This window comes from Bufo gargarizans, chromosome 5 (assembly GCF_014858855.1).
Source record: "Bufo gargarizans isolate SCDJY-AF-19 chromosome 5, ASM1485885v1, whole genome shotgun sequence".
NCBI lineage: Eukaryota > Metazoa > Chordata > Amphibia > Anura > Bufonidae > Bufo > Bufo gargarizans.
The window spans coordinates 94,463,051-94,523,998 of record NC_058084.1 but is presented as its reverse complement, the minus strand read 5'-3'; the positions used below and the strand labels follow the sequence as shown (position 1 = coordinate 94,523,998).

At 44.8% G+C, this 60,948-nt stretch overlaps 1 protein-coding gene across 1 annotated transcript; it reads left to right on the top strand.

Annotated features, from left to right (window-relative positions):
- Positions 1–268: 268 nt before the first annotated feature.
- Positions 269–21,719, top strand: MRPL15 (mitochondrial ribosomal protein L15). The gene is made up of 5 exons (XM_044295157.1): positions 269–422; positions 1,772–1,929; positions 5,070–5,235; positions 17,687–17,810; positions 21,191–21,719. Exons 1-5 carry the CDS (start codon positions 318–320, stop codon positions 21,526–21,528), a joined length of 891 nt encoding a protein of 296 aa, XP_044151092.1. The 5' UTR covers positions 269–317; the 3' UTR covers positions 21,529–21,719.
- Positions 21,720–60,948: the final 39,229 nt, after the last annotated feature.

Genomic DNA, 60,948 nt, shown 5'->3' with positions numbered 1-60,948 from the left:
GGTAATTACTGTGTGAGGGTGGAACCTAATAGAAATCCCTTTTTTTTTTTTTTTTTTCAAGTCAACAGGTGACATCATTTCACATTTGTCTATGAAGCACATGTTTTTGCTTGTACTCATAGTGCTTGTACCCATCATGTACTCATAGCGCTAAACTGAGCCTATAACTGCACATCCTCCAGAGGAGAATTGCCCTAAACAAACATGGCGGTTCTTGCACGCCGTCATGACGTCAAAGGGTCATTTAGAACCGAGGAGATTTACAGGTCGGAGGATATCACGTGGTTGTAACCTCTCCTGTCCTTCATCATGTAGACATGGCGGCCTCCGGCAGCAGCGGCAAGAAAGCGGGGGACCTGCTGAAAACCCTTCCGCGGGTGTCACTGGCCAATTTGAGACCCAACCCTGGTGCCAGACATAAAGTAAGGATTCTGCCGCCAGCGTAGTTTTATGGCGTACAGTGTGAACGGCCACCGTTATTCTGGTAGCGGTGCGGTAACGCATGCCTTTAACCTCTTGACGTGCAGTAGAAAGTTACAGTTTTACGACTGTCCTGAATTTAGGGAGATTTGTATGGTTTATTTATATAAAATAAATAGAGAATATTGGAAAACGTGTGACGCCTGTATGTCCCAGAGAAATGTATTGTAGATGCAGGTCCTCACCTGTAGGGGGCTCTGTTACCCCCATTCTCCACTTTACAGCAGTTGCTTCACCCATTGTATTCAATGGAGAGGCTGCGCATTTGGGGGCCATAGATAAGGGGCTCTGAATACCCTTCAGTTCCGAAATGGACCTAAATTCGGTCAAAATCAATATTTTAAAACGTTTGACTGTAGATTTACTGTGTGCGCAGAACGTGAGGGGGAGGGATAATTAATGGCGGTCTACCGCTTCATAAAGAAGGACGTCCGTGCTCATCAGACTATGAAGCTCTGCTGATGTTGAAGGAGGCGGCTTTCTTTAATCCTGACTTAAGGGGGTATTCCGGGACCTTAGAATAGTCTGTCGGGGGCAGCTTGGCACCCTTAAAGGGGTATTGCCGTCGGGGACGTTGATGGCATATTGCTAGGGATGCCATTGATTTTCAGTAGGTGCGAGTCTCGCTTCTGGAACCTGCTCCTGTCTCCAGAACAGGACCCCAAATTGAGCAGAGAACAGCCACTGTGTGTTCTTTCACTTTGGGGCCCCACCCCTAGGAGCCGCTTCTATTGGGAATTAAAGGCATTATCCAGTAATAGCTAATGATAACCTATGGCCGGCTGCCGACTGCTTTCCAAGCACAGAGCCGTATATAATATAGAGGCTGTGGTTGGTATTGCAGCTCAGCCCGATTCGCTTCAATGGGGCTGAGCTGCCACTAGGCCACGTGACCGATGTACTGTGACGTCACATGGTATAGAAAGAGGCCACGGTGCTCAATCAGTACCCAGCCTCTTCTAACAAGTGATTGGCGGGGGTCCCAGGTGTCGGACCCCAAGCAATCTGATATTGATGACCTATCTAGAGGATCGGTCATCAATATATATTCCAGGATAACCTAGTGATATGCCATCAATGTCCCAGATGAGAATACCCCTTTAGTGATCAGCTAATAGTCACTTTCAGATGTTGAAGCCGTGCCTGGTAAAAGAAATAAAGGGGGCACTGCTGTAACCCCTTTAATCAGCTGATCACTGGGGTGCCAGAAATAAGACAACCACAGGTCTGATATAATAGCAAAGTCTCCTGTGCCTGCTGATCAATTTAACTTTTTTTTTTTGTGTTGTAGGAAAAAAAACGTGGACGCGGTAGACACGGTGGCAATAGAAGTGGCAGGGGCCACAAAGGAGAGAAGCAAAGGGGTAACCGGCCACGCTTAGGATTTGAAGGAGGTCAGACACCTTTTTACTTGGTTATTCCCAAGTATGGATTCAACGAGGGGCACAGGTAAGCACAAACCACGTATAGAAAGATAATGCAGCGCCCTCAGATCCTTACCACTTGTACAGACCGTATATACCAGCCTGCTCCAGTGTTGGGAGGGGGCCACAACTTTTGGGGCTCCAACGTGCCTGTGCTAAGCAGACACATCCTCGGCACTGCTCTTGTGCACCATTGTTACCCATGGGTGTAGGTGCTCTGGAGCTCCTAGAGATGAAGAACCCTATGCCAGGCATGCCCTGGATCTGTGCCTTGTTAGGGCTTATGCACAAGACCATAGTTTTTTTTTTTTTTTTTTCTCCGCAACCAATCTGCGTTTTTGCAGGTCGGATGCGGACCCATTCATGTCAGTGGGGCTGCAAAAGACGTGGACAGCACACTGCGTGCTCTCCGCATCCGTATGTCCGTTCTGTGGCATCTGCAAAAACATAAAACATGTCCTATTCTTGTCCGTGATTCGGACAAGGGTAGGACAGTTCTATAGAGGGCCGGATGTTCCATTCTGCCAAATGTGGAACGCAGGCAACCGGTATCTGCATGGTGGATTATTAGGATTTCTGGAGCCGCCTGGTGCATGGTACATTAGGAGTGATGTGACTCCGGATGCTGTATTCAGTTACAGCTTATTCTAGTTAATGCTTCCAGGAGGAGGTTTAGGCTTAGCAGATGCTGGTGGTTAGAAGAACATAGGGCCACATTTATCTTACAGACAGATACACCACTTTTGTGCATTTTGTAATTATTTTTTTTTTTTTCAAGGGCACTTTGATTATTTTTTTTTTTTTTGCATAAGTTCTGTTACTCCGCTATCCTCACCACTTTACTGAAAAGATACATTCGTCATCTTCCAAGCCAGTTTTCTGGCATAAATGAAGACTGAAATCTGTGTCGGGCAGGGGCTTGGCATAGGTTTTAGTCCATGCACACGGGATACTGGATGCTATGCCTTATATATGATGAGGCGTACGCCTCGTCATAAATTAGGTGCAACAGTTAGGTTATCATAGCCCTATAAAGTATGAAAGGGGTTCTCCAGCCCAAACCTTTTTTTGGCTCGTAACTTCTAACCTGTGGAGTAAAGATTACTGGTGACATACTTACCTTCCACAGTGTAGCCGTTCCTGAGATCTGCCTTCTGGTCACGTGGTCCCCCCAGATGGATTTTCTGTTCTTCCGGGCGAAGTCCGTCTCCTTGTCTTCCGGTCTTCACTTCCTGCCTTGAGCAGGAGACGGAACGTGCCTCCTGCAAAAGAAAGCTCTGCCCGACCGTCCTCGCTCACCACGCAAGCGCACTATGCTGAATGCTAGTGCGCATGTGCGGAATTGCCGTCTGTATTGTACAGGCTTCTATGTGAAGACTGTACTTAACTGTGCAGGGGTGGCAAACAGGGGGCCCACTGGGGGTGGCAAACAGGGGGCCCACTGGGGGTGGCACTGTTATGGGTGCTGAGTATAAGTGATGGGGCTCGTGCACAGAACAGTTTCGGTTTTGCGGTCTGCAAGTTGCGGATCCACTAAATAAGGATACTGTCCGTGTGCGATTCACATTGTTATTTTTTTTGCAGGCCCATTGAGTTCTATGGGTTTTAGATCTGCATTATGAGGACCAGAATAGGACATGTTTTATCTTTCGCAGAACTGATATATGGATATGGAAAGCACATGGACGTCATCGGTGTGTTTGTTTCCTCGGTATGTCAGTTCCAGTAAAGACAGAACATGTCCTATTCTGATCCTCAAAATGATGACCTCAATTCCATAGAACTCAATGGGACTGCAAAAAATGTGGAGAGGTTTAGATACACAGCTCAGCAGGTTCTATGACATAAAATCTGCTCAGCTCCTCTTGCTCTAGAACACGCTGCCTGCAGATTGCACTGCATTTTCATGGTGACAGATTCTCTTTAATCAACAGTTTCCTCTATATAAGTGCATGAAATAAAATACCATTTTCCACAATAAGCACTAAGAACATTACACTTGGCAAATGTCTCCACCTAGTGGCAGCATCTGTTTCTGTTGAGAATACTCCAACATACAGCAGTAGCTTGTAATTTTAAGAGGACCTGTCGCCTCTCTTGAAATGTCCGTTTTAGAAAAGCATTCCCCATGTGATAATTCTGGAGCATCTATTCTTATTACTCTCCGTCTGCAGTAAAGGTCCATCTGGGTGTTACCAGTTGAGGGGAGGTCCATACACATTTTGGCATTAGCCAACCAGTTCTTCCAGTATCAGACTGTGCAGACAGCCCCATCCCCCAGCTGGAAACACCCATTCACTCAAACTTCTAGTAGGAATAATAAAGGAATCGCACAACAGAGTTATAAGATGCTCCAGAATTATTACATGGTGCATGCAAGTAGTTACTAAAACAGACCGGTAACCGCGACTGCGGCAGGTTTTTCAAGCAGGACCAACGGCGATCAGCTGATCACAGAGTAGGGTCCAATTTGAAAATGGGGTTGTCCTGATGCCAGACATCCATTAGCCCACATCTTGTTGCTGAGGCTTCTCAACGAGCCCTAATCATAGGGTCCCCCTTATCATTTGAGTGACTTATATAGTATTTTGAAGTCCATACTCCAGGACTTTTTTTTATTTTATTTTTTCCATTTTATTTTTCTGTTATTTTCCTATTGCTCTTTTGTTCAGCATCATCGATTTTGTCCCGAGGAACCAGTTTTGTCACTGGGGAAACGCAGCGTCGGGACGCGCCGATATGTTTTGATGTCGACCCCTTGGAATGTGCTCTGTCCACACTCCAAGGATACTTTTTTTTTTTTTTTTTTCCATTCACTTTGCATACAGTATAGTTTGGATTTTCCTCATCTCTGGGACAAGAATCCTGCTATCAGACAGGGTGCCAATAGGTATGAGAAAGGGCTTAGCCACCGAGAGGATGGGGGTCGCCCCTTTCGGGTCGGCTGCTCTGCCTATAGGCAGGGATAGATAAAGGACTCAATAGGATCTGCCAGGATAATCTGATTTCTTCCAGGGGGGAAGGAAAGCTCAGACATGAAAAACAGGTATTGGGGGCATATGTATGGATGGTAAGGGGTGTTAGGAGCACATAAAAAGAATTTTGATTTTGGGACCGGACAACCTCTAAGTATTATTAATTGTGTTTGTATTCTTTCTTTTGTAGCTTTCGGCGCCAGTATCAGCCGCTGAGTTTGAAGAGGTTGCAGTACCTCATTGATCTTGGAAGGGTCGATCCTTCTCAACCGATTGACTTAACACAACTAGTCAATGCACGAGGAGTTACCATACAGCCACTAAAGAGAGACTATGGGGTCCAGCTGGTAGAAGAGGTACAGTGACAACCAAAATAATAAGTAGAATTAATTATAAGATCTAAAATGTATTTATTAGTACACATGAAGACTATATCCCTTGTGGCCAAGACATGGCTGTTGTCTGTACGGTCTGCACTGATGCTAGTATTACTCTGTGTAATGCCACTTTTCCTACAGTGTCATAGGTTGCGTCTTCTGGCAATAATAGCTGTTTTTGCCATATAATTTCAGCACACGCTCGAGCGCATTAACGTATAGTAGCCTACAGAATCAACAACTGGAGGATACTCGCCCATTACGTTCAGGAAAACCCCAATAAAATAAATACAAGCACTTATCAACGCAAAATAGACCTACAGGGAGTATGGCTACACCTAAGCAAAGAAAAACCTTCCCTTATTAAAATATAATTTGTAATAGGATATTAAAAACGTATAGAATACCACTAGATGAAATACAGGTCCTTCTAAAAAAATTAGCATATTGTGATAAAGTTCATTATTTTCTGTAATGTACTGATAAACATTAGACTTTCATATATTTTAGATTCATTACACACAACTGAAGTAGTTCAAGCCTTTTATTGTTTTAATCTTGATGATTTTGGCATACAGCTCATGAAAACCCAAATTTCCTTATTATCATATTTCATCCGACCAATAAAAGAAAAGTGTTTTTAATACAAAAAAAGTCAACCTTCAAATCATTATGTTCAGTTATGCACTCAATACTTGGTGGGGAATCCTTTTGCAGAAATGACTGCTTCAATGCGGCGTGGCATGGAGGCAATCAGCCTGTGGCACTGTTCTGGTTCTGACAAAGCTGCCAGTTTGATTTGATGTACTGCTCCAAATTAATTAAGATACGTGCACGGAGAGATCAGACAGACAACTCACTACATGGAGTTAATCAGTATCTCTGGTTTATTTCTGAAAACAACATGGGTTTCATGAGAGGAGGGAGTGGGAGGGGGGGTGAAAGATAAAGTATATATTTTCTATTGGCTATGAACTCTCTACTTTTCTGTAACCTTGACGGCCAGAGGAAATTCCTTCTCCCTCCCCCCTGGGTGAAACCGTTACTTCTTTCTTTGTAGCTGCTTGCTTGAGCTGAACAGAAACCACAAAGAAACACATGATAAAAACACAAAGTAAGATTCTAGTTTATAGGTGTTGGCAGAATGCCTGGCCGCCATCTTAGCTCAACAAGCAAGTATCCATTTTGTATCAATAGTCCATAACAGTCCCCCCTTGGAGACTTGATTGTAGACTTTCCCTTCACCTAGCGAATCCCCTGGGCATACCATTCGTATCCTCTTCACCCGCAGTGGCGACAACCTACCCCTTATAGGTAGGCTCCCGGTTGCTCGGACTTGTGGTAATACCCTGGGATTCATCTCACCCTATCTCAGCCAGGCATCATTGTGAGGAGGGGGAGCTGTGTTGAACGATGTTTCCTTCTGTCCTTCCTCATCATAGAGGAGCATAATAGGTCGTTCATCAGTTTTCTTCATTCTTTTTGAAAAGCGAGTCACACAAATAAGAACGAGCTTAATCACTACATATATCACCAATATTATTAGGGCTACCTGCAATATTACCTGGACAATTCCCATGAGCCAACCCCCAATACCTTTGAACCAGTTATTGGGGTTAAGGGAAGAGAAGGTATCAGACCACCATGTATCTTTACCAGCTTTATGTGCGTCCAGCCATTTATCTCTTAAATCCGCCATTTTCTCTATACCCACCTTAACTTGCAAATTACCCTGCGGGTCTATGTAATGGCAACAAGAGGGTCCCACAACCTGGCACATACCTCCATCTTTAGCTGTAACATAATCTAGAACTAATATGTGTTGGTTGGTGACAATGATTAACTGGTTTTGCACAATGTTTGAGGTATTCATAAGTCTCATCTCTTCCCATATTTGGTCATCCAGGTCTGTTGCTACTACCAGATGATCCCACATCTGCGCTATCATGGGATATATGAAGATGGCACTAACAGTTTGTTGGTAATGCTCGTCTCTGCTACATGTGGCTTGCCATTTGGTCTGGGTGTGTTATCTTTGGCCCTATGATACAAGGTGTGTTTAGGTACTGCATTTATGCCAATTTCAGAGTGTGGTACTATAAAGGTAGCAGGAGTAAGCCTGGCGATGGTGCACAGTCCTGTGACATTCTCGGATAACCATTTGTACACTTTGTGTCCACAAACTAAGTATATGTCTTCTGGAACTTCTACTGCTGTGCCATTGAATAATCGGGTAATTAGTTTGGCTAATTGTGTCCCTTTCACCAACTCATATCCTTTTGACTGACTTTCGGTGTCGTTAGCTAATATACCTGTCAGGAGATCCTGTACAGTACGGTTGTTACAGGGCAGATCCTTTCCGTTCTCAGCATCTACACCAATACACTGCACGTGGCTGTCTGTTTTTTTAATCATTGCAACCTGAGTGTATGTGTGGACTAAATGTCATACCTTTGGTTTGTACATGGAGACAATATCAGTGTGTCCAGCTAGGAAAACATGTGACATTAGCCCAGTGTCCCTCTTGCCAAGGAGTAGAGCTATAATCTACCGAGGGTCCTGATCTGTTTATCATGAGCCATGGGGCATCTGCCCACCCTGCAACAGAAAAGGCTATTTCCCTGTCCTTGTGTATACTGGATTTAACTTGGTGTATACTAGTGAGAAAGATGGTAGAATTAGACAGGTCAATCAGTTCAGAAAGGTCCAAGGGAATTGCAACATAAGGCATACTGGTTGAACTCACGGGACTGCGGGTACAGATCCAACAATCTCTGAGTGTCTCAACCCCATGACTAGAATTTGATGGTGCCGTGTCAGTGAATTGTCCCATTCATCACCCAGTGGTGTGAACACTGCTGATATGCCTACAGTCAAAGTCATAAGTAGGTGGACCCTCATGGCTTATTGTTCCAGGGTCGTCGGGACAGCCTTTACTCTTTTACAATGTGAGGCGTGGATCCAGGTAAGCCTCCCTTCGAGTTTCACAGAGGTCGGGGTAGTCAGCAACACCTGGACGGCCCCTTGTATCGTGGTTCGAGGGTGTTTCTGACGTGTTTCTTGACCACCACCCACTCTCCAGGTTTGAGAGTGTGTATTCCCTCTAGGGAGTCAGGATCTGGAATGGAAGAGAAAACTTGTGCACATATGTTAGACAATTGTTTACTATGGGCAATCACATATTTAGCAACAGATTCATAATGCATTTTCAATTGCTGTGGGAAGTACTGTCCCATCCTAGGCCGTGTCCTAAACAAAATTTGGTGTGGAGGCCTAGGGGTGTGTCTAACTGAAAATAGTGCTATTGGCAGGCATTGTACCCAACTGAGCCCTGTCTCCCCATTCATTTTCAGCATCTTGGACTTCAGTACCCCGTTCAGTCGTTTGACTTTGTCGCCGCTTTGGGGTCTGTAGGGTGTGTGATAGGTTAAGTGTGACCCTACCATCTTCCAGACTTCTTGGGTTAATCTAGCAGTGAATGCTGGGCCCTGATCACTCTCAATGACCTCAGGTACTCCGAACCTACAGACAAGCTCCTGCATCAGTTTTTTTGCAGTAGTGGTTGCTGTCTGGTTTCGGACGGGGTAGGCTTCTGGCCACCCAGAGAACAAGTCTATCACTACTAGCACATATTGAAACCCTTGGCAGATTGGCATCTGGATGTGGTCAATTTGAATCCGTTGGAACGGGTACTGGGCTTTGGGGAGACATTTGGTTGGTGTAGGCTCAGGTCTTCCCGGGTTGCACTGCGCACAGATGAGGCAAGACTGAGTATGCCTCACCAGGACAGGGGTTATCCCTGGGGCCATTGTCTATTAGTTCTTTCATGATGGTCTTAGATTGGTGGGTGGGCCCATGAGCTATTGAAGCTATCAGAGGATAGAGAGCTTTGGGCAGAGATGCTCTCTTTCCTTGGGTCCACAGTCCAGATTCTTTCTCTTCTTGGGCTGACTCTTTTAGCCAATCCAATTTTTCTTGTGGCGTGGCCTGTTTCTGTATTTGTTTCAGGAGGTCCCATGTGATTTCTTCTTGTTCCAGGTCTTCCTGTGTTATCATAATCTGGTCTGACTGGACTCTTTCCTCTTTCACTGCTGCTTCCTTGGCCGCTTGATCAGCTAGGGTGTTTCCTCTGGCCTCAGAGGTGTCAGCTCGAGTGTGCCTGTAGATCAATAATATCTTCAGATTCTCCAGTATACTCCCCCCTTGGAAGAGGAAGGAGTGCAGCAGGATTGAGGATGTGGCACCTCTGAATGGTGACATTATCTGGCAGAAGCAAACTACACGGAAGCCGGAGGTGGCGCTGTGCAGTGAGGTGTTTAGGTTGAGTCTGCTGGAGGATGGCAGAAATGTAATGGGGAGCCAGAATAGTGAGGGGAAGACCTAGTACCATATCAGAAGTGGTGGCCAGCAGGGCACTGACTGCATGTACAGCTCTGACACAGGAAGGGGCTTCTCTGGCTACTGGGTCCAGTCTCTTTGTATGGTAGGACTCTGGGGTCCTTCAGGGTCACAGTGACTGGTGGGACATTGAGGTATCCAATATCCTGGGGTCCTCTGGCCCAGAGAGTATTGGGGATGAGGTGCAAAATGGTTTGCAGCGAATCCCCTCGCTCATATAAATCAGTGCAGAATTTTATTGTCAGACATCCGGCATCTGTGGGTGTCACATAATTTGAGTGAAAACCACAAAGACCAAGAAGCGAGACAGTTTCTTATCAGAAAGAGGAGCTTAAACTAACACAGCAGAAACTAACATTTCTGTGAAAAGAAAAAAGGTGGGGGTCAACTGATCCCCCGCAGCTGTCCTGCAATGTGGTGAAATGATCTGCATGGAATGATCTGCTATTTTAGCTTTTGTCCATTTCTGTAGTTGTTCTATAAAGAATTCTCCAGACTCATGATCCCGGGGGTCAAAGTTAGCACCTTTTAAGTTCAGGGATGTGGATTTGATCCATTATCAGTGAGGAGTATTCACCTGTCTTGTTTTCCACTATACTTTGCAGGTCCGACCATGTGCACCTATAGGTTTGATGCACTTGGGACAGCTTCCTGAAAAAGGGCATGGGATGGGTCTCAGGGTCAGGCAGTAAATTCACTATGGTGAATAACTGTTGTGGGGTGAAAGACACATATTTTGGTGGTCCCTGTGGCCGGTTAAGTGCTAGGGCTTCTTTCAGTGTCTCAAGGTTTCCCTGCTCAATTTTCTGTAAGTTCTTTTGTAACTCTGTAATCCGACCCTGCAGTATTTGATCTTGTGAACGTCGTGATGGGCGCACGGTCATGGGTACAGTCCACTGTGGTGCCAGGGGTAAAGTTGGCGGATCACCGTAGTCTGTTGGGGTACCCCGCGAAGGAGTCTGCATATTACCCGGTGCATTTTGTATGCCCATTGTGGATTCTGCAGCACCGTCTGCATCCCCCTGTTCTGCTTCATCAGGTTGCCCCCCTACCATTATAGGAGTAAGGGTGGCAGGTGAGTGGGGTAGCATGAATGTACCGTCCGGGTTTATCATCGGGTACAAGGTAGTAGGAAGGGGCAAGGGTGACATAGGAGTGACGGGGGGGTCCGGACCGAATGATATTAAAGGTCCGTTCATGGGCGTTGCCTGGGGACAAGATGGCGCTGTAGCTAACACGGGAAGTGATGGGACGTGCCGGGGAGTAGTTACCAAGGTGTGGTTTTGTGGGTGGGGAACCCCACAGGGAAGGCACGTATCACGGGAGGAGGGATTCTGTTGACCACATGTTTTGCAGGTCCACCCACCTGCTCTCTTCCCGGCGCCATTATAGGGTGGTGGCTAGTCATGTATCAATGCAACACCAGGCTTACAGAAATATCTCTGTCTTTTCTCATCAAAATTTAGTTCCCCCCGGTCTGTTCAAATTCTTTACTACAGTCCAACCACACACGGACCATGTCTGTCAATTTATCATCTTCTAACTTCCCTCTCTTCTCGTTTAACAACACTTGCCAGGTAGCACTACATAGGATGCCTCCTTTACAGACACCTTTAACTCTTCTCCAACTTACTTAATCCTTTTATGAAACGTTTGCCTCTCCTGTCCGCCACGTACTGTTCAGGTGAACAGTAACCCTTCGGGACACTTTCCTCATTTCCCATTATCTCTCGTACCTACTGAAGCCGCCTAAAGACCTCCTGCATAGAGTAATCACTGGACGCGAAGACCTTTGAGTCCCGGTCAGCACACTCTGGGCTACCGCGAACCGCTCTCCACCCATCTGTGATCGTCCCCTTTATGGAGATTTGAGTCAGACACCGGGCTGAACTCCGATACAGGAACACAGGAGAACTACGTGTCTCCGTCAGTGATACTTGTCAACAGGGTCTTCACAACTTATAGGCACAACACAGTACATCAAGACTTTAAGAAAACATATGGGGTTCTTACTTTCATGCCCTCGAGGACGTCCCAGACTGCTTCCGCACCCCTCCCTCAGACGAACACCAAGAGGCTACACTAGGGGACACTTTATAGGCAAGATGACTCAATTTTCCTACCTCATATCACGGGTTGCGATCCCGGTGTCCGTTAGTGCGCCTCTCCTCGTCTGGTCTCTGGGGGTACGGGAACAGAGGGTCCAATCCTCGAGCCCCACGTTGGGTGCCAAAATTGTTCTGGTTCTGACAAAGCTGCCAGTTTGATTTGATGTACTGCTCCAAATTAATTAAGATACGTGCACGGAGAGATCAGACAGACAACTCACTACATGGAGTTAATCAGTATCTCTGGTTTATTTCTGAAAACAACATGGGTTTCATGAGAGGAGGGAGTGGGAGGGGGGGTGAAAGATAAAGTATATATTTTCTATTGGCTATGAACTCTCTACTTTTCTGTAACCTTGACGGCCAGAGGAAATTCCTTCTCCCTCCCCCCTGGGTGAAACCGTTACTTCTTTCTTTGTAGCTGCTTGCTTGAGCTGAACAGAAACCACAAAGAAACACATGATAAAAACACAAAGTAAGATTCTAGTTTATAGGTGTTGGCAGAATGCCTGGCCGCCATCTTAGCTCAACAAGCAAGTATCCATTTTGTATCAATAGTCCATAACAGCACTGCTGAGGTGTTATGGAGGCCCAGGATGCTTCGATAGCGGCCTTAAGCTCATCCAGAGTGTTGGGTCTTGCGTCTCTCAACTTTCTCTTCCCAATATCCCACAGATTCTCTATGGGGTTCAGGTCAGGAGAGTTGGCAGGCCAATTGAGCCCAGTAATACCATGGTCAGTAAACCATTTACCAGTGGTTTTGGCACGGTGAGCAGGTGCCAGATCGTGCTGAAAAATGAAATCTTCATCTCCATAAAGCTTTTCAGCAGATGGAAGCATGAAGTGCTCCAAAATCTCCTGATAGCTAGCTGCATTGACTTTGCCCTTGATAAAACACAGCGGACCAACACCAGCAGCTGACATGGCACCCCAGACCATCACTGACTGTGGGTACTTGACACTGGACTTCAGGCATTTTGTCATTTCCCTCTCCCCAGTCTTCCTCCAGACTCTGGCACCTTGATTTCCGAATGACATGCAACAGTCCAGTGCTGCTTCTCTGTAGCCCAGGTCAGGCGCTTCTGCCGCTGTTTCTGGTTCAAAAGTGGCTTGACCTGGGGAATGCGGCACCTGTAGCCCATTTCCTGCACACGCCTGTACACGGTGGCTCTGGATGTTTCTATTCCAGACTCAGTCCACTGCTTCCGCAGGTCCCCCAAGGTCTGGAATCGGTCCTTCTCCACAATCTTCCTCAGGGTCATCTCTTCTCGTTGTGCAGCGTTTTCTGCCACACTTTTTCCTTCCCACAGACTTCCCACTGAGGTGCCTTGATACAGCACTCTGGGAACAGCCTATTCCTTCAGAAATTTCTTTCTGTGTCTTACCCTCTTGCTTGAGGGTGTCAATGATGGCCTTCTGGACAGCAGTCAGGTCGGCAGTCTTACCCAGGATTGCGGTTTTGAGTAATGAACCAGGCTGGGAGTTTTTAAAAGCCTCAGGAATCTTTTGCAGGTGTTTAGAGTTAATTAGTTGATTCAGATGATTAGGTTAATAGCTCGTTTAGACAACCTTTTCATGATATGCTAATTTTTTTAGATAGGAATTTTGGGTTTTCATGAGCTGTATGCCAAAATCATCAATATTAAAACAATAAAAGGCTTGAACTACTTCAGTTGGTGTGTAATGAATCTAAAATATATGAAAGTCTAATGTTTATCAGTACATTGCAGAAAATAATGAACTTTATCACAATATGCTAATTTTTTTTAGAAGGACCTGTATAAGATCAAGCACAAATAATGTCATAATAAATCTCTGTAAGACAAATAAATAGAATTCCTATGGCGGGACCAGGTTTGTGTCCTTATTCACGGTTTGAAGATTTATGTATAATGGAGAAGACTAGTAGTATAGACTTCATGGGACAAAAAACCTCGCTATCCCTATTGAGTCCATTACCTATCCCTGCCTACAGTCAAAGCACCCGCCCCAAAAGGGGCGACCCCACCTCTCGGTGGCTAAGCCCTTTCGTATACCTATTGGTACCCTGTCTGATAGCAGGATTCTTGTCCCAGAGATGTGTGGACAGAGCACATTCCAAAGGGTCGACATCAAAACATATCGACACGGCGTTTCCCCAGTGACAAAACTGGTTCCTCGGGACAAATCGATGGTGCTGAACAAAAAAAGCAACAGGAAAATAACAGAAAAAAATAAATAAAAATACTATACAAGTCACTCAAATGATAAGGGGGACCCCATGATTGGGGCTCGTTGAGAAGCCTCAGCTACAAGATGTGGGCTAATGGTCCTTTCGCCGTTGGTCCTGCTTTAAAAACCTGCCGCAGTGGCAGTCACCGCTGCCCATTCAAATAGCCCGGTCTTCTAAAGCCACAATGGGGAAAGCTAAACAAAGTATGCCCGTTCTATCTGCCCAAGTCAGGCACATGGTAAGTGACGGCCCTGACTACTCCTCCAAAGCCTCTGCTCCTACATTCAGGCGGGAGCAGGATGGGTGCATACTCGTCTAGTAATTGCTGGTATAACGTTAGAGGACAGGTCTGTTTTAGTAACTACTTGCATGCACCATGTAATAATTCTGGAGCATCTTATAACTCTGTTGTGCGATTCCTTTATTATTCCTACTAGAAGTTTGAGTGAATGGGTGTCTGGGTGTTTCCTGCTGGGGGATGGGGCTGTCTGCACAGTCTGATACTGGAAGAACTGGTTGGCTAATGCCAAAATGTGTATGGACCTCCCCTCAAGTGGTAACACCCAGATGGACCTTTACTGCAGACGGAGAGTAATAAGAATAGATGCTCCAGAATTATCACATGGGGAATGTTTTTCTAAATCGGACATTTCAAGAGAGGCGACGGGTCCTCTTAAAGGGTTTCTACCACTTGCTTCTGACACATTTGGTTTTCAGACACTAGCGATCCGCTAGTGTCTGATGTACCATACAAGCTAATTATTATATTAATCCGTTCGGCCGTTTGGTTAAAAAAAGGACTTTTATATTTATGCAAATGAGCCTCTAGGTGCTATGCGGGTGTTTTTCCAGCACCTAGAGGCTCCGTCTACCTTGCTAAACTGCCGCCCAGCTCCTCGCTCCAGCACGCCCATCTTCAACTCAAATCAATCCTCCCCCTGCTTCTGCCTTCCGAAATCTCGTGCCTGCGCCGTTCGTCGCGGCATTCGGCGCAAGCGCAGTCAATGTCTGACCGCTCCCTGCACAGACATTTCCACTGCGCCTGCGCTGATGACGTTTTCGGAAGGCAGAAGCAGGGGGAGGATCGATTTGAGTTGAAGATGGGCGTGCTGGAGCGAGGAGCTGGGCGGCAGTTTAGCAAGGTAGACAGAGCCTCTAGGTGCTGGAAAAACGCCCGCATAGCACCTAGAGGCTCATTTGCATAAATATAAAAGTCCTTTTTTTAACCAAACGGCCGAATGGATTAATATAATAATTAGCTTGTATGGTACAGCAGACACTAGCGGATCGCTAGTGTCTGAAAACCAAATGTGTCAGAAGCAAGTGGTAGAAACCCTTTAAAATTACAAGCTACTGCTGTATGTTGGAGTATTCTCAACAGAAACAGATGCTGCCACTAGGTGGAGACATTTGCCAAGTGTATTGTTCTTCGTGCTTATTGTGGAAAATTGTATTTTATTTCAGGCACTTATATAGAGGAAAACTGTTGATTAAAGAGAATCTGTCACCATGAAAATGCAGTGCAATCTGCAGGCAGCGTGTTCTAGAGCAAGAGGAGCTGAGCAGATTGATATATAGTTTTATGGGAAAAGATTCACTAAAATTTGTAATTATTCAGCCCCTTTAAATGGGTTGTCCCACTACAACAACTTATCCCCTAGCCAAAGGAAACGCCTGCAAAAAACTACGTTTGGCAGCAACTTCAAAGCATATGTGTCATCTGAAAATGACCTATTGTGTAAATCATGATTCAATGTTAAATATTTTTAAATAATTTTGGGTGGTTATTTTTAATTTCTCATGTCAGTATTTATAGTAAAAAAATAAATAAATAAATCCTGTAGTTTTCACTAAATGAGTGAAGTGAGCTTCGTATGCTACATTCAAAGCGGCTTCGCCAAAAAAAATTGTTATAATGCTGTACGGAGATTCGTCTCCGTGCAAATATAAGAATGTATGGGCTCCGATGAGCAATTTGGTAATTGATTATCACAATGAAAAACGACTTCAGAACTTGGAACCAGTCTCTGCTTCAGCTCCGAGTGGTACCTTTGAACTGAAGCGGAGTTCGGTTCCAAGGTTTTTCACTGTAATAATCAATTACTGAAGTTATCCAACAAAGTCGCGCGCCACTTCAGGAATTGCGAGCTTTCGCCTCACGGGAGGCAGTACATTCTAATGCTGTACGGAGAAGAATCTCTGTACAGCATTATAACAGCTGATGTATCATCCAAAGTCGCTTCGCTCATCTCTAGTTTTCACACTGGCCACTAAGACTGATAGTAGGAGCCACTCCTTGGTCTGTACAGATCACTTTACTGTAATTCCCTACTTGTCATTACAGGCAGGATTAAAATGACAGATCTCACCTATGTATAGATAACACAGCCTTCCCTATTCACAATAGGTGATATCACAGCTTATCTACTCCCTTTGTGACCTCTGCACAGGTCACAGAGCATGTCTAGAAAACTCCTCCATAAAAGTCAGTGGGGATCCCATCCTGTCCGTTGTGTCTATGGACCATGGAGCTCTGTAAAGCGGATCTCTAAAGGAAATTTGTCAGCAGAAAATGACCTATTGTTTAAATCATGTTTTTGTGTTTGACATATTTTTTGAGAATTTTTTGATATGGTTATTTTTTTAATTTTCCACGTCAATAACTATATTTAAACAAAAACCATAAAACTGACTTAATGTCTAGTTCACAATAAAGAGAAGGGGGTGCTCCGTAGTGTAATATCTTCAGATGTCTGCGTACAGTACCTAGCTTACCAAATTGTGTTGTGCAAGGAAGTCACTCCCTGGACAGGAGGAATACCAGGCTGCTGCGCTCGTTAGTCGGAAACTTCTTAGTAGATGCCAGAGGAGACACGTGGAGAAGAATGCTCAGAAGAGCAGGAAAAAATGGCGCCCTGTATTGGGGACTGGTATAAAATATTTTATTAATAATTAACTAAAAACATGACAATGGTCCGCTATCGTCATCAGGCTGATGAAGATGGCCGACTGCTGTTGAAATGTGTTCCCCATGTTTTTATTTCATTTTTAATAAAACATTTTTACCCCAGTCCCCCAGTCTTTTTCCTGCTCTTCGGAGTGTTTTTCTCCACTATTCACAGTAGGTAATTGTCAAATCCTTCCTTGTACAATGAACTCTGCACAGGTCACACAACATGCCCAGAAGACTCTCCATAGAAGTCGATGAGGTCCCCTCCTGACCATTGTGTATATAGCCCTTGTGGCTGCCGTAAAGCAGTTTTCTTAATGCTTGGTAAATGTGGTTAAGAACAGCTCAGGCAAGATGGCCGCCCCCATAATCATGTTCAGGAAATGGAGTACACAAATCTGTACTCAGAAAATAAGAGATAAGAAAAAAGGGGATGTGCTGCTATCTGGTTTTAACTGGAGAGAGTTATTTCCATCTTGTAAATTCATGGCATATCTCATATCTAGTTACCAGCATGATCAGTGAGGGTTCGCTCTCTGGGACTACCACGAGCCTGAGAATGCAGGGACTGCGGCACTAGTTTAGTAATGTCACCTTCACTGTGCATGGAAAAGCTTTGCAGAGACTGAGGTGCTAAAGTTGTAATGCATTCCCTTCCTTCTCCCTCTGATAATAGTTATGGCGTAGTGTAGAGGGGTACCTTTTATTTTGCTCAATAAAGTGAATAATTATTTAATTCTCTCATGTTTTGTTGTATTTTAGGGGGCTGACTTGTTTTGTGCCAAAATAAACATTGAAGTCCAGTGGGCCTCAGAGCTAGCAATTGCAGCTATAGAAAAGAATGGGGGTGTAATAACAACGGGATTTTATGATCCACGCAGCCTTGGTAAGTAAAAAAATATATATTGTTTTTTCCCCCCCTCTCATACAGAGGTTTGTATAACGCCTGTACAAGCGGCATACGCCTGTTCAGGCCATTTTACTCCCTGGAAAAAGTCTAAGGTTTACCAATACGCCTTAGAATTTTCCCCTACATTCAGCAGCACAGGGAACGGCACAGGCAGCGCAGCGATGCTGCCTGTGCCTGAAATGACCAATAGCAAAGCTCCATACAGTAAGGAGCTTTCCTATCGGGTGGTTTGGGCGGGTGCCGGAGCGATACAGCGCCCTGCAGCAGGGGGAGAGGAGGAGGGGCCGGCTCCCCGGGAGTTATTACAGTAAGGAGAGCAGGGCGCGCTGTACAAGGACCCCGGGAAACATGGCGGCCATGACAAACAGCCCCGGACATCAAGGTGACAGCAGAGTGTGATCATCACACACCTGTACACATCACACACTGCACCGTACACATCACACACTGCACCCCATACATCACACACTCATGCATGCAGTTTATGTAGTGTACTGTATAGTGAATGCAGGCAGGCTATTTAAAGTACTGCAAATGATAAAGTACAGGGTTAATTCCGCTATATTGGACTGGATTTTATCACTTTGCTATAATTGCCTGATTGTATTTAGTAATGGTCCCCTGCATAAATACCCATCTCTTAGGCCACGTTCACACCACCACTATTTATGTTGTTCTGCTCCGTTAGATGAGCAGAGCAACAACAATAACAGAAGTGCTGTATCGGGCACATAAGGGTGGGTTTTTGTCAACATACACAAAAACCGTATACATTAACGGATGCCTCAGACACCATGGAGTTCCATTGTAAAAATAAAAAATGTTTTTTTTTGCAGAACTGGAAAGTGTAGTGTACCACATTTTTCTATTCTGCAAGGTGGTTCAGCAAAAAAACAAAGGCTAACGTATACTTTTTTAAATGTAATTTTTTATTTTTTTTTACAATGGAACTCTGTGGTGACGGATGCAACAGTATGGCATCTTTCTAAGGTGTCTGATAATGTTTTTTGTGTACATTAAATGTATGACAAAAATGTGATGTTCGGGATGTGCTGAATACAAGGCTTTTAACAGAATCTGCAACAGAGGCTCCAAACGCCGCCTCCAACGCAGATGTGAACAAGCGCAGGCCTACGTATTATGTATTTGTATTACTGCAGCTTTCGTACTCCTCAGGTAAAAATACTCCTCAAAAATGGTCAGGAGTATTTTTACTCTTATGGAAAAAACGTAGTGCGACCTCTGCGCTCATAGAAAAAGAAAATTGTCCCACGTTATGGTGAAGAATTTTGATTACTAAATAACCTACAGTTAGTAGCAGCTTGATAGTAATTATATGGTAACAACTTTGTTACGATTGTAATTACGAGTTACTTTACCAATGCCCTGGAGTGTTGTAAAAAAATAAATAGATCAGATTAAAAATAAAAAAACATCTCTTACCTCTCCTGCACTCTGGCTCCTCTCCATGTCCGGTGGTCTCTGCAGAAGTCGTGCTCCCCTGTCTTCTCCAGCCTGCTTTGCACTGTCACCTGACTACGTCCTAACTCTGTACACGGTGTGAGGCAGTGACAGGCCTCATAGCTGCTAGGGGAGATTTATGGCAGGAGTTTCCATGTCTTCCCTGGCAGTTATCAGATCTGAGGCAGCACCAGGGGCCACAATCAGTCTGGGATAAGAGCCCAGACTGTCAGTCAGGGGAAGTGTGCAAACCGAGGCCGGGTGAGGCTCTGGATGTGTGGTTTCAGCTGGACTTGGCTGAGAGACCACGAGGCTGGGAGATAGCCTGGAGTTGGGGGACAAAGCGACGCCTGGTAAGTGGGTCGTGGGGCCATAGTCAGGCAGACTACTGAGCTTCAATCCCCCCCCCCCACAAGACATTGAGCTTGTTACAGGAGGCTGTTGGACTGACTGGCTAGGAAAGCCGCATCTGGCTCCTTGTATGAACTATGTCTTATAGGTGAGTCAGGGATACTTTTAGTTAGAGCCTAGACGGGCAGGTGTTCATTTGTATTGTTTTGTGTTTGCTCACTCCCTAGTATTTGCACAGCCATTTTCTCCCCACTTTTGGGGGGAAAAAGTGTGTCTTATAAAGTGACAAATATGGTACTCATAACGAAAAACAAGTCCCATGTTGCTATAGGGTGGAAATGTTTGTTAGCTCATTGGGGGTTTCCGCCTGTTTGTGGATACTATTATGTAGATAGACCCTGCAGTTTTGTAGTTGCCACATTTTTCTTTGCAGCACCTCAGTGGTCCGTAAAGGGGTTGTCTGGCGACATAAATAGCTGTTTTGGTGTTTAGCCAATTGAAATTAATGAAATCTACACTAATATACTTTCATTATAAAATCTGAACCTATGTCAGACCTGTTCTTGTAGGCCAGAAAGCTTCACTTCTGTATTTGTTCTGAGACTGGCAAGGAGCTTGCTGTGACCTGATGTATGGTTCTTAGTTCATTAGTTGAGCCAGATTCTGTTATCAGAGTTAAGGCTCATGCACACGAACGTGTGCCGTGCAATGTACGTACGCCATCTGTGTGGCCGGTGCTGACGGATGGAGACCCGTTTAACTTGAATGGGTCCACGATCCGTCTGCTCCACAAAAAATGAGCATGTTCCTTTTTTTGCAGTGCAGAGGCACGGACCAAAATGCCATGGAAGCACTCAGTAGTGCTTCCCTGGCCTTCCGCTCCGTATCTTCCGGATTGCGGACTCTTTCAAGTGAACAGGTCTATGAAACGGTGAGCACACGGCCAGTGTGGGGACCTGCTGTTTGCGAGCCGCAATACGGGCACTGCTGGCACACCTTAGAACCTGCCTCTGACAGGGCCTAATAAGCGTGGTGAGCCTTATGGCTCTTGTACATTAACTCATTTTTATTTTTTATTTTTTCAATGCGGCTGCAAAAAAAATGGAAATGACTGCATTCTGTTTCCATATGTCCATTCCGCAAAAAAATTGAACATGTCCTATAATTTCAGACAAAGATAGGAACGTTCCATTCCGCAAAATGCGGACCGCAAAACATCCAACGATCGTGTGCATGAGCCATTACAGAAGAAGGCTGGTTGAGCTAATGATCTGAGCTACACAGCCAAACTTCTTCTACAGGTCACTGACACAAGGAAGATGGAGGAATCTCTCAGCCTGTATCAGAACAAATGCGAGCATGAATCTTCCTGGACTACGAGAGGGGGTCTGAAATTGGGACATAGTTGCTGATTTCGTAATTAGTATATTAGTTTTATTAATTTCCATTTGCGCAGCATTTTAGATCACCAGACAATCCCTTCAACGTGCCAGATTCTAGGAATTTTACAGTATTTCAGACTTTTCCCTGTTTTCCATTTACAGAGGTTCTGTGTAAACCGATACCGTTTTTTGTGCGTGGAAAGCCAATTCTTAAACGGATGCTCCCGCCAGAAGATTTGGTAAAATATTATACCGATGCAGAAAACCGGGGATATTTGGCAGATCCAGTTAAAGTGGCAGAGGCCAGGAAACATCTCGCTATGAAATATGGATATATACTTCCTGACGTTACCAAAGACGAACTCTATGAAATGTTATGTACACGCAAGGACCCACGTCAGATATTCTTTGGCCTTGCTCCTGGCTGGGTGGTCAATATGAAAGAAAAGAAGATTTTGAAACCCATAGATGAGCAATTACTGGCTTATTACAGCTCTTAAGTCCTATGTAATATTGTGCCAAACTGACCTGGCATTAATACTGTGCATATAATTGAGCTGATTCCTAATTAATGAGCAGGGTGTATATAGGTAGGGGCACAGATAAAGTTACAACTCCTATTATTATTTCCTTTTTTTATAATGTTAATAAAAATATTTCATTTGGAAATAAATGTTTTGGAGCCTCATGACTTCTGTGAAATTTTCTTATGTGGTTTCTCGCCTTGTATGAAATGCTTTGTTCTTGGTGTTCTTCAGTTCGGCGTTAACACGAACATGCAGAATCATAACTATCGTATATAGATTAAAGAGTTTAAATATTGATGACCTATCCCCAGGTGTCCGACCTTCAGCACCCCCAACAATCAGCTGTTTAAAGAGACCGCAACTCTCAGGTGAGCCGTCCTCCACCATCTATATCGTCGCATCCATCGGTATGCATCTCTCTCCCATTGAAGTGAATGCGATTGAGCGGCAATACCAAGTTGCTATAGGATGTATGGCCCTGTGCTTTCACTAGTATGAAGAGGCTAAAGTGCTCAAACAGCTGATCTGCAGTGGTGCTCCGGAGCCGGACCCCTACCAGATATTGATGACTTGTCTTGAGCATAGGTCATTGAAGTGAATCTCCTGGAAAACCCCTGGTTCATAGAAAGAATACTCGAACTAGAAAAGGTAAAAACAAGCAACTTAAATGGTAAGAGATACAACAACCGAGAGTATATGCAATTCCTTGAATATAAAATATGTTTATTGGTAATTTTTTTTAAAGTGTACAAAACACTATTGTAAACAATATGTAATAAGTTTCCAAAGTTATAATGCCGCATCTATAACGCCTAATTACTTATACAATAAACCCACATAGATCAGTATGGAAAGGACACACTGTGTGCGTGACTAAATGAACTGCAGGATATAATAATCGTTGCTGGATTAAACCGCGCCTGTGTCCATGTATCTATCTGATGGTAAAGTGGCTAATGCATATAAATAGACAACATGTAAGATTTGTCTATACCTGTGTGGTGGCAATATAGATGAGCGAACCGCTCCTCGACGCGCGTTTTGAAACTCTTATTACATATTGTTTACGATAGTGTTTTGTACCCTTTTAAAAAAATTACCAATAAACATATATTTAATATTCAAGGAATCGCATATACTCTCTCGGTTGTTGTTGTATTGAATAATTGAGTGTTCCAGTCACATTAGACCATACTAACTGTAGACCTCGTTGTATAGTAATAAACTGGTAAGAGGTCTTAAGGCCCCTTTACAGGAGACGACAATTGGGGCAATTATCAAGAAGAAGCTTTCTTCGGGACATTGGTTATCGTTAATTCCCCTGTGTAAAGGTGCCGCCAGTCACCCGATGAATGAGCAAACGCACTTTCATTTGGTAAAAGCATCATTTTTGGGCAGCAGTTCATTCTGTGTAAATGGCGATCTGCTGCCCAGAATAAATCTGTATTGCAGTAGCGATTGCTCGTTGCCATACAGCGGGGACCATTGCTGCGTGTAAATTCTGCTCTCTTCTCCTGACGATCAGGCAATTAAGGGGAATGAACGGTTTGTTTCTGATAATTGTCAGTTGCCAGTGTAAACGGCTGTTAGTTATATAAGAAATTATTAAAACAATTAGTTATTTAGTCTTAAAGTCCAGGAGCGTACATCATAACTGTACAATTATATAAAAGTCCCTACAAAAATTTTGTGTAATTTACCATCCCTGTGTGTTTCGTCTGTAGATGCCCCCCGGACTAAGGAGTCAAGGGTTTAGGGGTATAGCTAGATGTGCTGTGTCCCTGGAACGTGCGCATATGGTGGGCGTAAATAACCATACTCTCTACTGGGGTTCTACCAATTTTTATTTTTTTTCCCCCAGGTAGGGACATCCAGGGGCAGGTTCCATATTGGGCAGTCCTTTTCAGAGTGATTGCTTCGTAATAGGAAGTCATTTAGGGCAAAATAGCAGTGGTGGGGCATTCTACAGTAAGCAGCATATACCCTGGCCCGCTACATGCCATAGCACATGGGAATCTTGAACCCAGGAATACCAGCTGACTTTTTATCACCAGTAAGACTGTTCTTGATTTAACCTGACACACAGGTGGAATCACTTCTGTTGCTGTCAGGACGTTCAGCTTGCAGTTTTATAGACTGGTATTTTTTGCACGTTGTCTTTGCATTGTCTTGTTTCATATGCACTGGTTTGACGTGCACCTTATTTTAGATGTCTGTAGTTCCTTTTAAATCAATCAAATGAAATAAACTTAGGCACTCCTTCAGTTTTGTTTGAAGTATTGTGTTGATTTTGATTTGGTTTTCATATGCAAGTCAACTTGTCGTGTACATGTCTGACGTTTCAGTTCTATTTTGACCTTTTTCAAACACTAAATGACATAAGAATACACGTATGTATCAGATAATTACAGAAAAAAAATTATACAACATTCGCCTGTGATATTATAGATACATGTAGGATGGCCTAATAGGATCAAACAAATACATCCATAGCATATTGAGTGGAACAGAGTATAAGCGGGTACCAGTAAGGAAGAGTCTATTATGTAGGTATTCATATCTCTTCTTGGGGTTTGTAATGTCCTATGTATCCTGCATTGTAGTTGAGTATCAATGAAAAATTATTCTGTAGGGACAGCGATAGCCGAATTGGAGCAAGACACACAAAATTGGCAGTATGTAGACGAAAAATTTGATCATGATGTATAAGTATAGATATAAATGTAAATACAAATATAATCCAGACATTTATTATGGACTGGTCCTCCACTGATGTATGAAGGTGGTATAGATCTGAGTAAGGCGAAAATAAAATAAAAAGAACATACAATGGTATACTGTGAATCAAGGTTAAGGAAGGCAGTTTGTGAAATATATTCTTACAAAAAGTAATAGATCAAAAACCTGTAGGATAGTTTGTAACCTGCTGGATCTCCTTGGTAGTAAAACAAGAGAGAAACTCGCCTAGTTGCCATGGGAAGAAGAAAAGATAGAATAGTGGTTTGAGGAAAGTGAAGTATCACCATATGATCCCCTGAGGTCTGTTTGAATTAAGCCGGGTTTTTGTACCCTATAGACAGGAAGTGTTGTTTTCAACTTCCTGTTTCACTTCCAGTGGAAAAGTGGATAAAATGAGGCTGGATAATACATGAAATAAACTAGATCCTAGTGAAGATGAAGGAAATTACATGTATCTACTATTATCGCTAGACGATCCTCTAGGTGAGGTTAAAAAGGCTCAAGGAGTAGAGAATTACTAGTGAAGATTGTGGTGCGTTCCACCGTGGAACGCACGCCCATAGCAAGGACTGTATTAAGACTTAAGATGACGATGCGTTCCCCGCTGGAACGCATTGCTAAAACAAGTGAGGAAACTCTCCTTGTTTTAAATGTAATAAATGGCGGAGGAGATAGTGTTGGTGGTATACTGGTAAAGGGCGGTGTGTTCCGCCTCAGGCGCCTGTGGCCTAGTAGCAAGAGATGCCAATGCGTTCCACGGTGGAACGCACCAGAATCTAGAGGAAATAGGTGCCGATTCATTCCACTGTGGAATGCATTGGAACTAGAAGGGAGTAAATGACGATGCGTTCCACACTGGAACGCTTCGGAGGTAAAGAGGAATAGTGGCTATGCGTTCTAAACCAGAACGTTTGGTATAATTATGATGTAATGTGGGGGAGAGGAAAAAGGAATGTTTTATGGATGAAATGTAGTATAGAAAGGAGATTTACTAGCAGGGAGGTAGAGGACACTGAAAAGGCAAAATAAGAAAAAGGAAAAAAAGAAGCAAAAATAGGGGGAAAAAAGGTTGATGAAGAGAGGAGGCAAGGACTATTAAATATGGAGAGATTGTTAAGGAAAATGAGTAAAGGATATCAGGAGACAGCAATGGTGGTGGTCCGGTGTAGATATTAGCGTACCTGTAAAACAGAGGTTCATGATTATTCACCTTGATATAATGTAAATAGCAAACATAAAGCTTATTCAAATAAAGGACGTTAGTTCATAGTCCCTGTTGAGGCTCCTTGGTTCTAAAGTTTGAAGTGTATGAATCCAAAAGGCTTCCCTTTGTTTTAACTTCTTCTGTCTGTCACCCCCTCGTCTAGGAGCGTCAATGTGTTCGATTATCTGGAAATGTAACTGTGATGTATTATGTTTGTATTTGTGAAAGGGAGTTGGAATCGGGAGAAGTAGGTTTTGACAACGTCTGGTAGATGTGTTGGTGAATAATGTTGCTCACAGGTTGTGTTGTCTCTCCAACATATAATAGAACACATGGGCATTTCAGGATGTAGACCACGTAATTGGTATCGCAGGTGAAGTAGCCTTTGATGTGATATTCTTTGCCTGTGTATGGATGTCTTATCTTATCTCCCCTTGAAAGGGTGTATGAAAGGTATTCTTTTGCCTGGATTTTGCTGTTTGTTAATGGGAGAAAGACCTCTTTGGATTATGGTATGTGGGTAGCCTCTGTCTCGAAATTTCCCTGCCATTTCTTCTATTCTTTCCCTTTTTGTTTGTTCGTTAGTGACTATTCTATTGACTCGTGTAAACTGAGATCGAGGGAGAGAAGGTTTGGTGGAAGTGGAGTGACAGCTGTCATAGTGTAAAGGATTATTCCTGTCCGTCGGTTTACTGTATAAATCTGTGGTCAATGTACCATTAGCATTTTTGAGAACTGAAGTGTCCATAAAACTGTTGGAGTGTTGATCATGGTGTATAGTGAATTGGAGTTTTGGGTATATGTTATTGATGAAATGTGTTCAAGGTTTCTAAGGAGCCATCCCAGATACAGAATATGTCATCCATCTATATATCTTCTCCAAGTCTTCACACATTGTATGAAAAGGGGATTGGGATTGAATACATCTATCGCTACACGTGTCATGTAAGCATTTGCATAGGGCGGTGCCACATGTGAACCCATTGCGGTACCTTGTTTCTGTAAAAAAAAAGTATCTTCAAACATAAAGTAATTTTGTTTAAGTACAAAGGTAAGGAGGTCCAGGTAGAATTCTATGTGTGTCTCAGGTGTGTTAGCCTCTTGTAGTAAAAGTCTGGTGGCTGTGATCCCTTTACAGGGAGTGCAGAATTATTAGGCAAATGAGTATTTTGACCACATCATCCTCTTTATGCATGTTGTCTTACTCCAAGCTGTATAGGCTTGAAAGCCTACTACCAATTAAGCATATTAGGTGATGTGCATCTCTGTAATGAGAAGGGGTGTGGTCTAATGACATCAACACCCTATATCAGGTGTGCATAATTATTAGGCAACTTCCTTTCCTTTGGCAAAATGGGTCAAAAGAAGGACTTGACAGGCTCAGAAAAGTCAAAAATAGTGAGATATCTTGCAGAGGGATGCAGCACTCTTAAAATTGCAAAGCTTCTGAAGCGTGATCATCGAACAATCAAGCGTTTCATTCAAAATAGTCAACAGGGTCGCAAGAAGCGTGTGGAAAAACCAAGGCGCAAAATAACTGCCCATGAACTGAGAAAAGTCAAGCGTGCAGCTGCCAAGATGCCACTTGCCACCAGTTTGGCCATATTTCAGAGCTGCAACATCACTGGAGTGCCCAAAAGCACAAGGTGTGCAATACTCAGACATGGCCAAGGTAAGAAAGGCTGAAAGACGACCACCACTGAACAAGACACACAAGCTGAAATGTCAAGACTGGGCCAAGAAATATCTCAAGACTGATTTTTCAAAGGTTTTATGGACTGATGAAATGAGAGTGAGTCTTGATGGGCCAGATGGATGGGCCCATGGCTGGATTGGTAAAGGGCAGAGAGCTCCAGTCCGACTCAGACGCCAGCAAGGTGGAGGTGGAGTACTGGTTTGGGCTGGTATCATCAAAGATGAGCTTGTGGGGCCTTTTCGGGTTGAGGATGGAGTCAAGCTCAACTCCCAGTTCTACTGCCAGTTTCTGGAAGACACCTTCTTCAAGCAGTGGTACAGGAAGAAGTCTGCATCCTTCAAGAAAAACATGATTTTCATGCAGGACAATGCTCCATCACACGCGTCCAAGTACTCCACAGCGTGGCTGGCAAGAAAGGGTATAAAAGAAGAAAATCTAATGACATGGCCTCCTTGTTCACCTGATCTGAACCCCATTGAGAACCTGTGGTCCATCATCAAATGTGAGATTTACAAGGAGGGAAAACAGTACACCTCTCTGAACAGTGTCTGGGAGGCTGTGGTTGCTGCTGCACGCAATGTTGATGGTGAACAGATCAAAACACTGACAGAATCCATGAATGGCAGGCTTTTGAGTGTCCTTGCAAAGAAAGGTGGCTATATTGGTCACTGATTTGTTTTTGAATGTCAGAAATGTATATTTGTGAATGTTGAGATGTTATATTGGTTTCACTGGTAAAAATAAATAATTGAAATGGGTATATATTTGTTTTTTGTTAAGTTGCCTAATAATTATGCACAGTAATAGTCACCTGCACACACAGATATTCCCCTAAAATAGCTAAAACTAAAAACTACTTCCAAAAATATTCAGCTTTGATATTAATGAGTTTTTTGGGTTCATTGAGAACATGGTTGTTGCTCAATAATAAAATTAATCCTCAAAAATACAACTTGCCTAATAATTCTGCACTCCCTGTATCATGTTGTATGGATGTGTAGAAACTGCTGACGTCCCAAGTGATAAGGTAGGTTTCTTCTAAGAGTGGGCCTATTTGCTCTATCATTTTTAGAAACGATGTGGTGTCTAATAGGAATGACTTGGTATCTTTGATGAGTGGGGTAAGGACCTTCTCTAGGAGGATCGATAGTGGAGATAAAATAGAATCCGTGGACGCCACTATGGGTCGTCCTGGTGATTTCTCCAAGGTCTTATGAATTTTAGGTAGTGTTTTAAAGACTGGAGTAATAGGGTGAGAATTAGTTAAAAAAGACATTACTTTTTCATCAATTATGCCCTTTGTCCGGTACTGTGTGAGAATTGTCTTGATCTTATTGGCAATAGTTATAGTGGGGTTACGATCAAGTTTAGAGTATATAGTATTATCATCTAGTTGTCTGCGAATCTCTGCAACGTAATCTGTTCAATCCATGACATTGATCGCATCTCTTTTATCTGCCGGTTTCAGGTTCCAGTTTCTGGTCAATGTGGAAAGTGCCTGTCTCTCGACATAGTTGAGATTAGGCGATAATCGGTAATTGCCCTCTTTCATTTTGCGCATAAAAAGTTCAGTGTCTCTATTGACTAGTGATAAAAGTCTCCACCCCTGGAGAAAGTTGCTCTTTATACGAAGTCCCAGTAAATTCAGTTGTAGTTACTTTTAAACTACTATTTTAATGAACCATAAAAAGTTACAGTTTAAGGTTTCATTACCCCAACATTGGATTTGAGATATTGTAGTAATTTCATAAAATACTGTTCATTTTTATGCAAAATATATAGAATTCTTGTGTGACTATTAATCGCCACTTGGCGTTGGGTACTTAAAAATAAGACTTTATCATAGAAAAAAGCAAAAGTATACAAAATTGCTATCGCTACATTTGTAACATGAACTATAAAGTTAGAATGCTTTTTTACCCGAATAATCTGCTGAGTGACAGCTCTTTGGATCTCATCTTGAGAGTTGACAGTAACAGATTCCAAATGCAAATAGCACACTTGAAATGAACTCTGGACCTTTTATCTGCTCATTGTAATTGGGATAATGAGGGAATAACACTCACCTGGCCATGGAACAGCTGAGAAGCCAATTGTCCCATTATTTTGGTCCCTTAACAAGTGGGAGGCACATATGCAAACTGTTGTAATTCCTACACTGTTCACCTGCATTGGAATTGTGTTGCTGTCCCAATATTTATGGACCTGACTGTATTTGAATGCACATTTTTGGGGCTTGAGTTCAGATTTTTCTTTTTCTTTGCACAATAAGGAAGCCTTTGTTGCAGACTTTTTTGTAATCTTTTTATTAGAAGTTTTTCAAAGTAAAGAGTAACATACATTATTAGAATGTACAGTAATATACTCTATAATCGAGCATTATAACTAGAGATGACCGAATTTCATATTTTGAAATTCGTTTGCTCTTTGTTTGGTGGATAAAGCAAAGATTGATCAGAGCACTGAATCAATACAGGCTATGAAAACACTCCGAAGTGATAGGCAGACAATGGGCCCCTACACAGAGTAAGGGGGGGGGGGGGGGGAGTATACTTATTTTAAATATAACTTTTAATATGGTATAGAAATGGCAGAATAATAGGACTCACTACATATTAAAGACATACATACACGAATAAGACCAACTTAATGGTGCCTTGCTGGTATAGACAAAAAAATATTCTGTTCTGTCCGTGCGGATGCAAACAGTCTTACCAGACCCTTTGGAGATGATGGGACAGGTTCCTTGATGACAGGAGGCAGGAAACACTGGGTGTATGCCGGGCGGGAGTAAGTGCTTCTGGTATGTAGCCGGGTAGATCTGGTGGTAAGATTGGTCCTATATGACCCTATCAAGGTGAAGGGGGCTATTATGCTTCTACCTATCGTCCGGTAGCCTGTCCCTGTAGTGGACCTGAACCCTAGAACTACAGGATTTACCAGTGGTAGATGGATGGTGATACTTCCAGTGGTCTCCCGACGTGGCACGTTTCTGTCCGTGACCTCTTCAGGGGAACGACTGCAGGAGGTAACGGGATAGCCGCAGGTTCTTAACCTTAGGCTGAAATAAACACTGGGGGAAAGAACAAGCTATAGAAGCTTGTGTTCTGCTATCCCAGGATGGGATGCAGTGTAGCACAGGAGGGGTAGTCCTGTACAAGACGGTCCGGGGGATATGATAATCCCAAACAGATGAGACCCTTATGGTTGAGGGTAACAATGTTGTCAACCAGCCACAAATATGTACCTCAGGATTGAGTTTAAATAGGAGCGCTCTATCCCCGTCGCCCCTACCTCCCCATGACGTCATCCACGTGCGATGCCAACCTGGAGTGCCGCCCTCCATCCAGTCACGTGACCCCGGAAACCTGAGCCGAGTCATCGCAAACAGGGCAGGGAGCAGACGCAACCAGTGACGTCACACGCCAGCGACACCATGTGGGACGGGCGGGATCGCGGCAGGAGATGGGCGGGAGTTGAGATCACACAGCCAATGTTTAAGTGGTCTTGTGGTCACATGGGACGCAAAGTGTATGCGTCTCCTTGGTAACATAGAATGATAATAATAAAGCCTAAAGACGGCTAGTAGCATTTGGTGCAAGATTAACTGGTGCAGAACGGGGTGCAAATAATGTTAGGAAATTAACTAACTGGGCTACATGGAGTCAGATATTCACATGTGGGAATGCGTCTATACGGTGGACAGGGGTGCCATGTGATAAAGGCACAGTATGCGATCCCTGTGAATGTACTTGAAATGGCGCAGCCCCAACAAGGTGTACACACAATGTATGACCACACCGACCCCATGAGACATTGTGCCTCCAGGGACATATGTGTATTAGAAGTACACTCAAGCATGGACAATTATGCAAATTGCAAGAAAGGGGCGGGGGGATTATTTTGTGTGTATACATTGAAATGCGCCTACGCGGTATAAAGGACGTGACCATAGGTGCATATATAAGTGCAACACACCTCCCCAGGAAACCATCAGGGAAACAAAATTGCAGACAAGGCATTATGATGGATATGAACCAAGTTTTTCAAAGAAAACAGGCATAATTTAGCCTTTCGTTCATGCCGCTTGGTGCTGCTGTTTTCAGATTGAAAATCCAGCGTGCTTCACGTTGGAGTAGGCTCTTATCCCAGTCCCCCCCTCTTGGTGGGAGTTTCACAAGGTCGATACCCATGAATTTTAATCAGGCTTTGCCATTGTGATCGGTGTGCACGTGTTTGGACACCGGGGTGTCCCTCTTGTGTGTGACATCCCCTACGTGCTCACCGATCCTCCTCCGAAATTCCCGTATGGTCTTGCCGACGTATTCCAGACCACATTCACAGAGGATGTGGTATATCACACCTCTGGATTTGCAGTTGATAAAATGTGGAATGGAATAAGTCTTGCCCATGACCGAGCTGGTGAAGATTTTAGTGGTCAAGATATGTTTGCAGGCAACACACCTGCCACATTTGTGACTGCCCACAACGGTGGACCGTAGCCATGTTGAATGTGTACTGATGAAAAATGACTGCGGACCAATTTATCACGCAGGTTGGTACCACGTCTGTACGTGATCTGTGGACTGTCTCCTAGTATGTCCTGAAGGGCGGGGTCCATCTTGAGGATCCCCCAGTGACATTCTAAGATCTTTCTGACCTGACTCGAACCTCTGTCGAACGTGGTGATTTCACGGGATAGTTTGGTTGTAGAGATGTTCGGCTGTTTCGTGATTAGTAGGGTGGGTCTCTGTCGTGCAAGAGCTGCCTTGTAGGCGGATCTTAAGATATAATCAGGGTACCCCCTTTGTAGAAATCTAGCCCTTAGGTCAGCTGCCTGCGCCACAAAATCTTTTTTGTCTGAACAGTTCCTGCGCATTCCAGTATGCATTCCGTGGTAACGGAATCCATAACGCAATTCTGCTTTTGTCACCAAACGATGCCTAAATGAATTCCATAACATGAAATTCGCTCACCCCTAATTATAACAATTAGTACAGTTACATAACTGTGTAGTTTATGTTTCTTGATCAGTATGAGTTGTCTTATACAGGTGAAACTTTAAAAATTTGAATATCGTGCAAAAGTTTATTTATTTCATTAATGCAACCTAAAATTTGAATATTGTGAAAAGGTTCAATATTTTAGGCTCAAAGTGTCACACTCTAGTCAGCTAATTAATCCATACCCCCTGAGCAAAAGGTATCTCAAAATTGAGACTTTGGGGTTTCATAAGCTGTAAGCCATAATCATCCAAATTGTAACAAATAAAGGCTTGAAATATCTCGCTTTGCATGTAATGAGTCTCATATGTTAATTTCACCTTTTAATTTGCATTACTGAAATAAATGAACTTTGCACGATATTCCAATTTTTTTTTGTTTCACCTGTATTTGGAGTTGTGTGGTCTTATTTATATTTCCCTGATTATACCATAGGGGTAACATTTAGTATATTATTTGACATTATTATTCCTAAATATCTAAGTGATTCATCCCTCCTCAGAGTCCTCTCCCCCGGACAACAGGGCTCTCTATCAATAGGCATTAAAATAGTTTAGACCAATCTATTTCTAGACCTGATAGGATGCCAAATCCCCTAATTACAGACATTACATCAGTATGGTATTTTCCATACTATTCAAATATAACAGAATATTGTCTGCATATAGTAAAATCTCATCCCCACTCCCGCCACATCCAAATCCCTTGATCTCCACATCCTCTATACTCTTAGCTGCTAATGGTTTAATAGAGAGTGCAAAGATTGGGAGGAGGAAAAGGGAAAACTCTTTGCCTCATTCCTTTTCGTAGCATAAATTCTCTCGACAAACTCAGATTCATTAGTAATCAGGTCCTAGTTTGTTCATATAGGATTTTTATCCACCACAAAAACCAGTGCCCCAGACTGTACTTTTCTAAAGCAGACCCTAAGGCCTCTTTCACACGGGCGTCTTATTTTTGGCCCGGATAAGAGGCGGGTGCTTTGCGGGAAAATGCGCGATTTTTCCGCGCGAGTGCAAAACATTGTAATGCATTTTGCACTCGCGTGAGAAAAATCGCGCATGTTTGGTACCCAAACCCGAACTTCTTCACAGAAGTTCGGGCTTGGGATTGATGTTCTGAAGATTGTGTTCTGAATACAGAATGCATAGTACAATAGGGCTGGAGGGGTTAAAAAAAATTAAAAAAAGTTAACTCACCTTCTCCTCTTGATCGCGTAGTTCCCGGTCTCTTTACTTCTTTAATGATGAGCTGTGGGCTAAAGGACCTCTGGTGACGTCAGATCACATGCTCCAATCACATGGTCCATGGTCCATGGAGCATGTGATCTGACGTCACCACAGGTCCTTTAACCCACAGCTCATCATTAAAGAAGTAAAGAGACCAGGAACTACGCGATCAAGAGGAGAAGGTAAGTTAACTTTTTAATTATTTTTTTTAACCCCTCCAGCACTATTATACTATGCATTCTGTATTCAGAATGCTATTATTTTCCCTTATAACCATGTTATAAGGGAAAATAATACAGTGAATAGACTGTCACCTAGCAACCGTGCATGAAAATCACACCGCATCCGCAGGCCTAAGAGGGCCACTCCACCCTGTCAAATGCTTTAACAGCATCTAAAGATAGGATGGAATTCCCCCCTCCTCAGCTTGCAAACCCACTGTAAATTAAGATTCAGAAAATTCCTGCAGCAGGTTTATAAATTTTGTGAAATATTCAGACCTACTTCACGTCATGACTCTGGCCTTCTGGCGTATTTAAACTTCCATCTATGTCAACGTGTGGCTAAAGCTAAGCAGGAGGGCGAGAGAGATTGAGGAAAAAATCCTCATAAGGCTACCAGATATCAATAGCTAGGAATGTTCTGATAGCAACAATCAGCAGAGTCCTGAGCTGGATTATCAGCATTAATAATCTCTTGAGCTGGATCACTATCACCGACACTCTTCTGAGCTGGATCACCATCACCGACACTCTTCTGAGCTGGATCAACACCACCAGTGACCTCCTAAACTGGGATCCCACCACCAACAATCTCCTGGGCTGGATAACCACCAGCAATCTCCTAGGTTAGATACCTACCACCACAGCTATCTAGTAAGATGGATCACCACCAGCCATACCCTAAGCTGCATAATCACCACCAATCTACTGAGTGGGATCATTACCATCAGTGACATCCTGGACTGGATAATCATCCCCACCATTAATCTACTAAGATAGATAACCACCATCAGCGATATCATGGGATGAATAATCACCACTAATTGCAATATACTGAGCTGGATCACCAGTGATACCCTGAGCTGGATACCGAAGACCAGCAGTCTCCCGAGCTGGATAATCACTACCATTAGCTATTTTCTGAACTGGATACCAATGACCAGCAATCTCCACAGCTGGATAACCAGCACCACCAGCTATTTCTTGTGTTTGATACCAATGGCCAGCAATCTTCTGTGCCGACAAAGGGTACATTCACATGGTGCAGTCAGGTTGCAGTGCTTGTCATATTGTTTGAACTATTGTGGCAAAAAACACAATTTGACAAGACTATATGAATGCAGCATGACAACCACCTGTGATTGCCGGTGCTGGATAATACTGTACCTACCAACGATCTACACAACACCTATTGATTCCAAGGACAGACTTATCACCAGAGACAATATTCATGGAGAGATCAATGTGCTGCCTAAGAACTGGTAAGGTTTTACACCTATATGAATGTTGCTTGTGTTTTTTTTTAAACTTTCTTTATTCTGATGGTGAAAACATATGGATATATTCTTTGCATATGACATTTTGCATGAGATATACAGCCAAATTTCACATTGTTTTTTTTTTTTTTTAAACTCGTTTTATTCAAGGATAGTAAAACAAGTATGGCATACACATGACATCACAAAAGGCCCACACAAGGGTCCATCAGAGATACATAGGCAAAGTATCACAAATGGTGCGAATACACAAGCAGGGATTACAGATAAGAGATATGCACAACATTAACATATAAGCATTAGAAGTGAGAGAGCCCAATTGGACTTCCCCACCAACAGCTTATGACAGAAATCACGACAGACACCAAGGGAAAGATCCTCACAGATCAAGTGAACCCTAACCAACCTCTACGTACGCGGTGCGTGCATAGTGAGCGGTGAAGAGCACCACCCCGACCAAACCCTGTCGAACTTCTGGGGGCACCCCCTGTGTTTATAGACCACTTTCTCCATGGAGATCGCACCGTTCACCATCGATAGCCATTGACCCTTCGAGGGAAGAGACTCCCCCATCCATCGAAGCGCTACCGCTTTCCTAGCCAAGAACAGAGTCCTTTCCAGGAAAATCTTGTGATAATGCGACCAAGCTTCCTCGTCTACTATACCCAGAATACACATCTTGGGGCACAACCGCAGCGTCGGAGGGACCAAGGTCCGGAGAACCTCCAAGACCGACACCCAGAACTGATGTATGCCCGTGCACTCCCACATCATATGCCAGAAGTTGGCTCCCTCCGAACCGCACCTATGACACCGAGAGTGATCCAACCTACCCATCTTGTACAGTCTGGTGGGAGACAGGTAGCTATAATGTAGGATAAAAAGCTGTGTCATCCTGTTATTGATTGAGGGGGATACCCTTGTTGGTGCCAGCAATGCCTCCTCCCAGTCCTCAGAGGACAGAGAGGGTATGTGCCCCTTCCATTTGGTCTCCACCGCCAGTGGGGTTACCCGCATATGACAATCCAACAGATGAGTGTAGAGCGCCGATATCATGCCTCTGGGTCCCTGGGATCTGAGAACACCAATGATGGGGTACCTAGATATACTTCTGTCATCTCCTCGAAATTGGGCCTGTACTGCGTGCCGTAGCTGGAGGTATCTATAAAAGAGGGTGCGCGGTACTCTAAACCTCTCCTGCACCTGGGAAAATGAGATCAGCTGCCTTCCCTCAAACACATCCCCCAATGCGCTTATTCCATGCCTCCTCCATTCTGACACTCCCTCCAACCGATACAGATGGGGGAACATGCAATTGTCCCATATTGGGATCTCGCTGGGTAAATCCTTGTATATATTTAATTTCGACGCCTGCCAAACCTGATGGGCCAATTTATGAATCGGTAGGACACTCTGAGACAGCGAACTGGAGCCTTCCAAAACTGGCCATAGAGTGCGAAGTCCAAGATACCCATGTAGATGAGCCTCAGCGTTAGGCCGAGGGGTCTCAGTAACCCAGCACTTCAGGAACCGCAGCTGACTGGCTATGAAGTACAAGAAAAAATCAGGGAGGGCAGCGCCTCCTTGCAGCTTTGGTCTCTGAAGAACTGGGAGCGAGAGCTTTCTCCTGGCTTTACCCCAGACAAATGCCGTGGTCATGGCGTGAATGCGCCTAAAAAATCCCCTGGGGATCGGAGTGCAGGCATGGGACAGCAGGTATAACCCCTTGGGCAATAGTATCATTTTCACCAGGTTCAGTCTCCCCATGACGGATAACGGGAGGGACTCCCACGTTCTGAACTTCTCTTGGAACAGTGACTCCAGGGGATCAATGTTCAGCCTACACGAGAGCTGTGGCGATCTGGTGATCATGACCCCCAGATATTTGAATCTATCCACTACTGGCAGATTACAGTGATTATCCGGCCAGTCGTGGTCCCATAGCGGCATGATCGCTGATTTGCCCCAATTTATATGCAGCCCAGAAAAACGCCCAAAGGACACAATGACCTCAATCGCTCTAGGGAGAGATGTGTCTGGGCTGGACATAAACAGAATCAAATCATCAGCGTACAGCCCAATTCTATCTTCCCTGCCATCCACCTCCACCCCCAAAAAGACAGGATCCTGCCTGATCCTTAAGGCCAGATGTTCTATCGCTATGGCGAACAGAAGAGGTGAAAGTGGGCACCCCTGCCTCGTACCTCTGAGTAAAGAGATTTTGTCTGAGAATGCTCCATTGAATACGGGCAGAGGGGCTCTTATACAAAACTCCAACCCATCTAACGAAATTGGGACCAAAGCCGAATTCCCTCAGCACGGCTGATAAAAAGGGCCATTCTAAGGAGTCAAAAGCCTTAGCTGTGTCAAGAGAGGCCATAGCCCACTCCTCCTTCCGAGCCGCTCCAACCTGGGCAATCACCTGCGCCCTCCTGATATTGTCCGAAGTGGATCTTCCAGGCATGAAGCCAGATTGATCAACATGTATCACAGACATTATCACCTTATTCAGTCTATTGGCCAATATCCTAGTCAGGATTTTATAGTCCAGGTTCAAAAGCGAAATCGGACGATAAGATCCGCAGTCCAGCGGATCCTTGCCAGGCTTCAAAATCACGACAATGGGGGCGTCATGCATGGATTCCGGCAAGGATCCGCGGGAGTGCACAGCCCTAAATAGTTCCAACAGCTGTGGGCCCAGAATCTCCCTATATCTAGAGTACACCTCCACCGGAATGCCGTCCGGGCCAGGAGCCTTGCCCGATGGCAAATCCATGATAGCTCTCTCAACTTCCTCTAGGGTAATATCCTCCTCCATAATGCCTCTATCCAGGCTGCTCAATTGAGGGTGGGACACCTCACTTAAATATGCCTCTAAATCCCCCTCTGAGTATGTGGCCACTGATTTATACAAATCCGCGTAAAAGCTGTGTAAGCACTGCAAAATGCCCTGAACCGACTCCACTATGCGACCATCAGGCTCCCTGAGACGAAGGACTGGCGGGGCCATGGTGTTAGCACGCGCTATATGAGCTAGCAGCTTCCCTGTCTGATTGCCCGTCTCAAAGGCTTTCTGCTTAAGAAAAAACAGCTTCCTCTTGCTCTTTTCCTCTATATGCAACATATACTGTCTACCCGCAATCAACCATTCCCCTCTGCGTTCCTCCGTGGGAGAGTCAGTAAATGCCCTCTCTGCCTCCTTGCAACTAGCAAACAGTTCCTCCTCCCTACGCTGCGATTCTTTCTTAACATAGGATATAGAGGACTTAATGCAGCCCCTAAGGTATGCTTTTAAAGTTTCCCATAATAGCAGGGGATCAGTGGAGTCTCCCTGGGCCTCAAAGAACACCTTCAGCTGATCTGGGATTCTGTCCGTTAGGCCAAACAAAGTAAGCCAGAAGGGATGAATCCGCATTTTGCTACCCGGGCACAGGGGCCCAGACAGTGTCAGCTCAGCCAAAATCGGGGCGTGATCAGAGGGGCCCTGGGGACCATAACTAACGTCCACCACATCAGTATACGCTAAGGAGTTACAGAACAAGTAGTCTATCCGTGATAGAGCACCCCTGGAGGGGGTGAAACAGGAGAATTCCCTGGCAGTGGGATTCCTAGCCCTCCATACCTCTATCCACCCCATCTCCTGGGAAATCCTAGCAAGAGTTGAAGAGTCTCCTCCCACCCCACCTCTGTCAGCCCTACTGCTAAACCTATCCGCAGCCTCACTCATTACCTGATTGAAGTCCCCCATACACAAGAAGCGGGCGGCAGGGTATTGAGTCACAAAACCTACCACTGCTTGCAGCAAGGAAAGGGAGGCAGGGGGCGGATTATACAAATTAACAATCACATATGGAAGGCTATCAATGTAAGCGAATACAAAAACATATTGACCCCCCTGATCTACAACCGAGCGCTGAATCTCGCACCGGAGGCTCCTGTGAAACATTAGGGCGACCCCTCTAGAGTGCGAACTGCCATAGGCGTTAAATAAATGCTGAACCCAAGGCTTCTGCAACCTGTGGCCTGTTTCTGGGGTGAGATGGGTCTCCTGAAGTCCCAATATCTGGGGGTTAAATGACCGGATCTGAGAGAACACAGCAATCCTCTTTCTAGGATCCCCCAGCCCTCTGACGTTCCAGGACATAACTCTCAAGGGGGCCATATCGACACGACATATAAATCTCTGACATATACCCTCCCATGGGCTGCGTTCATCCCCAGATTAAGCACCGGAACCCTCCATGTCAGCCGCCATTTTGCAATTGAAACGGTTAGTGATAGCCATACTTGATACGAGTAAACAGAAGCATACTGTAACATAACATATAACGAGAACATGAATAACCTGAGTGTATCAGGCTTTAGGCCTGTTAACTGAAAGGCCTTAGCTTCGGGGACCTGTATGGTGTACAAAGGTGTTAATACCACACAGGTGACACTCCCACCCCCCTTACATCCTAATATTGAAAACCGCCATCCCCATCATCAACAAGAGGAACACTGATAAGCATCATCCATTCATCGCCTCATAAATGTCCCCATTGTCCCTTTCTGAGAACAACTAGACATTATAATAGCTTCACCTCACTGCAGCAAAACAGTAAGGCTAGGATCAACATCAAAGTCTGTCAAATAACAGGGTCCCGCTCTGTGAAGACAAGTGAGGAGACATAATACTTGCGGTGCGAACAGCATACAGATCAGCACGGCGGAGGGCGCGCAGCCATCCTCGAGGCCCACTCCTCGGCCTCCCTTGGGTCGTTAAAGAAAACGGTTTTCTCTCCATCAATCACCCGAAGGCGAGCTGGGTAAGCCATAGAGTACTGTAAATTCAGCTCGCGGAGGCGCCGCTTGACCGCGACAAAGGTAGCTCTCTTCTTCTGGAGATCCGCAGAGAAGTCCGGGAAGAGGGAGACTCTGGCATTATCATGTCGGATGTCTTGCTTGCTCCTGGCCTGGCTGAGGATGAGATCCTTATCCCTCCAATTCAGGAGGCGCGCCAGCAGTGGTCTGGGGGGAGCTCCGGGTGGCGGTTGCCGAGCGGGAACACGATGGGCCCTCTCCACGGCATATGCAGGTGTAAATGATGCCTCCGGGAACTGCTCTCTAAACCAGGTCTCCAGGAACGCCGCTGGGTCCCGTCCCTCCGCCTTTTTAGGTAGGCCCAGGATCCTCACATTATTGCGTCGCGACCTGTTTTCTAGGTCATCGCACTTCTGCTGCCATTGACCCACCGCTCGCTCCAAATTCTGCACTCTCCCCTCCAGTGGTCTGGTCGAGTCCTCCAAGGCCGAGACCCTATCCTCAGTGGACTTGACTCGATCCCTCAGCTGCTGCATATCATGGCGTAGGAGGCTGACATCGACTCTCACCTCCTCCAGCTTGCCCGTTAGCGAGGACTGACAGGATGAGATCGCCACCAGTAGCTGATCATATGCCGCTTTAAGGGTGAACTCGGGCTCGGTGGGCTCCTCCGCCTCCGCCTGCTGCGCGGCCTGACCTCGGGTAATCGCGGCGCGCGATGGTGAAGCAGGCGCGGCGCCATTTTGGGCCTCGGACCGAGCGAACTCCTTCAGCCTCTCCGCTGCAGTTTGTGCCTTGCTGGGCCCCATTGCTGGTGTGCGGGGTCTCCTCCTGCGTTTACACACCGTCCAATCTGAGCCCGGAGTCGGCAGTTTGTCAGGATGGCGAAGGATTGCAGAGGGTGTACGGAGCTGCACTCAAACGCGTGCTCTCATGCCGGCAGTTGGCCACGCCCCCCAAATTTCACATTGTTCATAGTCAAATACATCCTTTTATATTCTTAGATTACATCATATAAGGAACCATTGACACCAAAATCATTACAAACCCCTCCCAACCCCTCCCCCCTCCCCACCCCAACATCTGCTGCTCATGCCCGTCTTGTTCACTTCCACTTAAGTTCCATGTTATGGAATTATCAAAGAATACGTCTTTAGATCTCCAAAGAGCCTAGCGTGCCCTTCAATTTTGCCTCCATATACCACTTGGTGTGCTCAAATGGAGATATCAGCTCCTTAATTTCTTCTCTCGTCAAAACATACTCAATCAACTTTCTCCATTTCTTCATAAACTGTGCCACTGCCTTTTCTTTGTTCTTACCCGCTTCTAGTCTTTCTAGGTAGAGGATCTTTTTTATTAGACCCAACACCTCATCTTTGGTAGGGAAAGTGGGTACCAGCCAATGACGCAACAGACATTTCTTAACTGCCATAAGGACAATATGTACCCCTGGCTCTGCTACCCCTCTTCCTAGCGAGACATCCTGGCCCACTGGAATATATTGGAATATGCATTGTTGTGGATCTGCCTTCACCTCTATCTCCCATATCTCCTTGATAAGAGAGATTACATCATTCCACAGTGGTCTAATGTGTTGGCAACTCCACAGACCATGAAGGAGGTCTGCCTTAGGTTGCGAACATTTAGGACACTCCCTTAGATAATGCGCTGGGGCGTTAGAGTATGAGAGATTGAAAGCATATGTAGCTTTATGTAAGATTCTCAATTGCGACTCTCGCCATTGCTCACTATGAATAGCCTTTCTGATATACTCCAACCCCTCTCTCATTTTAAGGGTTAAGTCTTCCACCTCAAACTCCCTCTCCCAGTGTGCAAAGACCGTTTTTGCTAAGCCTATAATTGCTTGTGTTTTATGTCCTGTTAAAAGTATCCCTGCTCATTGTTCACTAATATTTATATATCTCTTTTTATTTAATAGGTCACCATTTAATAATCTTAGAAGATTCATGGGTTTCTTCCAATCTTGAGCACAGTACAAATCTCACACTCCAAAGACATACTGATAGGGAACTTAGATTATGAACCTCATTGGGGACAGCGTGATGCTAATGTCTGTAAAACACTGCAGAATATGTCAATGCTATATAAGTAAGTAAAATAAATATTGAAATTGTCTATATTTTGATATATGCTTGACATGTTATGAATTGTGGCCCCACCCCTGCTTAGAATGAAATTTACTGTGCTGTTGCAGAGGCCCATTTTACAGCATTTATTTTATAGAATATACCCATCATTTTGCAGTTCTAGCTTGGTTGTATATATTTTACAGGCAGTCAAAAAGACAGAAGATGACTGGCACTGATACCACCTAATACCTTATAGATCCAAGAATGTGAGATACCATCTTCTTGGAGGGAATCCCATCTTTGTGGAAGAAATCAGCAATAAAATCTTTCCTAATTCCTAGATTTTTTTATTACCTGTGATTTATTGTATATAGGAAAATATACATAATAATGTATGACATGCACACTCAACACCCAACCAGGGCCATATATTGCATGATGGATAAGCATCTGCCTGTATTTCTCAGCATTGAGGGCACCATTAATCCTAACCAAATCTACATTTGCTGAAAGGCAGCCCCAAACGTGTAAGGAATCTCCATTATGCTTTGCTGTTGCCTGCAAACACTCATTATTTGACTACTCTCCAGGCAAACAAACTCCCTTCTGTTATAGCCAAATATTTCAAATTTTGACTCATCAGTCCACAGCTCCTACTGACATTTTTCTTCCACCCAGTTCCTATGTTTTTGTGTATAGTTGAGTCACTTGGTCTTCCACATCAAGTGCGTGGCTTTTTGGCAGCAATTCTTCCATGAAAACCGCTTCTAGCCAGACTCCGAGCAGTAGATGGTTGTACCTGGCTCCCACTGTTTTTTTTTTATCATTTGTGAACTGTTGCCACTGTTGGACATTTTACTGTTCTTCAAAAGAGCTTGAAAAGCACATCTTGAAACCCCATTCTGCTTTGACATCTTTGCCAGGGATAGACCTTGCTGATGCAGTATAACTAGCTTTTGTCTTGTTGCTATGCTTAGTCTTACCATGGAGTATGACCTATTAGCTGTCACGGCTGAGGATGGGGAAAACCCTCAGCCGTGCGATGCCAGAAGATGTTAAGCGCTGCTTGGCCAGGACGACAGTATTAGGGAGCAGGTCACCTCCTATCGCGTCCCTAAACTGACCCTGACTCCTAATCATATGAGTCAACCCTGAAGGTGGGAGGACTCATACACCGTATGCCTTGGGGTCCCTGCTAGCCCTCAGGATTGCCCTGGAACAAGAAGCAGGGTAAGACGACCTGTTCTTCCTAGGCACGGAGGAACAGGAGTCTCACTAGCCAAGCTGCAAAGGGAAGAGGACATAAATGGCCTATGGATATGGCAGGAGGCTGAAAAGCACTTCCACACCTACCTGCCACAGACACAGACTGGATCCCGTGCAATACAGCAAGTGTCCACACCCAAACACCAGTGGACACAGCACACACACAAACACACAGGAACCCAGATCCATAGGTGCATAACATCACAAGGAAAACATCAAGTGGACATTACATAAACTTAAGAATGACAATTAGTTTATGACCACAAGGGTGGCCCCCACTGGCAGATGTAAATACCAGGGGAGTGTCTCCAGCAAAGCATGGCTGAAGCACCCCTCTGACCTGCACTATACACTAAGGCTTTATAGGCCCAAGTAGTCACACCCACATAGAGACACACCCAGTGTTCACACACACAGAAGGGAATTAACCCTTCCAACACCAGGGAAGGGAAGACAGGAACTAAAAGGGGAATACACACAAATAAACCCCGTGCACACCAAACAAGGGAAGTGCACACATACAAACCAAGTTGCCAAGTACAACCGGATGCACTTACAGCAAGCTGCCTAACAACAGCTCAGGCTGCTATGCTGCAACAGTACAACATAACTTGTTGCCCGTGGCCACCACAAGTGAGGCAGCACACTAGCGGCCCTCACCTGTGGTTGAACACCTACATACAAACCGCAGGCAACAGCCTGCGGTTCAAGAGTCACGACCATGACCATGGCCGTGACACTCCCACCCCTCAAAGCCCCCCCACCAAAAAAAAAGAAAACTAGTGAGGGACTCACACAAGGGGATAGGAGAAAGGAACATCCACTCTCAGAAAATGGTTCCCACAAAGTCGCTGCCAGCATGCATCCTCTCCCAGCACACACTAAGCCAGTCCAACGAGGCCTGCAGCCAGCCACACCGACACAGGGGAGAGAACCACTAAGAAGTGGACGAGGGGACTCTCCACTCACGTCCCCACTCCAGTCGCTGCCAGCAGACACTCCTAACCAGCACGCAGCCTGACCACTAACGGAATGCTGCCAGCAGACGACCAGAGATAGGAACATGGAGAGGGACGAGGGATCACCAACACGGACACGGAAGGTAAGGTGGCGGGGAATAAGCCACCAACCGCGCCGTTAATGGTGATCCCCCAAGACGCTCTCCCTCCGGAGAATGCGCATGCAGGCCACAAGCAGATGGCACTGCATGCTGCACCCTCTTTTGAAGGTGTGCTACCGCACACCAAAAAACACGTGCAATGTAAAATCAGGGGACGCCAAAAGCGGACACGGTGAAGGAATGGCGGGGAAAAGCCAGGTCACCGCGCCGTCAGCGGCGAAACCCCCACAACGCTCTCCCTCCGGAGAACGCGCATGCACCCCTTCCGCAGATGGCGGTACATGCTTCACCCTCTTTCGAGGGATACCATGTGAGGAGCCTTTGTGGTCATACTGTCACGGCTGAGGATGGGGAAAACCCTCAGCCGTTCGATGCCAGAAGATGTTAAGCGCTGCTTGGCCAGGACGACAGTATTAGGGAGCAGGTCACCTCCTATCGCGTCCCTAAACTGACCCTGACTCCTAATCATATGAGTCAACCCTGAAGGTGGGAGGACTCATACACCGTATGCCTTGGGGTCCCTGCTAGCCCTCAGGATTGCCCTGGAACAAGGAGCAGGGTAAGACGACCTGTTCTTCCTAGGCACGGAGGAACAGGAGTCTCACTAGCCAAGCTGCAAAGGGAAGAGGACATAAATGGCCTATGGATATGGCAGGAGGCTGAAAAGCACTTCCACACCTACCTGCCACAGACACACAGACTGGATCCCGTGCAATACTGCAAGTGTCCACACCCAAACACCAGTGGACACAGCACACACACAAACACACAGGAACCCAGATCCATAGGTGCATAACATCACAAGGAAAACATCAAGTGGACATTACATAAACTTAAGAATGACAATTAGTTTATGACCACAAGGGTGGCCCCCCACTGGCAGATGGAAATACCAGGGGAGTGTCTCCAGCAAAGCATGGCTGAAGCACCCCTCTGACCTGCACTATACACTAAGGCTTTATAGGCCCAAGTAGTCACACCCACATAGAGACACTCCCAGTGTTCACACACACAGAAGGGAATTAACCCTTCCAACACCAGGGAAGGGAAGACAGGAACTAAAAGGGGAATACACACAAATAAACCCCGTGCACACCAAACAAGGGAAGTGCACACATACAAACCAAGTTGCCAAGTACAACCGCATGCACTTACAGCAAGCTGCCTAACAACAGCTCAGGCTGCTATGCTGCAACAGTACAACATAACTTGTTGCCCGTGGCAACCACAAGTGAGGCAGCACACTAGCGGCCCTCACCTGTGGTTGAACACCTACATACAAACCGCAGGCAACAGCCTGCGGTTCAAGAGTCACGACCATGGCCGTGACATTAGCACTGTGGCTCGGTGGTTAGCACTGGGTTCGAATCCAACCAAGAAAAACATATGCATGGAGTGTGTATGTTCTCCGTGGGATTGAGTGTGTTTCCTCTGGGTACTTTGGTTTCCTCCCACACTCCAAAGACATACTAATAGGTAACTTAGATTATGATCTCCATGGGAGACAGCAAGCAATGATAATGTCCGTAAAGCGATGTGGAATATGTCAGTGCTATATAAGTAAGTAAAATAAAATAAATCTGTGGCATCAAACTGGCTTCCACGACCTCACCTTTGTAGCAGAGTTTGAATATTCCTCACTTAGTTTTAAACTTCAAATGAGTGTGTTTCAACCCACATATAAAAATCAAGATCATTATCACCTTTTTAGTACAATTGGTTAATTATACACCTGACTATAATCCTCCAAAATCCCTGACTTTGTGCAAATGTGGTCACACCAAATAATGATTTAATTATATATTTCTATTTATTTATAAAATAATATTTTTTATTCATGTTTTATATGTGTTTTTTCACCTATACATCTAGAAAACCATTTTTGAAGTCAGACACTGAAATTATACGACAGGGCCTGGTATAAAAATCTTCATTCTAGTTCACCCAAAAGGTGTTCTGTAGGGTTGTCATGAGGTCTCGGTGTAGACCAGTCAAGTTCTTCCACGCCAAACTCAGCCAACCATTTCTTTATGAGCCTTGCTTTCTGGGGCACAGTCATGCTGTAACACAGGGTTCCCCAACTCCAGTCCTCAGGGCCCACTTGCCGGTCAGGATTTAGAAGTATACCACAGAATGAATACCTGTGGTAAATCCTGATGGATGGACACTAATTATATCAGCTGCCCAATATTAAGGAAATCCTGAAAACATGACCGGCAGGTGGGCCCTGAGGATTGGAGTTGAGGAACACTGATGTAACAGAAAAGGCCTTCCCCATACTGTTCCCACAAGGTTTGAATTATGCAATTGAATTGTCCAAAATGTCTAGGTATGCCGAAGCATTCAGATTTCCCTTCACTGGACCTAAGGACCTAGCCCAGCCCCACAGCATTATCCATCCTCCACAAAACTATACAGTTGGCACAATTCAGTCAGGCAGGTAACATACTCCCCGTATTTGCCAAACTCAGACAAACCAATCCATCAATCTGCCAGTAGAGAAGCATGATTTGTTACTCCACAGGACACATTACCTCCTTATTCAGTGGCAGTGGACGCTTGGCATTGTGGTGAAGTTAGGCTTGCGTGCAACTACTCGGCCATGCCATGAAGCTCCTGGTGAAAAACTCTTGTGCTAGTGTTAATGTTTTAAACTGTTAGGAGTGTTAAAGATTCAGTACTCAACAACCCCACTCTGTAACTTTACGTGGTCTCCCACTTTGTAGCTGAGTTGCTGTGGTTGCAAAACACTTCCACTTTGCAATAATACCAGTCACAGTCAATGGTGGAATATCTAGGAGCGAAACTATTACACAATATGACTTGTTGCAACTGTGACGTCCTATTACAGTACGATGCTCAAATTCAGTGAGCTCTTCAGAAGGAGCCATTCTTTCCCAGGGGCCAGATTTTATACATCTATGGTAATGGGACTGAGTGTGCATGTACTGTATGTTGTAAATGGACATATGTGTACATCTCAATGTCACTCTTTTCAGTTACAGCCAAACCTCAGCCAACACAAAGATTTACCTTCTGCAGTTTCCCTATGCTTTTCTAAGATGTATAGTGTCTGATTTTGTTTAGTAAAATGTGTAAAAACTAGTAAAAATGAAATGCGAGTAGAAAGTCACGTCCCTTTATACCAACACAAAATGTTGCAGCAGCCAATTAAATGGGGCATATATAATCTCAGTGCCTCGGGTAGCATGATATGTAAATCCACACTGCCCCCAACAATCACTAGAACCGAGATCCTGAGCCCCATGTTCTCCCCTAACTGGAGAAACCACAGTCAGGAATGGAGCTGTAGTCACACATGCGCCCTGGCGATTGGCTGTTTTTGTTGACCCCATAGACAGTGTCGGACTGGGGTACTTAGGGCCCACCAGTGTAACGGATTTTGGGGGCCCACCTTAGGGCTCCTGCACACTAACTTATTTTTTTTCCATGTCTGTACCGTTCACTTTACTTAAAAAAAAAAATATTTACTCCGTGTGCATTCCGTGTCTGTATGTGCGCATGGCCGCTCTGCAAAATGATAGACCATGTCCTATTATTGTCGGCATTACAGACAAGGATTGGACCGTTCTGTTAGAGGCCGGCTGTTCTGTTCCGTATAATGTGGAATGCACACACCCGGTATCCATGTTTTGCGGATCCGCAAATTGCAGACTGCAGAACATCCAACAGTCATGTTCATGAGCCCTTATCGTGATAACAGAAATATTAAAGATGAAGTATGCTGGCAGACATTCACAGCAAAATGCACAAACATCCATGTGGCAGAATTTACACATATATGGATATCCTGCACTTCAGTCAGTCAGAAACAAGACACATGCAGCGCACACCAATCACTCATTGGACACATGTGGCACACAAGACACGTATACATGGGTCACATGCCACTGATACACATGTCACATGCTGCACATACACCACTGATACATAGAACATATATAGCACACACCAATCACACATAGGAAACACGCAATGCACACACCAAGACATTTATGCCTAACCCTATTAAGGGGTTGTCTCACTTCAGTAAATGGCATTTATCATGCAGTTTACTACAAGGCACTTACTAATGTATTGTGATTATCCATATTGCCTCCTTTCCATCACATTATTCACAGCACATATCCGTGGTTATTACCACCATGTAATCCAGCAGTGGTAGCCGTGCTTACACACTATAGGTAATGGTGTTGGCCTATGCGCACTTCCAGCCGCCTTTCCCTATAGTGTGTAAGCACAGCCACCACTGCTGGATTACACGGTGGTAATAACCACGGATACGTGCTGTGTATAATGTGATGGAAAGGAGGCAATATGCACAATCACCAAGTGCCTCTTAGGCCCCATGCACACGGCCGTGGAACCGCGGCCTGGATCCCTCCTGAGAGCAGGAGCGCACGGCGTCACTGGTTGCTATGACGCCGTGCGCTCCCTGCTGCCGGCACAGTACAGTAATACACTGGTATAGATCATACCAGTGTATTACTGTATTGCGGCGGCAGCAGGGAGCGCACGGCGTCATAGCAACCAGTGACGCCGTGCGCTCCTGCTCTCAGGAGGGATCCAGGCCACGGAAACACGGCCGTGTGCATGGGGCCTAAGAGGCATACACCATTCTTGCCTCCGATATTGAGACTGCTAGCGAGGGAGAAGAGGATGACACTTTCCTTTACTCCTCTACCACCTCATCATCATCCGCTGATGAGGGACCCTCTAGAAGGCACCCCAGGGTAGCAGCGGAGGCAGCCCCCCAGAGTGACCCCATATGGAACCCACCCTCTGACAATTATCAGCCTCAAATTCCCGAGTTTGTGGGAAACTCTGGAATCCAAATTGACTGCACGGGCTTCACAGAAATTGATTTTTTCAAAATCTTTTTCAGTGAAGATTTTGTACATTTTACCGAGGCCTAAACAAATTTATATTCCCAGCAGTATATTACCCAGAACCCCACATCGCCATATGCAAGACCCCTTGGTTGGACCCCAGTTACAGCAGCAGAAATGAAAATCTTCTGGGGGCTTCTGCTGCATATGGGGCTTGGTAAAAAAACCTGAAATTAGACAGTATTGGAGTGCGGATGTCTTGTACCGCACTCCAATATTCAGTAATTCCATGGCTCGGAATAGATTTGAGTCGATTCTGAAGTTTTTGCATTATAACAATAATGCACAGTGTCCGCCCCAAAATGACCCAACGTTCAATCGGCTTTTTAAAATTTGGCCCCTCCTTTACCACTTCAGCACCAAGTTTATTAAAGTGTACACCCCAGAATGAAATATCTGTATAGATGAGTCCTTGGTACATTTCTAGGGGAGGGTAAGATTCCGCCAGTAACTGCCAGGCAAGCGATCAAGGTATGGCATAAAAATGTATAACCTCTGTGACAGTAGCTCCAGGTACACCTATAGGTTTTGGGTTTATGAAGGGAAAGATTCCCGGATAGAACCCACAGAATGCCCCCTGTCCTGGGAGTTAGTGGGAAGATTGTGTGGGACTTACTGCACCCACTGCTGGATAAGGGTTACCACGGCTATGTGGATAACTATTATACCAGCATACCCCTGTTCATGTCCCGAACTTCCAGAGGTACTGTGGCTTGTGGCTTGAGAACATGCTGGTGGTTAAGTACAACGACAAGAGAAACGTCCTTGTACTGACCACCATTCACAGTAACGCCAGCTCCCCTGCCGGTGTACGTGGCACCACTACCACTGTCCCCAATCCAGACTGAATTCTGGACTGCAACAGGCACATTGGAGGGGTTTATCTTTCAGATCAAGTTCTGAAGCCCTACAGTGCCACACGAAAAACAAAAGTGTGGTACAAAAAGCTGGCCGTACACATTGTGCAGACGGCAATATACAATGCGTACGTGCTATATAAGTCTAGCGCACACGCAGTAACATTTCTTCACTTTCAAGAAGTTGTGATCCAGGCCCTAAGGCCTCTTTCACATGGGTGTCGCGTGTGTGGGCCAGACAAGATCCGGTTCCTTTGCGGAAAAATGCGCGATTTTTCCGCGTGAGTGCAAAGTGTTTTAATGCATTTTGCATGCGCGTGAGAAAAATCGGCATGTTTGGTACCCATGTTTGGTGTTGAGTAGATTGTATTATTTTCCCTTATAACATGGTTATACGGGAAAATAATAGCATTCTTAATACAGAATGCTTAGTAAAATCTCCATTGAGGGGTTAAAAATAATAAACAAATTTAACTCACCCCATCTACTTGATCGCATAGCGGATATCCTCTTCTTTCTACCTTCTTCAGGACCTGGCTTAAAGGACCTTTGATGACGTCACTGCGCTCATCACATGGTCCATCACTTGGTCCATCACCATGAGGGCAGTGACGTCACCACAGGTCCTTTTCATCAAAAAAGAAAGACATGCCAGGCTGAGCGGATTAAGGTGAGCTTATTGTTTTTTATTTTTTAACCCCTCCATTACTATTTTACTAAGCATTCTGTATTAAGAATGCTATTATTTTCCCTTATAACCATGTTATAAGGTAAAATAATAATGATCGGGTCTCCATCCCGATCGTCTCCTAGCAACCATGCGTGAAAATTGCACCGCATCTGCACTTGGTTGCGGATGCTTGTGATTTTCACGCAGCCCCCCAAAAAAACACACAATATAGAGCTTGCTGCGATTTTCACGCAATGCACCAGTGATGCGCTCATATACACAGCCCCATTGAAGTGGTCCGGATTCAGTGAGGGTGCAATGCGTTCACCTCATGCATTTGCACCCTTACGGAATTCTCGCCCGTGTGAAAGGGGCCTAATTCTTCCAAACCAAACAGAAGAGGGCCCCAGTACTTCTGTAGGTCACAGTGGCCGTGTTGTACCAGGACAACATTTCCCAGCTGAAGTCCCCCAGACAGCAAGAAAGGGAAGGACCCAAAAAAGATGCAGAGTGTGTTCAAAAAGGGGTATCAGCAGGGGAGGGCTGGGAAGGGGGGCAGGGAGGCAATTGCCCCCCCAGGCCACCCTAAAGCATGTTAAAAATGGCCACTGGGCCGTCTTAAACAAATAATAATTATTTTTTTATTCCTCAGGGCCGCACCGCCGATCACCACAGGCGGCGCGGCCCTGCTTCTAATTGCCAGCGGCGGCGGTGGGGGGGCAGTAGGAGATGAGTGCTTCAATTGTGGAAGCGCTCATTTCCATATTCATCTGTAGACATCATTATCATCGCGCCGCCGCCCGGGCCGGGCAGCACACAGCAGGGACACAGACCGGAAGAGGCCTGCATCGCACCACTGCTGATGAAGGTAAGTATTAGTGTTTTTTCTTTCTTTGTTTTATTTTGCGGGGGGAGCTGGCACTATGGGGGCATCTGGCATTTCTTACAGCCCCATTTTTTTGGGGGTGGCACTCTGGGGGCATTTATTTCTTACTCATTTGGGGGGGCAATATGGGGGCATTTCTTACTAGCTCATTATGGGGGGGGCACTATGGGGGCTCTAAAGGGGCTTTTTTTAATTGGCACATTTGGGGGGCACTATAGGGGAGAGCGGCACTGTGGGTCATCTGTTGGCACTATAGGGGCATTATTTAGGGCCACTATGGGGAAGTGGGGGCTCTAAAGGGGCCTTTTTTATTGGCACATTATGGGGGAACTATGGCATCTGGTGGCACTAAGGGGGCATTTTTTACTGGCACATTTTGGGAGGCACTATAGGGGAGAGCGGCACTATGGGGCATTATTTGAGGGCTCTATAGGGCAGTGAAGCACTATAGGGGCATCTGCTGGGGGCACTAAAAAGGGGCATTTTTTTACTGGCATATTATGACACTATGGGGAAGGGGGAGACGAGCACTATGAGGGCATTTACTGGGGCACTATATAGAGGTATTTCATACTGGCATACATTATGGGGACATTAGCTCAACTGCGGGCACTACGCGGGGGTATTTAATGTACTGTCATATTCTAGGGAGAAATATTAAAACTAGGGGGTATTATGCAGAGCTTTACTACTACTGGGGGGCTATGAGGAACATGATCACTAGTATGGACACTATAGGGGCATTATTACTACTAAGTCTGCTCTGGCAGAGAATTATTTCTATTAGTGGTATTTTGGGAGCACTGTTACTTTTGGGGGCACCCTGGCACAGTGTCAGCTTAGCACAATTATTTTGGGGGGACACTATCTTTATACTATTAGTGTCTGGGCGCAGTTATTTTTTAGAGCACCTTGTGCCAAAAATTGTTGAAGGGGGCACTATCTGTGTGGTAGTAGTATTTCCAGGGGGACTGTTTCTGCAGTATAGTATTGGGGGCACAGTATTGGGGGCACGATCTGTGTGGTAGTAGTATTTCCAGGGGGACTGGTTCTGCAGTATAGTATTGGGGGCACAGCGGGCACAGTATTGGGGTGGCAGGAAAGGGGGTTCAGAAGATGTGAAGATGATATGTGGGAAACTAATGTCTGTTTCTCAATCTCTGCAGAGACGGGAGATGGCTGAAAAATCATCATGGCGGTCTGGTCTGAATGGAGAAAATGAGGAAAGAGAACGTCTACAACAAAGGTGACATCACTGGATGTAAGAGGTAGGGGGCACTATGTAGGAGAGGAGATGCTCCGGCTCCTCCCCCTGCCATTTACAGAAGGAGGATTCAGAGCTGGTTGAGGACGGCCAAAGGAGGCAGCAGGGCACGGGCGGGTGACAGATGTGGGGGGAACCACAGGCCTCGAGCAGGATCTGGGGAGGGAGGAGAGCGGAGGAGCTTCCTGGCTGTAGCCTGCTGTTTATTGTATGTTGTGAAGCGGGCAGTGCAGCCAGGACAGACCTCCCCCTCTCCGTATGATGTGTAGAGACAGGCCGCAACTATAGAATGTCAGCTGTACAGTGTTTGTTGGGAGTGGTCTATTATATGTAGGAGGGGCTTTTAATAATGGGCGGGGCTAAAAATGGGCCACTTGACGGATTTGCCCCCCAGGACTACGGCTGCCAGCCCTCCTCTGGGTATCAGGAAGGACACCATTTACCACTGAAAAACCTGGCCTGTGCATGAAGGAGTGTTTTAAAATATACCACACATCCATGGAGTATTAATTTAATTTAATCCTTTATGCTCCCTGTAATATTTCCACTTTATATCTCTGATTTAGTCCACCTCGCTTGCATATCCACTTTCCAACAACCACTACAAATTTTTTTCTGTGAGACAACTGTGCCCTTCCACCCTTTAAAATGTTCATATGGGAGTGCACTTTCCAAAAAGGGGTCACTTCTTGTTTTTTATTTTTTATTTCTGGGGACCTCAGGAATTTTTTAAATGCGACATGGCAGCTAAAATCAATGTCTGTTTATTCAGGCCTGGAATAAACAATTTTTTCACTTTGCCTCTAGAGACCTGCTGTGTGCCAATACAGCAGGCTACAAGCCATATGGGGTGTTTGCAAAAAGGGGAGAAAATGGGGAACATATACTGGGGTGCTTTTTCTCCTTTAACCCCTTGTGAAAGTGAAAAATTGGGGTCTGCTAGTAATTTTTCATTTTTACAAATGTGTGCTTTGAAATCCTTTCTCTACTACTTCTGCCTTCTGTGAGACACCATTTTGCTGAAAAGTACCCTTTCCACCACTGGGGGTTCGTATGGGGGTGCTCTTTCTAAAATGGTGTCACTTCTTGGGTTTTTTCATTTCTGGGGACCTCAGGAAAGTTATTTAATGCGACATGGCACCTAAAATCCATGTCTGCCAATTCAGGCCTGTCAGCAAAATTCATATTTTGCCGTTTGCCTGCTGTGCGCCCATACAGCAGGCTACAAGGGCATATGGGGTGTTTCCTGAATGAGGAGAAAATGAGGATCACAACCTGGGGTGTTTTTTTCACAAATCTGTGCTTTGAAATGCTTTCTCAAGTTCTTTCTACCACTTAAAATGTTCGTATGGGGGTGCTTTTTCCGAAATGGGGTCAGGGGTCACTTGTTGGGGTTTTTTCATTTCTGGGGAGCTCAGGAATTTATTTAATGCAATATGGTACCTAAAATCCATGTTTGCCAATTCAGGTCAGCAAAATGGATATTTAGCTGTTTGACTCTAGAGCCCTGCCATGCGCCCATAGATAATTTGTTGAGCACATATGGAGTGTTGGTGTATTCGGAGGGAAATGGGGAACAATATGTGGGGTGCATTTTGTCCTGTTAGCCCTTGTGAAAGTGAAAAATGTGGGTGTAAAGCAACTTTTTCTGGAAAAAAATTTAAATTTTTCATTTTCACAGCCAAGCCTTTTCTAATTTTGTGAAGCACCTGATGGGTGAAAGTGCTCACTACCACCTTGAAATATTCCGTGAGGGGTGTAGTTTCCGAAATGGGGTCACTTTTTGGGGGTTTCCACTGTTAGGAGTACCTCAGGGTGTCTTCATATGCGACATAGCTCCCAAAAGCCAATCCTGCAAAATCTGTTCTCCAAAAGCCCTAATGTGCTACTTCCCCTTTGAGCCCTGCCATGCACCCATACATCATTTTTTGAGCACATATGGAGTGTTGGAGTATTTGGGCGGAAATGGGGATCAAAATGTGGGTGCATTTTGTCCGCTTACCCCTTGTGAAAGTGAAAAATGTTGGTGTAAAGCAACTTTTTCTGAAAAAAAAAATATTTTTCATTTTCAAAGCCAAGCGTTTCCTAACTCTGTGAAACGCCCAATGGGTGAAAGTGCTCACTACACACCTTGAAATATTATTTGTGGGGCGTAGTTTCCATAATAGGGGAACTTTTGGGGGGTTTCCACTGTAGGGCCACCTCAGGGTGTCTTCATATACGTCATAGCTCCCAATTACATTCCAGCTAAGGCCTCTTTCACACTTGCGTTGTCCGGATCCGGCGTGTACTCCACTTGCCGGAATTACACGCCGGATCCGGAAAAACGCAAGTGAACTGAAAGCATTTGAAGACGGATCCGTCTTCAAAATGCGTTCAGTGTTACTATGGCACCCAGGACGCTATTAAAGTCCTGGTTGCCATAGTAGTAGTGGGGAGCGGGGGAGCGGTATACTTACAGTCCGTGCGGCTCCCGGGGCGCTCCAGAATGACGTCAGAGCGCCCCATGCGCATGGATGACGTGCCATGCGATCACGTCATCCATGCGCGTGGGGACGCCCTGGCGTCACTCTGAAGCGCCCCGGGAGCCGCACGGATGGTAAGTATACTGCTCCCCCGCTCCCTGCTACACTTTACCATGGCTGCCAGGACTTCAGCGTCTTGGCAGCCATGGTAACCATTCAGAAAAAGCTAAACGTCGGATCCGGCAATGCGCCGAAACGACGTTTAGCTTAAGGCCGGATCCGGATCAATGCCTTTCAATGGGCATTCATTCCGGATCCGGCCTTGCGGCAAGTCTTCAGGATTTTTGGCCGGAGCAAAAAGCGCAGCATGCTGCGGTATTTTCTCAGGCCAAAAAACGTTCCAGTCCGGAACTGAAGAAATCCTGATGCATCCTGAACGGATTTCTCTCCATTCAGAATGCATTAGGATAAAACTGATGAGGATTCTTCCAGCATAGAGCCCCGACGACGGAACTCTATGCCGGAAGAAAAGAACGCAGGTGTGAAAGAGCCCTAAATCCGCTCTCCAAAAGCCATATGTTGCTCCTTCCACTCTGAAGCCTGCTGTGCGCCCATACATCAGTTTTTGAGCACACATAAGGGTGTTTCTGTAAATTCCAGATTCAGGGTAATAGATTTTGAGTTTTGTTTGGCTGTTAACCCTTGATGTGTTGCAGAAAAAATTGATTAAAATAAAAAATCTGCTAAAAAAAATAATTTTCAAAATGATCCAAACATGAATTAGACATATGGGTAATGTAAAGTGATAACTATTTTTGGAGGTATTACTATCGATTATAAAAGTAGAGAAATTAAAATTTGCAAATGTTTCAACATTTTTTGTAAATTTGTTAATTTTGTATAAATAAAAATGAAAGTACATGACGTACAATATGTGACGAGAAAACAATCAGAATGGTCTGTATAAGTTAAAGAATTTTAAAGTTATTACCACATAAATTGACACATGTCAGTATTGCAAAAAATGGCCTGGGCAGGAAGGTGAAAACTGGCCCAGGGTTGAAAGGGTTAAAAAAAAAAAGCATCTTAAATTACCATAACAAATAATAATTACCATAAATTAATTACAATTCATTCCAAATCAATCAACCATTAATCTCCAGAAAACCATAACCACCAGTTCACCCAGCATTAGATGACAAACTCCCACTAAGGGTCCATTCACACGTCCGTGGTGTATTGCGGATCCGCAATACACCCGGCCGGCACCACCCACAGAACTACCTATTCTTGTCCTCGATTGCGGACAAGAATAGGACATGTTCTATTTTTTGGAAGAGCCGCGTCCCGGAAGTTCAGGGGCCGCAGCCCTGAAGTTCGGGGCCGCAGCCCGGAAATGCGGATGCGGAGAGCACATAGTGCGCTCTCCGCATCGATTCCTGCCCCATTGAGAATAAATGGGTCTGTACCCGTTCCCTATATTGCGGAACTGATGCGGACCCATTTGCGGACGTGTGAATGGACCCTAATAAACATTACGACAGACAAAATTAAGGGAGGGTGCGTGGGGCGCTGGTCCAGGTCTTCTTTCTTCTTATTGGCACGGACCCCAGCAGGGCACTCCAATATAAAGAAGAATTTTCCAGCCGTTTACCTCCCTGACCAATCACAGAATCTTCCCGCCTCAGAACTGGACAGGACCAGAGATGACCACTTGTGCCAAGCACAGGCTGGTAAGCACAACTGAAACACAAGAAGGGGGAAACACACAAAAAGAGGGGGGGCACAACACACAGCCATATAGAACACATAGCCATATAGAACCTTTATAGAACCATAATTAAAATGACAGTGACTAGGCCACCATGTGTCCCCCAAGCGATTTACTATGGGAGGCCCTTGGCATGGTGGCACAAGTCACATAGTCATTAATCAACCTTAAAGGTCTTCTGTCACCCCCATTTAGCAATTTTCAGTATCGGAGATTAGCTATTTGCTAATATCAGTTGAGTCCATATACAGGGAGTGCAGAATTATTAGGCAAGTTGTATTTTTGAGGATTAATTTTATTATTGAACAACAACCATGTTCTCAATGAACCCAAAAAACTCATTAATATCAAAGCTGAATATTTTTGGAAGTAGTTTTTAGTTTGTTTTTAGTTTTAGCTATTTTAGGGGGATATCTGTGTGTGCAGGTGACTATTACTGTGCATAATTATTAGGCAACTTAACAAAAAACAAATATATACCCATTTCAATTATTTATTTTTACCAGTGAAACCAATATAACCTCTCAACATTCACAAATATACATTTCTGACATTCAAAAACAAAACAAAAACAAATCAGTGACCAATATAGCCACCTTTCTTTGCAAGGACACTCAAAAGCCTGCCATCCATGGATTCTGTCAGTGTTTTGATCTGTTCACCATCAACATTGGGTGCAGCAGCAACCACAGCCTCCCAGACACTGTTCAGAGAGGTGTACTGTTTTCCCTCCTTGTAAATCTCACATTTGATGATGGACCACAGGTTCTCAATGGGGTTCAGATCAGGTGAACAAGGAGGCCATGTCATTAGATTTTCTTCTTTTATACCCTTTCTTGCCAGCCACGTTGTGGAGTACTTGGACGCGTGTGATGGAGCATTGTCCTGCATGAAAATCATGTTTTTCTTACCTTGCAGACTTCTTCCTGTACCACTGCTTGAAGAAGGTGTCTTCCAGAAACTGGCAGTAGGATGGGGAGTTGAGCTTGACTCCATCCTCAACCCAAAAAGGCCCCACAAGCTCATCTTTGATGATACCAGCCCAAACCAGTACTCCACCTCCACCTTGCTGGCGTCTGAGTCGGACTGGAGCTCTCTGCCCTTTACCAATCCAGCCATCTGGCTCATCAAGACTCACTCTCATTTCATCAGTCCATAAAACCTTAGAAAAATCAGTCTTGAGATATTTCTTGGCCCAGTCTTGACGTTTCAGCTTGTGTGTCTTGTTCAGTGGTGGTCGTCTTTCAGCCTTTCTTACCTTGGCCATGTCTCTGAGTATTGCACACCTTGTGCTTTTGGGCACTCCAGTGATGTTGCAGCTCTGAAATATGGCCAAACTGGTGGCAAGTGGCATCTTGGCAGCTGCACGCTTGACTTTTCTCAGTTCATGGGCAGTTATTTTGCACCTTGGTTTTTCCACACGCTTCTTGTGACCCTGTTGACTATTTTGAATGAAACGCTTGATTGTTCGATGATCACGCTTCAGAAGCTTTGCAATTTTAAGAGTGCTGCATCCCTCTGCAAGATATCTCACTATTTTTGCCTTTTCTGAGCCTGTCAAGTCCTTCTTTTGACCCATTTTGCCAAAGGAAAGGAAGTTGCCTAATAATTATGCACACCTGATATAGGGTGTTGATGTCATTAGACCACACCCCTTCTCATTACAGAGATGCACATCACCTAATATGCTTAATTGGTAGTAGGCTTTCGAGCCTATACAGCTTGGAGTAAGACAACATGCATAAAGAGGATGATGTGGTCAAAATACTCATTTGCCTAATAATTCTGCACATAGTGTATATCACTCTTACCTCTCTCTGTGCTGTAATTTCTAAAAAAAATCGTACTTTTATAATATGCTAATTACTTCACTACCAGAAAGTTGGGCGGTTACTTGCTGGTAGCCGCCGCATCCTCAGACTATAAACACGCCCCCTCCTCCATTTGATAGACAGGGCCAGCGAGCGCTCTCCTCCTCCCGCTGGCCCTGTCTTCCCATGAAATCCTGCGCCTGCGCCGTACCGGTCCTCATTCGGCGCAGGCGCTCTGAGAGAAGGACGCTCGCTTGCCCGCTCCTTCCTCAGTGCGCCTGCGCCGTTGACGTCAGCCTACACCCAGAAAAGAAGCGATGCCGGCAGTCTTCTTTTCCGGGTGTAGGCTGACGTCATCTGTGCCGAATCAGGACCGATACGGCACAGGCGTGGGATTTCATGGGCAGAGAGGGCCAGCAAGAGGAGGAGAGCGCTCGCTGGCCCTGTCTATCAAGTGGAGGAGGGGGCGTGTTTATAGTCCGAGGATGAGGCGACTACCAGCAAGTAACCGCCCAACTTCCTGGTAGTGAAGTAATTAGCATATTATAAAAGTATGATTTTTAAAGAAACTACAGCACAGAGAGAGGTAAGAGTGATATATATGGACTCAACTGACATTAGCAAATAGGTAATGTCCGATACTGAAAATTGCTAAATGGGGGGTGACAGAAGCTCTTTAATAAATAAATACACAGACACCTTCTAAGTGGAAGTATATGACCGCGATGACTATTAACCCTTTCAACCCCGAGCCAGTTTTCACCTTCCTGCCCAGGCCATTTTTTTCAAATCTTACATGTGTCACTTTACATGGTAATAACTTTAAAACACTTTTACTTATCCAGGCCATTCTGAGATTGTTTTCTCGTCACATATTGTACTTCATGACATAGTCTGAGAGCCATAGTTTTTTCAATTTTTGGGCGATTGTCTTAGGTAGGGTATAATTTTTGCGGGATGAGATGACGGTTTGATTGGCACTATTTTGGGGTCCATATGACTTTATGATCGCTTGCTATTACACTTTTTGTGATGTAAGGTGACAAAAAATGGCTTTTTGACACCGTTTTTATTTTATATTTTTTTACAGTGTTCACCTGAGGGGTTAGGTCTTGTAATATTTTTATAGAGCAGGTCCTTATGGACGTGGCAATACCTAATATGTCTACTTTTTTTTTATTTCTTTAAGTTTTACACAATAATATCATTTTTTAAAGAAAAGAAATATCATGTTTTAGTGTCTCCATAGTCTGAGAGCCATTGTTTTTTCAGTTTTTGGGCGATTGTCTTAGGTAGGGTATAATTTTTGCGGGGTGAGATGACGGTTTGATTGGAACTATTTTGGGGTGCATATGACTTTATGATCGCTTGCTATTACACTTTTTGTGATATAAGATGACAAAAAAATGTCTTTTTTGACATCATTTTTATTTTATATTTTTTTTACAGTGTTCACCTGAGGGGTTAGGTCATGTGATATTTTTATAGAGCAGGTCCTTACGGATGTGGCAATACCTAATATGTAAACTTTTTTTTTTTTACATTTAACACAGTAAAACCATTTTTGAAACAAAATACAAAATAAACCATGTTTTAGTGTCTCCATAGTCTGAGAGCCATAGTTTTTTTAAATTTTTTGGCTGGTTGCCTTAGGTAGTGGCTCATTTTTTGCGGGATGAGGTGACGGTTAGATTGGTACTATTTTAGGGGGTGTGCGTCTTTTTGATCGCTTGGCGTTGCACTTTTAGTGATGTAAGGTGACCAAAAAATGTTTTTTTTTTAGCACAGTTTTTATTTTATTTTTTTGACGGTGTTCATCTGAGGGGTTAGGTTATGTGATATTTTTATAGAGCCTGTCGATTTTTCCCTATTTTTTAAAATTGTATTATTATTGTTGTATTGCTATGATTAATGGCTCCATTGAGCTCTTAGAATATTTACATGCGTTATGAGGTGATTTAACAGTGGAGTATGGTTAATAAGCTTACAGACTTGTGTAATAAGGTATCAGATACGGTGAGAGTTCATTATTGTTGAAGGAGTGATTTACTATCGCACTCCAATTATGATATGATTGCAAATGTGACATACATAGGACCTAGGCACTGGTT

What these genes read in the sequence shown, in the direction of transcription:
- MRPL15 (XM_044295157.1), top strand. Translation starts at nt 318, where the DNA reads ATGGCGGCCTCCGGCAGCAGCGGCAAGAAAGCGGGGGACCTGCTGAAA. An exon ending in ACCCTGGTGCCAGACATAAA is followed by an intron (nt 423 to 1,771) that starts GTAAGGATTCTG and finishes TTTGTGTTGTAG; the next exon opens with GAAAAAAAACGTGGACGCGG. An exon ending in GGATTCAACGAGGGGCACAG is followed by an intron (nt 1,930 to 5,069) that starts GTAAGCACAAAC and finishes TTTCTTTTGTAG; the next exon opens with CTTTCGGCGCCAGTATCAGC.